Source organism: Coloeus monedula (assembly GCF_965178545.1).
Source record: "Coloeus monedula genome assembly, chromosome: 1".
Taxonomy (NCBI): domain Eukaryota; kingdom Metazoa; phylum Chordata; class Aves; order Passeriformes; family Corvidae; genus Coloeus; species Coloeus monedula.
Genome location: NC_138781.1, coordinates 2,575,560 through 2,646,299, shown reverse-complemented (window position 1 = coordinate 2,646,299; position 70,740 = coordinate 2,575,560). Strand labels below are relative to the sequence as shown.

Sequence of the window (70,740 nt, the reverse complement as noted above, 5' to 3'; positions counted from 1 at the left end):
CATCCATCCTGTTCCGCTCACATTACACATAACTACACCCCACTCACACCTCTCCTCCCCCACATTAAGCATCCTAAAATCCCTGAAAGAGCCCCCTTCCCACACTCTTCAATTAACTCGGACACCTTGAAAGCAAACACACCCATGCCCCCACTCGGGGCACTGCTTTGTACTGACAAGGCCTTCCACACATCCCTCAAGCACCCGGACACCCCCAAATCTTACTCCCATCCCGCAGCTCCCAAGCCCTCACGTTATCCCTGCTCATATAAACCCCAAGGCATCCCCAGCCCAACCCACGCCTCCTCCTCTACCCCTCAAGCACCCCAAGGAACCCCCAAATCCTATATCCATGCCACGGGATCCCAACACACACATCCCTTTCCTCACCACCACATCCCCACACTCCCCTCATCGCCTTCCCAAGCACCTCAACCCCCCTAAACACCCCCCACACCCCAAGTTTACCCCAGTCCCTTCCCAGTTCACACCCCCCACACCGTTCCACCCACGCACACGCCCCGGATCGCCCCGCCCCGGGGATGCGGAGGGGACGGCGGCAGAGGAAGAGGATGAAGAGCAGGCTCAGTGTCCCCCTACCCACCCAGGACCCTCCGCCGCTCACCTCCCGTCCCCCGGCAGCCCCGCGGCCTCGGCCTCCGGCTTCCCTCAGCGCCGGCCCCGCCCGCCTCACCACCGAGGCGGCGGCGCGGAGCGGCCGCGCGGGGACCGCCGGGACAGCGCCGGGAGGACCGGGGGGAACGGGGCCGGGACCGGGGCAGGGGACGGGGCAGGGACAGGGGCAGGGGACGGGGCAGGGACAGGGGCAGGGGACGGGGCCGGGGACGGGGCAGGGAACGGGGCAGGGACTGGGGCAGGGGACGGGGCAGGGACAGGGGCAGGGACCGCGGCCGGGACCGGGGCCGGGGACGGGGCAGGGACCGGGGCGGGGGACGGGGCCGGGACTGGGGCAGGGGACGGGGCAGGGAACGGGGCAGGGACAGGGACAGGGGCAGGGGACGGGGCCGGGACAGGGGCCGGGACCGCGGCCGGGACCGGGGCAGGGGACGGGGCAGGGACCGGGGCAGGGGACGGGGCAGGGACCGCGGCTGGGACCGGGGCAGCGAACGGGGCAGGGACCGAAGGCGGCTGGGGGTCCCTCGGGATGGGGGTGGCCTGTGGGGATTGTACGGAAAGTCCCGCTATGAAAAGCCTGTGTTCATCAAGGAGACAGAGCAGTGCAGCAACTTTATTCGAGTAAAGGGAGAGAGGCCGCTGGGGAGGGGTTTTCTCTCTCGAGGTTTCGGAGGGCGCAGCCTCCTTTTATCCCAAACTCTCGGCCGCATGTTCTCCTCTTCCTTTTCCCGTTGCTGAGGTACCAGGAAGGTGCAGCCTTCCCGAATCGCCTGCCACATATTCTCCCTTAAACCTGTCCTTTTTCCCCAAAGTTCAGAAACTCAGCTTCGTGCGGCTCCATTTCTCTGTTTCAGGAGTCAGGCTGTCTGGGCTCCGGGACAAACCTGCTGCCCAAAGTTGGTAGAGACATTAAGCCCCTTTTCCAAGACATTAACACCCATCCCCTCACCCATGGAATTGTTTGTAAAGACATCAGCACATGTCTTCCCTATCAGGAGTGAGGATGGGGATGGGGTGTGGGGATGGGGTTGGGGATGAGAATGGAAATGGGGACAGGGTGTGGGGGTGGCGATGGGGATGAGGCTGCAGATGGGGATGGGATGGGGGTGTGGGGATGGGGATAGAGATGGGGATGGGGTGTGGGGACAGGGATAGGTGTGGGGGTGGGGGATGAGGATGGGGATAAGTGGGGATGGGGATGTGATTGTGAAGATGGTGTGGGGATGCAGATGGGCATGAGGATGGGGATGGGGATAAGGCTGGGGATGGTATCTGGGGGCCTTTGGGTGGAAGCACTTGTCCAGTTGAGCAGTGGGAGCTGTGCCAGAGCACCAGCAGCAGCCAGGGAAACAGTGGGATTTTTCCAGTGTTCAGCTCGGACACCACAGCCGGCTCACCTGGCTCTCCTGGCACCTGTGGTTGAAATCAAACTGTGCTCTGTAGCTCAGTACTTGTGCTGGTGCTTCAAGACAAACTCAGTACCACCGTACATCCCAGATGACAGATGGATTTTTCTTTTTAATTAGGAGCTGCTGCAGAAGATGAACTGGGATACAAAGCAGATTCTCATCTTCATTCCTTATAGGGGTGCCAGGCATATAAACAAGTCTGGAGGCTCTAGCCTGACATGGTACCTGGGCCTTGTGGTTGTTCATATTCATGGAGTTGTTCAGCCTGAAGAAGAGGCAGCTCAGGGGAGACCTCACTGAGGCCTTTCAGAACTTAAAAGGGGCTTATAAAAAAGCATTAGAATAACTTTACAAGGTTACATAGTGATAGGACATGGGGAAATGGTTTGAAGTTAAAAAAAGGAGAGATTTAGATTAGATATTGGGAAGAACTTCTTCCCTGTGAGGGCAGTGAGGCCCTGGCCCAAGTTGCCCAGAGAACCTGGGGCTGCCCCTGGATCCCTGGAAGTGTCCAAGGCCAGTTTGGACGGGGCTTGGAGCACCCTGGGCTAGTGGAAGGTGTCCCTGCCCATGGCAGGGTGTAGAACTGAATGATCTTTGATAATTTTCCCAAACCCAAATTCTGTGATATCATTCTGTGTTTCTCATTGCAGGTGTTGTGGCAGTAACACAACACAAACTGCTCTCCCAGGACATTCATCTGAAAAACAGCAGAATAAGAAGAGCAAACAATAAATCATTCCTGAACAAGGGAGCTCTGAACTCAAAAATCTTGACGTGGAGACGTTATCTGAGCGTTACTGAGTTCTTGCTGTCTCTAAGCAATAGCTGCACAGCTCAGCACCACGTGCAGTGAATAACCACTGATGTTCTGCAGCTCCTCTGCTAGCTTCCACTCCCCATGAAAATATCCCACTGCTGCAGGGCTGCCTTGCTTCACAGTCTGACCATCCCTGCTGAGGGTTGCTGCTTTGGACACATTCCACTATCCCAGGTTGCTCCAAGCCCTGTCTAACCTGGCTTTGAACACTTCCAGATTGAATGCTGAGTCCAAATGTTTATAAGGAAAAATATTTCCATCTACACGTCAGCAGTGATCTACCCAGTGGTGCAGGAGAGAAACAAAAAGCTGATTTTTCTCTTGCCACAACCCCAGCTGTAAGAAATGTGAACAATGAGGCACAGAGCACCACTGAAGTTCCAAAGAAAACAAGGTTACATGCAGACAGGCTTGAGCCAGATAAGCTGACACAATCTGTATCCCATATGAGAAGCTTTGCCAGGGAATTTGAAGCCAATCTTTGCTTCCATTTTTAAGCAGAAAATCCTTATGTCAAAAAAAAAAAAAACCAAAACCAAACCTGTAGAGAAAAGCATGGACTGAGTATTTGGGGCAAAAGACAAAAATAAACAGGCACCACTGTATACTGGAGTCTTGGGAGAATCTTTCTGTCTTTAGCACTACAAACAAACAATCAGAAAAACCCACCAAACAACCAAATGCAGGGCACAGTCTGAAATGGCAGCATGGTTTGAATATATTTTAAGGTTTCCTTCCTCAGAGTGCTGTGGAGTGGGGTCAGCACACATTAGAAATGGCACACACAGGGTCAGGCAGCCCAGCCAAGGGGATCAGACAAACTCAGGCAGTATTCCCTAAATCCCAGGGAGCCGTGGAAGTGCCAGCCAACACGAGCAGGGCCTTGCTGTGAAAATACCTTGCAGTTATTTCACTGAATGGGTTTTTAGGCTGTATTAAATGCAAATTAACTTCTTCTTGCCATGGCATGGGGGTTAGAAAGAAGCAGGGCACTCATCTACTCCCCTCCCCACGGCACTCAGGAAAATGTGATTTTTTGACTGACCCCCTGTTTGAATTATCCTGCCAGCCACAGAACAAAAGACTGCTTTATTAGATTGCTTGCCTCCAGGATTTTCTCAGGATTTAATGATCCTAGCCATGACTGGGAAAGAACAGAGCATGGCAAATACTGTAACTTTCCCTAAAATTTTAAATTAAACTAGAAGAGAGCACAGTGACATGCGAAACCCTTGACAGCTTTCTGGACGAATACAAGTTGGCATTTGGTAGTTGTGTTAAAATAGACATAATGGCTTGTTAGAGCTCCAATGTCTTCACCAATACTTCCTGAGTGAGCAGGAGGGCTGGACACAAATCCTGGGTTTAAAAGGCCACAGTGCTGGTTCCAAGGTAAATAATTGTGAATTACTCAACTGACAGCACACAGCTCTGCCTGAAAGGAAAGGTACACCCTGGTCTGAAAGAGAAGGCTCTGACAGGTTTTATGCCTTTCACAAACACGTATTTATGGTATGTGAATGCACCTTGTGTGTCTCTGAGTGGTGGGGTTTATATCTGAAGGCAGGTTTAGATAAAAGATTGGAAAGAAATTCTTCCCTGTGAGGGTGGTGAGGCCCTGGCTCAGGTTTCCCAGAGCTGTGGCTGCCCCTGGATCCCTGGAAGTGTCCAAGGCCAGGCTGGACAGGGCTTGGAGCACTATGGGATAGTGGAAGATGTCCCTGCCCATGACAGGGATGGAATGGGATGAGCTTTAATGTCCCTTCCAACCCAAACCATTCTGTGACTTTGTGACCTTAGATACACAAACAGTGAATCCAAAGCATTGCAAAGTGGGGGAGGAGTGTAAGATTAAAACCTCAGCATGCTCAATTTTACACCTGTCCAGGAACCACAGCCTCAGTGAGAAGGTGCTGGAGGACATATCAGTCACTTTCTGAGTGGAGATTTGATGTCTTACCCATGATAGCAGACCATGATACTCCTGTGACAGCAGCTGGCAAGACCAGGTAGCTCAGGACCTTCTGTAGCAGCCACATCTCTATCCCACACTGTCAGAAGGGAGACAGGATGTCATGAGAGCTGTCATTAAACATTTTGTGTCACCAACACATCAATGCAAGACCCTGGCTGAGCTCTACATTCACACAGTAATGACAGTCCCCAAATCACATCGTAATGCTCATTTCATTTCTTCCCGAAACATCCGTGATGGAGGAACATAGGAAACAAAGCCTTAAATTTGCATTTCCTAGGAATTTGGGAAAGTGATTCGTTAACTTCTAGAACAGCTTATTTAATACTATAGCAGGAGGTAAATCCTTCTATTTGCTGTACATTATTGCAGAAGAACATGTCATAATTTGTAATCTAAATCCTCAATCTTGTGAGCATTTGATGAGCACATGGGAGGTTTATTTGTCTGACTGTTCTCCCTGAACTAAATGCATCCATGCCTTTAAAAAATGTAATGTTGGCTTTTTAAAATGTGCTCAGGATATAGGGTTTGTTTTAATATGAGAAGAATCATTAAATAATTATTCAGCTTTTTTATATCCATGTTAATGGTTTCTTGTAATATATAAATACGATCACAACGGCAAAGGGACAGATGATTCAGATGGAATGTGTAAGTAGTTTTCGAAAGTGTCCAGAAGCACATGTCAAAGAAAGAATAAGTAATACTTCCCCCACAAACTAGAGCTTCCAACTACTTTCATCCCAGAGAATTCAGTGAACCTTATGTGGTTTTTCTACTTGGTAATCCTCAGCAGGTCTGTCCAATGTCCTGTCTTAATTCCCCTTTTAACCCAGGAAAGCTTTCTACATCCACAACCTCTGGCAAGGAGTTCTAAGGTTCAGCTGTCCACAGCATGAAGAAACATCACTTCTTCCCCTGTATTAATATTGAAACATGCAAATCCACACTGACCTTCTTTCCTATGTTTGTTATTTGGGGTTTTCTAAATTATTAATTTACCCCGAGTTCTCGTGGTTTTGCCATGTTATCATGGCTTACATACAGATAATTTCCATTTTCCTGCTGTCACTGTCTCAAGAACGCTGAGCAAACCCGGAGCCTCTGGGCTCCCTCTTCCACTCCCCGGCTCACACTCCAAGGACAAAGAAAGCATGCGGATCCTCGAGGCAGCTCTCAGTGGTTTTTCACTTTCTGCCCAGGTTTTACAGGAGGTTAAAGTGGCTTGAAGTCTTCTGACACCCTGCTGCTCGTCCCTGTCCCGCTCTGCCACGATGGTTTTGGTGAGGACAGCTGCGAGGCAGATCAGAGACCGGAGCCAGAAAAAAAGAGGGGATGCACCTACTCCTCCCTGTGAGCTCTGTCAGCTCCGTGCTCGGGTTCAGAGCGGAGCCCCGGGGCAGGCGGGGCAACCAAAGGAGCACTTCAGCAGGAGGTGAGAGTGTTTTAAGCTTTGAGGAGGTTTCACGTTACGTTCACCCCGGAGTTAAGCAGCAGCTCGGAATATTTTTATCAGCAGGGAGCCCCGAGTACTTTGACTTTTAAAAGCCTGAACAGCATAAGCAATAAGCCAGATGTGCCTTCTGTGCTAAATGCAGCCCCATCACCGGGGTTTCATTCTGTGTCCATTTGCAGTCCATGTGAAACGGGGACTAAAGGGCATGATGCCTCTGGAAAGGGAATTAATAATCAATTACACATTTATACTGGCAAAGAATCCCACCATTTTAATACTTATATGAACAGAGTGGGAATAAGCTCTGATTTTTAAATGTTACTTCCTACTTCTCTCTGCTGGGAAGAACTGCTTGGCAAGGCAGGGCAGGCAGAGCCGTATCTGCACCCCAGCTCAGGCAAGGACCAGGGTCAAGGCATTGTGCTAAAACAGAGCACTCAAGCCCAGGGTTGGCAGGTTCACGGGCAAAAACTCCAAGCAGGATTTCTCAGGTTTCCACAGCAGCCTGATCCAATGTTTCAGCTGCCCTGTGCCAGGGCCGACCTGAGCACCTGCAGCTAAAGTCCTGGGAGGGGCAGGGAAGAGGCTGCAGAACCTGCTGGTGCACTCAGGGCTGTGACAGTCACCCCCTTTCTCATCATTGTCCCCACACCTTACAAAGGTCACTCTTTGGAGAAGCTGGTGTGAAACCCTTGGTGCACAGACATTGTCCCTCACACGCCAGATTCACCTCGAGGTATCCAGGGGCCACCGGTTTGGGGTGCAGTGATGTGTAGATGCTCCCAACAGGCTCTGCCTGGGCTGGGATCACACCAATGGGGCAGACAGCAGGACAGTGACGTGGCAGCATTTCTGTCCCCTTCAATGACCTGTCAAAGGGCCATAAAGATGTTCTGAGGGCTGGAGCACCTCTGCTCTGGAGCCAGGCTGAGAGACTTGGATAAGAGAATACTCGAGGGAGACCTCAGAACCCCTTCCAGGGCCTAAAGGGGCTCCAAGAGAGATGGAGAGGGACTTGGGACAAGGGGCAGAAGTGACAGGACAAGGGGGCTTCCCACTGCCAGAGGGCAGGGATGGACGGGATATTGGGAAGAAATTGTTCCCTGTGAGCATGGGGAGGCCCTGGCACAGGTTGCCCAGAGAATCTGGGGGGCTGCCCCTGGATCCCTGGAAGTGTCCAAGGCCAGGTTGGACGGGGCTTGGGACAATCTGGTCCAGTGGAAGGTGTCCCTGCCCATAGCAGGGGGTGGCACTGGATGATCCCTTCCAACCCAGGCCATTCTGGGATTCTATGAAAGATGTTGGCACTCATCTGGGACTGTGGCTGAGAATGAGGAGGAGAATCCTGTGTCCAAGGCAGAGGCCTAATCCTGGGAGTGCAGGACAGAGACTGAGCACTCAGGTGCTGAAGTGACCTGGAGGGGAATGGAAATGCAGATGAGAACCCATATGAGCCTCCCAACGTGGGCTTGGTCCCACAGCACACAGGCAAGGACAGCACAGCAGGTCCACTGAGAGTGGCCAAGAGTCCAGCAGATGCCAGACAAATCCAAAGCATCGAGGCAGGTCCAGGAAGCCAGGAGCAGGTCAGGATCATCAAGGCACAAGGCAGGGCACAGAGAGACCTCAGCAACTCTCAGGCAAGAGAATGAACTTCAGTGCAGCTCCTAAAATACAGGAGACCTCAAACAGGTCCTCCCACACAGCACAGAAGGACCCAAGGCTATGGCTGAACCTTGTCAGAGCTCCCCCCAGCACAGGCAGCCACAATTCCAGGGGAGGGAGGAGGCTGTAGAGCTCAGTGGTGCATGCAAGGCCCTGATGAAGTCTCCCCTCTCCCTGTACATCCTCTTGTCACGCTGCATTAACATTTAAGACCAGACACAGGCCAGGAGCCTCTCCAGCTGACCAGGACTGTGAGGGAGATGTTTGCAGCTTTGTGCTCCTTAAAACAGAGTCTTCCTCTCTCTGTTCCCTCTCCCCCTGTCATTCACAGTATCTTCAGGTTTTAAAAGTCATCAGCTGCTTCATACTGGAGAACTCTGGTGTTTCTTGGGAACTAACAGGTCACTCAGCACTGGATAAATGTTATGACAGTTCTTCCACTAAAGAGCTGTCATTCCTCCTCCTCCTCCTCAGGCAGTGCTGTGGCAGCTGAAAGCACTGACAGGGCATGGTGTAAAAGCTCAGGCATTTTTCTGCCCCACAAGTAAGTTAATTGACTGTATCTCTACCTGTAAATGAAAAAAGTCAGGGTTCATCCTCTGACCTGAGAGAAGGGTTTCTGTTGATGTAGCTGAACTGTGCTCGTGTTCTCCCCACAGGACAGGCTGGCTCCTTCCTTCTGCTGACCAATGGGAGCTGTTGGTCCATGGCTTTCTCAGACCATGCCTGAGCCAGTCAGGAGGTGCCAAGAGCATCCCAAACCAATGCCACCAACTGCACAGTAACAGATGAGTGTCCATACCAGTGTCTGACCATCTTCACTGGTTTGGAGATGTCCCTGTAGCCCTTTGGGTGGATATGTACCTAATTCTTTGTAAGATTTGATCCTAAAAAAGTCTCATTTTCTCCTCTGATTCCCAACTCAAAAAGGGAGAATTTTAAAGTATCTGCCATCCACAGGTTGCTGACTTTTACTTCCCCCTCTTACATGACAACTTACCAGACTCAATGGAGAAATACTTGGGGAAAAATCCAATCCCAAATGAGGTCAGATGGGACAATTTCCTCATCCCTTTTAGCTCTCAGTATCTGAGGATGTGGGTGCTGATACTTCTGCCTTTTCCAGTTGTTTTTTTTTTTGCCTAACCTGTGTCACTGATCAGTCTGGCTGAGCTGGAGGTCCAGCTTTTCCCTCAGTGCCAGCATGTAGGAATGCATCACTTCAAAGAGGCAGGAATGACCTTGGTTTGCAGCATCTCGCTGTCCCCTGTGGCACTGTCAGACACCAGATAAAGAGCCTCTGTGCTTGATGAGTGCTCTTGCTTTCTCCGAGAGAGAAAAAATATTTCAATTTCACAGCCTGAGTTTCCTTTGTTAACCCTTCCCCACCTGCTCTCAGGGTATTTTCATTCTCCCCAGTCTCCAAGAAGATTCAGACTGCAGGTTATATTTGACTAATTAGCAGTAGGCAAATATGCAGTTTTGTAATGTTCAAAGAACATTTTTCCCCTGGGGATTTTTAGGATTAGTGATTTAGAGCAACAACATCATCCACCACACAAATACACGCTGCTGTAGCACCGTCATGCTGAATGCACAGCACTGGAGAGCTGCAAATTTAAAAAAAGCTTATCAAAAGTGGCCAGGTATAATTAGAGGGGGAGTTGAGGTCTGGCAGCAGCAGCCAGGAGCACCAGAGCTCACAGCCCCTCTAAAATGCTGTTGTTTAATGAATCCTGGGGACAGGATTAACACAGGAGGAGGGACTGTGGCAGCTACAGTGACACTTCTGGTGTAACACACCGTGCTCATCCAAAGAGAGAGTAACAGTGGTGCCACTGCTCCCTCCACACCTGCTTCATGTCCCTGTCCGCAGGGATGCAACCTTTGAGGTGTCTCATGGATTCATTGAATCATTTAGATTGGGAAAGTTCTCTAAGATCATCAGGTCCAACCATTAACCCAGCACTGCCACATTCACCACCAAATCATGTCCCCAAGTGCCACATCCACCCATTTTTTGAACACTTTCAGAGAAGTGTTTTACTACAATGTGTAAAATACGAGGTTTTAAGGTTCGAAATTCTGGAATAAGGGGAAACCAAGGAAAATCCCAGCTTGCTTTCCAGAGCAAAGGTAATTTGTAGATATCATAACAGGAGAGTAGAGCAAAAATATGAATCCCTGAAAACATTTTCAAAAAAGCATCCCAGCTGTCTTTGCTTTAAAAATCTTATAGGCTTTGATTTGAGTTTAGGATCATTTGGGGTTGGATTTGGGGGATGAGCATCTGGAGGTGATGTATCACAGATACTACAGAAACTGTGCCATGGGCAGGGACACCTTCCACTATCCCAGGCTGCTCCAAGCCCCATCCAAACTGGCCTTGGACACTTCCAGGGATCCAGGGGCAGCCACAGCTTCTCTGGGCACCCTGTGCCAGGGCCTCACCTCCCTCTCCGAAACTTTCCCATCTTGCTCCCACATCCATTAAGATCGCACTGCAGCCTGATCCAGAGAGCTGCTTCCTGAGCAATGCCCACACATCCCTTGCATTCTGCAGAACAAATATTTGGTGGGTATTAAGCAGGGAAGGATGTAGGAAATGACAATGTACTCACATTCACACAAGTCCCAGAAGTCAGGGAAGGAAGCACAAGCTTACAAGTGGTTGCAATGTTGTTTTCTCAATTTTCCTCCGAAGAGCCCACATTTCAGTGCTCTCAGCAAATGACGCCTCTGCTCACAGATATTGTTTCTCCCAGAAACCTCCCTTCTAGGACAAAGCTCATCCAACCGTGGCACTACAGCACTCCAGTTACTCCTAATCCAAATTAACTTGTCTCAGTTTTCACACATCAGATACCACCAGTGCTGGTAACAGCCCATAAAACTGCAAGGGAGAGACCAAAGCACCGGGAAAATTATTAGGAAAGTCTGTTCCATTAGGGAGAGAACAAACCAAAAGAAAATCACCAGCCTCAGGAACAGAAAATGGGCTGTGTCCCTCAAACACGATGCTTGCTGGGAATAATGTGGCATATTCATGCTGACTTTTGCAAACGCTGCAATTACTGTCTGGCTGCCCTAAATAGTCACATTTATCTCGGGAGACTTTCTCTGCTCTGTGTGATTTTTCACGGCTCTTCCTCTGAGCTGTTTGCTCCCCGGCAGAGTTGTTTGCATGCTCGTTATTTTTATGGCTTTCCCCTTCATTTCCCTGTAAGTAGAACAGCAAATAAAAGGTATAGAGAGGGTGTGAGCGAGTTCCTGCCAGGGGTCAGTGGCAGCTCAGTCAGGCCAAGCAGCAGAAGGTGGTTTCTGACAGCAGATTCATCCTACAATTGTTTGAGACAAGTCAACAGCTGAGGTTGACTTTAGAGAAGGAAAATGATTGATGTGGTGCTCTGGCAGGAAAATGGGAAGAAAATTAAGGCAGAGACACAGTTTTCTCTCAAGAAATGAATTGTTTTCACCTCAGAATTAAAGGACACATTATTCCCATTTTTAGCACCAGGAGAATTTGATTCAGCCACACTTCACTTGTCAGTGCCAGCAGGGATGCAGGAGAAAATGTGACCATGGAGGTGTGATTAAATACCCTTTAATGAAGTTTTCCTATTATTTTCCTTGGCTCATATGTTTTAACTAGACACAGGTGCATCCAATGTTTGGGTCAGAAATTATACTCAAAACTTTTTCTATTCTGTGGGTTTCAGTTTGGTCAGCTCTGCAGGTGTGGACCAGTATCACTGAACTGGCCAGCACTTTATAGAATGTGGAAGAAACATTTTCTAGTGCAGCCAGGATCTAAAAGCCCAGGCATAAAGAGTCATAGAATGGAATCACAGAATTGTTTAGGTTGCAAAGGTCTTCTAAAATCAAAATTAACCATTAACACTGCCAAGGTCACCATTAAACCATGCCTCTAAGTGTTACATCTACACATCTTTTAAATCCTTCCAGGAGTGGTGACTCCACTTCCCTGAGTTCCAATGCCTGACCACCCTTTCCATGGAGAAATCTTCTCTAATATCCAATCTAAACTGTCCCTGGTGTGACTTGAGGCCATTTCCTCTCGTTCTGTCACTGTTCCCTGGGAGAAGTGACGAACTCCCACCTGGCTACACCCTTCTGTCAGAGAAGTGAGAAGGTCCCCCCTGAGCTTCCTTTTCTCCAGGCTCAACAGCCCCAGTTCCATGGGGTTTATCTACAAACCTATATGTAGGTTGACAGCTGTTTCTTGCCTCAGAATCTGAGGCTGAATCTGTGCAGCCACTATTTTATTGATCCTGATTTATGTTCATAGACATTGTGTGATTTTATCACTCCTTCATTTACCTACATCCATTAACACTTCCACATCTCACTGTCTAGTTAGATACCAACTGGCAGCAACAGCTTCACGGCTGGATTTTCCCTCATTCTGTTCCTTAATTCACCATTAAAACTTCATTAGTATTGTGATGGTAAAAGGCTTAGTTATTCATTATTATTCTCCCAAAGGCCAGGCAGATATCCTGGACAAACACTTGGCAGATTCAAGCACCAGGACTAAATCTAATAGGGTGATGCAGAATGTAACAGAAATTATTTCCCAGCTGATCCATAATCCTCCATCAGAACAGCAACATTTATCTGTCTTTGACTGACAGGAACACACGATTTGATCAGGACATCCAAGCTGCAGGCACAGGATACCTCACCTACATCACACCTGCAACAAGATGACCTTTAAAAGGTCTGTTCCAACTCAAACTATTCTATGATTTTCTAAATCTCTCTGTGGTTTCTCACATGGCCAATCCTAATTTCTCACCCGGAGAGGGAAGTTTTGGCATGCACTGGAAAGAAGCAGGCTGGAGGTTGGCTGCTCCCTGGTTCACATTTTATTTACATGTTTCCATTCAGGTTTTACTTTAAGCTCCTGTCTTATGATAAGGCAAATGCTTCCTATGCAGAGGCATAAACAAGATTTTAACTACATCATGCCAGAGTTTTATATGTCTCTGTCTACCAAGATATCTTTTAGTATCAAATTAAGTGAGGCACTGAACTCCCACCATAGATATTTTGCTGTTGCTGCAGGAAAGAGAAATTGTCATTCGCAAACAAATCGATGCAGTTTCCTGTCTCTGACAGTGGCCAGTGTTGAATGTTTCAGAGGACAATATAAATCCTTCCCTTCTTCCAACCTGCTCTATCTGTAAGTGCACACACTGCACTTAACTGTTCAATCCGGAAAAAGAATATCTTCCTAACCTTAGCTGATTGTAATTGCATAGAGCTTTATTTATATCAACATCAATATTCATCTGGATGGTTATTACCAGCACTGCTACCAGGAGGCACTGCATGTTTTATTACTGCTGTTCTCTAAAGGCACTGTGCCAAGTGAGGACTTCTGGTAATCCTTCATTCCTCCTATAGAAACCGCCCACTTCTTTGACGGAACTCCCTGCAGGAATCCATCCTGCCTGTACCCACAAGCCAGAATTTCATAGGGTCATAGAATCACAGAATTATTTGGGAAGGAAGGGACCTGAAAGATCATCCCATTCCAACCCCCCTGTCATGGGCCACCTTCCACTAGACCAGATTGTCCCAAGCTCTGTCCAACCTGGCCTTGGACACTTCCAGAGATCCAGGGGCAGCTACAGCTGCTCTGGGCACCCTGTGCCAGGGCCCCAGAACCCTCACAGGGAGGAATTTCTTCCCAATATCCCACCTAACCCTGCTCTCTCTCAGTTTGAAGCCATTCCCCCTACTGCTGTCACTCCAGACCCGTGTCCCAAGTCCTTCTCCAGCTCTCCTGGAGCGTCTTTAGGCACTGGAAGGGGCCCTAAGGTCTCCCTGGAGCCTTCTCCTCTCCAAGTGAACATTCCGAGCTCTCCCAGCCTGGCTCCAAAGAAGTGGTGTTCAAACCCTCGGAGCAGCTCTGTGGCCTCTTCTGGACCAGCTTCAACAGATCCAAGTCTGTCTTGTGCTCAGGACTCCAGAGCTGGACAGGGCACTGCAGGTGGGGTCTCATCAGGAGGACAGAATACAGGGGGAGAATCACCTCCCTCGACCTGCTGACCTTAATTTTTCAGTGTCCTCTTTTGTTACCAGGAGCGTCTGTTCATTCCTCAGGTTCAAGCGCAGGGAGCCGTTCCCTTTTGCCTACTCAGATCTCCTGCGAATTGCCTGCCTCGCTGCAGCCATGGCTCTGCCAACTGCTCGGCTTTCCCTTACTGGCACCGCTCTTGCTGTTATTATTACTCTGTTCTGGAGACTCAGCTGCAGATTCACCGCTTTAACACCAGAACAAAGCACTGTATCAATTAGTTTGACCTCCCAGCTCACAGGGGCCACTACATTTCACCCAGTTCCCTTCGCACTGTGCCTTGAATTCTTTATTTTTAAAGCACTGGCAGCTGTATGGATTTATCCGTCCCCGAGATGGCTTTGTGTGGAGTCAGCGTGGTTTCCATATGATTTAATGGTTCAGGATCAGCAGTGCATACAAATGGAGCTGCACTTGTTCTGGGGCCAATTTGGGTCTCGGAGCGGTGCAGAGCTCAGCTGGTTCTGCTCGGAGTCAGCTCCAGCCTCTCTGTGCTACATGTCACACCCCTGGAGCAGGAAGTTTGGGACAGCAGTGACAAGGTGTCCCACCGGCGCTACGTGAAGTCATTTCTGGCTCAGCGCAGCAAAGTGATGGATCTCTGCTGCTCTGATTCGATGAGCTGCTTCGATGGTCCCCAGCACAGGAAGGGCCCCGAATCTCTGCGTACATTTGCATCTCAGCTAATTAACAATCCCTCCTGCGAGCCGTGGCGCTGGCACGGGGCTGCAGAAGCTGTCTGAGCTGAAGCTAACAAGCTCTGAAGCACCTGAGCTGACTCAGTTTCAAGGGTTTCAAGCTGCATAACAGAGTGTTCTCAGATGGTGCCGGGTGAGAATATCGAGCCAGGTTTACACGTCTTTAATAATGCAAAGGCAAAAAGGTAAATGAAATTTTAGGGGAAAAAAGAAAGGGAAGAATCTAGGGGAGAGGAATCATTGTGCCACGTTCCCCTCAAAAAGCTATTAATTAAATATTAGTTTGAATCAAAGTGATCCTGGGGATATTACACTTCATACCAAGCCTCTTACAGGGCTGTGTGGCTGCCTCCAGCAATACACATGAATTTTCCTTTTCTACTTGCTCAGTACCATTTTTTATTTCTAATCTCTGCCTCAGTGTCACTTCTGAACAAGAGCAGGCTTTTAGGCAAAATTGCCTTATTCCTTTTACTGACAGCAGGCCGATAGAGGTTGTCAAAGTCCCTACCAAAAGCCCTCTGTTGTCACCCGTTCTGAGAGCTCAGGATTTAACACAAGAGACAAGAGGCACAGGGAAACAGATGGGAGATGGCAAGAACACAGTAACACAAACAGTCTAATTTTATTGGAAAGGGTAAAGACTCTCTTGTGCTGCTGTTCTGTAGCGTGTCCCACTTACTGGGCTTCCACGCAAGACTCCACATGCAGAACCAGACATCGTATCATTAACCTCCGCAATCTCCTGCGGCACCAGGTTTCACTGGTTAATTATATGCTGTATAAACGAACCTCTTGTTTTTGACCTAGTTTGAGTGCTATTGAGTGGGTAAATCATGTCTGATATGAGGTAAGAAACTTCTGCCTTTGCATAAATTGCATTGATTGCTAGCAAGACATCAGGGTGGGTTTTTTTTTTCATAATTCGGAATTAAAACCCCCTGAGATGAATGAAAAAAATAATCACTTTGGGGTTGGGATCAGGCCAAGTGTGATCTTGAGAGATTCACAGGACACCAACCTACACATCAGGCATTTAGTGGTTAAGGGAATGTAAAATCATCAACCCCTATATCTACACACAGTAGAATATTTACAAAATTGAGGTATTTTTGTAAAATTATTTAGGCAGAACTCATACTAATGCAAGCAGGGTGGCAAATAAGCATGTATTTTCACAGGAAGGTTGTGGAGGCAGGGACCATCCTGCAGCAGCTCAGATATAATGTGGATTTCAAGGCCTGAAGAAGCCACAAGCACAGGAATATTCCCTGCCCCATTAAGCAATTCACACATAATGGATTAATGAGTTGCTGATATTTCTATCACGCTGGGGCAGTCATTAACAAATTCTGTTTACTGCCTGGATAGCAGATGGGGCCACCTACTCATGCCAGGCATGGAAACACTCCTAAAGCTTCAGGGCAGGATGGGGGCATGCTCAGTAATCCTTCAGGAAGTGTGTCAGTGGTTCAGGTATTAAGTGAGCTCACAGGAAATCCCGGGAGAAAGGGAAGCCTGAGTGAAGAGAACCACAGGCAGCATTTGGATGTCTGAGGTTACAGATATCCCTGTACACTGTCCAAGTGTGTCCCCACATCAATGCTCCTTCCCAGCAAAAGTCCTAGGATAAAAGTTTTGTTTGAGAGGCGCCGTTTCCTTCCCTTTAGCTCTCTAAACTCAGATGCTGACCTGGGGATTTTTTAATGAAGCCCCTTTTCGCTGTTTCCATTTGCTTAACAGATAAACTCCCTGTTGGCCTTTCACTTTTAACTTTGTGTGTGCTCAGCACTGAGGCTTGGCATAATTAAAGCCCCTTTTCAGTTATTCTGGTCTGCAATATTTACTCTTCATAACAAATACCAAAGAAATGTCTTTGCATGACTGACTGACTGAAGGAAACACTCCAGGTGCTCGTCTGTTCTTCAGTAACACAAGTTTTTTTATTTTAAATGTAGAATTTGCTGGCTCTTTTTTTATCTTTCAATGCTCAAAACCTCAGTGACCCCCGTGAACAGCTCTGAGTCAGTTCTTCTCCTGCTGCCAACACTTTGCATCCCTCGTGGAGCAGAATCTGCATGGAAAAGTGAAGAGTGAGATTTTGAACAAGCAGTCATGAATTTGTCTCACGAAAGTATTTTGAGCACCACCCCCTGAACCCAAATGCCCCAGATAATGAAAAGCTTTTTTGGAAATTCCTTCTCCTCCTTAAGTAACAAACTAGGTAGGAAAACACTCAGCACCAAGGAGCAGAGCAGAGGTTTTTCAGGAACTAGGCCCTCTACCAACAACTTGTTGCGCAGAAAAAAAACTCGTTTCCCATTGCAGTCTCAGGTTCCGCATACGGAATTTGCAAAAAAGATAAGGAAAAGCCTCCACAAATACCTAAACAAAAGCTGCTTAGTTCAAGCTCTCATGGCCACATGGAGACTAATAGTTATTAAGGCAATCAAAGACACTTTGGAAATTAAAGTCTGTGCCCCAGTTCAAGCAGTTTTACCCCAAAGTGTCCATGGGCTCTGGAGCCGCTCCACAGGCACTTTGCAGCCTCCTACTTTTCAACCTCCCAGGCCAAGAGGGCTCTGTGTCAGGAAAGAATGCATTTTCTACCCAAGATTTGTCAATGTGGACTCTTAGGCATGAATAGTACCACCAAGGAATCTCTAAAGCTGATTTGAGGTAGGCTAAAGTTGGATCCGTGGATCTCGGTGTGCAGATCTCAAGTTGTGTACTGGACTGGAAAATAACCAGAAAATTTTAGCCTATAAAAAGAGGGTGTTTCACAAATTTATGGCTTATCAAAAACTAGAATGATACAGAAGCAATTATTCATAAATGTGCTGAGTGTGACTCCCCTCACACTGCCTACACCCAGAGCCACTGCCATCAAAGGGGACTTTGTCACTGCTTTCAATGGACACAGGATGTGACCAAAGCAGCATCTGCAGCAGCTCCCAGAGAGGAACACGAGGAAAAAAAATCTTCATTTGTAACTCAGTGTTTCATCTTTCAAAAGACCAGCCTCAGATGTGCTTCAGAAAGTCTTTTTTTGGGTATCTTTTTCTTCTACCAAGCTGCATATTTATCAGCTCTAGTCCTAGACATGATCTTAAGAGCTTATCTCCCAAGGGATCAGAACTTCTTTCCAATTTGCTTCTTTATTAAAATAATCAGGGCTTGAAATTAACTTCTTTTTTTTTTATTGCTCACAATCTTTGCTATTTCCATCAAGAGCAAGCAGCAAATTTCCATGTCTTTTTTGAAACTTTTTGCTTATTTATTTGTTCATCTGCCTCTAGCAAGTTCATGTTGTGAGGACAGAAAAGCAAGAAACTGCAGGTGAAAGGGAATTAATAATTTATTTGAAGATTAAGGAAATCAAAGAGATGTGCTTTCAAATTTTAATTCTGGCAAGGAATTCCTGCAGACCTCCTGCAACACAACTTCTTGGTAGCTTTGTTTCTCAGCTACCATGGAAAAGTGAGGCAAATAACACCCTTCTACTTTGTAAGAGCATTTCACAGCTAAATAATTTAGGACTAGACTTGCTACTTTTTTTTTTTTTTTTTTTTCACATTTTTTGACAGCTTACCCTGTAAGTATCCCCAAGGACCAGCAAACCAGTGTGACAACTCCAGTGACAGGATTCCTGAGGGACCACTTGCACAATCATGTGTTATTAGACCTAATAAAGAATGACAGAATCTGGCTGTTAAAATTTCAAGAGATGCTCCAACACTATCGTGACAGCAACCATTAAAGTATAGATAAATTATATCTAAAACAATCCCACTTTGCTGCATTCCCAACAGCTAAAATATCCTGTGATTTCAGCATTGCTATTTTATTCTCAGCAGGGTTTTTCTTTTCATCTAAAACCTCTGAATTTCTCCTCAGACAAGGACATAATTGCAGATACTGCTGCCAGGTAAAATTACTGCAGAGTTCTGGTTTGTACAACTTCTAGGAAGCATTGGAAATAATTTGCTTTTTGAGTGCTGAGGACTAAGTGTCCTTCCTGCTCAGAAAGAAACAAAACTTATTTCTGGAATTACTAAAGGTACTGTTACAAGAGTATTTATACAAATTAAATTAATAAAGCAAACTGTTTTAAGCTTCTGGACATCCTCGGTGTGAAGTAACTTGGCCTGAAGGATGTGTTAGGCTGAGGATTTACAGTTTTAATTCTCCTTTCTAAACAGTTTGACGCTTCAATTTCTCATTGTCATTTCCACACTCCAGCACGGTCCAACATCCCCAACGTGGTATAAATAACCTACGGCCTGCTCCAATCATTAAAATGTATTTGGTTTAAATTTTTGGGGGTTTCTAAGACATGGTAAGGCTGAGGCAGAGCAAGAGGCAGGATGATCCCAGGCTGGTAGCAGCCACGTTCTCATCCTGAGGGAACACATTACAGGGAACATTTTCCATACATAATCTTCTGAGGGCTTATTTATACGCGCAAAAAATATTTTACTTTCACGGAGAGTCGTCTTAGACACCTCAAATTAAAGGGGTGAAGGAGCTGGGGGGTCCCTCAGCTCCACAGCCCCACACGGCCATAAGGGTGAGGGGTCAGGGCAGTATGATACCCCACCATGGGGGTTATTTATTCTGTAAAGGCTATTTATTCTGTTATTTATTCGCTATATTTATTCTCGTTATGTATTCTGTAAAGCCCCTTCCTCCTCCCCGAGAGGCGTTCAAAGAGGTGAGCAAGCAAACCTCCACTCCCATTTTTACAGAGGGGAGAACACCAGAGGGAATCGAGCCGCTATTTCCAGGATTAAAACTCACAGCCTACCACTTACAGGAGATTACAATTCCCACGGGGGGAAAGCATGAGTTAAGAGTTGGATGTTTGTATTTTTTTTTTTTTTAACATTCATCGTTTTAAACGCGGCACAGGGGGAGCTTGGTCACGCCATGTCTAGGACGGAGCGGAGCCCCCATCCCCTCATGGCGCCACTCCCTTCTCTCCCCCCATCCCGGCAAAGTATGAGTTAAGAATTGGATTCTTTTTCACATTACTATTTTTATTTAAACATCCATCATTTTAAACGCGGCACAGGAGACCCTGCTCACGCGTCCCCGCCCAGCACCGCCCCCCCGGCCCCTCACGCAGAGGGCGGGAAAGCGCGGCGGGCAGGGCGGGCAGGGGGCGTGGCCTGGCGCGGCCATTGGGGCCGGGCGGGTAATGGCGGCCGGGGGCGGCGGCGCCGCCTGGCGGCGGGGCGGGGGGGCAGCGGGGGCTGAGGGGGGAGCGCCGTGAGGGGACAAAGCGCTGGAGCCGCCAGGTAAAACCCCGGGAAAAGGGAGCGATGGGAAGCGGGTGGAAGGAGGGGATGGGCCGCGCTGACGGCGTCGAGCCCGGCTGCGTGTTCGCGGCAGGATCCGCTTCCCCTCAGAACGGGTTTCCCCCGCCGCCCCGGGGTCGGGGCTGAGGCGGAGCCGCCCCGCTGTAATTGAACCCCTGGGTGAGGAGGGAGGGACGGAGGGAGGGATCGCGGGGGCTCCTTCTCTGCTTTGTGTCCAGGTGGCGAGGCCGAGGGGCGGCCATGGGGGTGCAGGACCGGCCCCAGTGCTTCTTCGAAATAGAGATCAACAGGGAGCCAGGTAAGGCTGTGCTTGGGGCTTTTAAATCACGTTTTTGCCTAAATAATGGGCCCAAGCTGCTAGCAGCGAGTTTGGCCATTGATGCGTTATTTCTTAGTTACTTTTTAATAACTTCGGATGTTTTCTGGGGTGCTGGATGCTCCTTATTCTCCCTTGAGATCGATTTTTATTTGCTCACATGAATATAAAGGTTTGGCAGGGCTGGTAAACGCAGTTCTGAAGGTAATAAGCCGTCTGGTGATGTATTATACCTTTTCTGTTATACCTTTGTTATGCCACTTCTGTAAACTATGGAAAATCGGGGCAGGCTGTGAGGAGACTGGATATTTACTCCTATAAGTATTTTTAGTGATACAGTAATTAAAATTGGGAAGGAACTTAGGAGGTCATCTGGGCTAAATCTTCCCTTGTCCTGCTCAAAATGCGTCTTCTGAATGTAAAGGAAGAACTGGGCATTCAATCATAGAAGCACAGAACACCTCACTAGCTGGCCTGTTAAAAAAACCCGATAATGAAAATAAATCCATCTTTTAACTCATATTTTCCCTGGGCAAGTGTAATGCCCAGGAGTGGTAGGCTGTGAGTTTTAATGCTGGAATAGCAGCTTGGTTCCCTCTTGTGTTTTCCCCTGTCTGTAAAGATGGGAGTGGGGATTTTTCTCACCCATCTCTTTGAACACGTATTTATCAGTGCATATTAGTTGTCTCACACATATTCCGTGCTTTATCTTGCTACCACTTGTCTCCAGAAAAATGAATGTATGTGATGTCTTCATTACGCTTTCACTTTCATTTTCTGCTTCAATGTTTCTCTGAAAACCTTTGAATTAAGAGCTTATATCTCCGAGATTACAAAATTCAACTGCATTTAGATGCAACTGAAACCTTGTTAGCGTTTTATTTTCACCACGATTTCAAAAGAGAGGTTCTGTTCTAACTTCAGAGACCTGGAAGGGCGTATCTATAAATCTGTTGCTATTGTAACTCCTATCTGAGTTATTTTGATTGACAGTGTGTTTTCTGAGTACTTCCAGTGAACAAATAAGTGGTGAGGTAAATGGAGTTTTAACATGTTCCGTTGCTTTAATTTCGGGTGGAATTTACTACAGAATGAGACAACTAAGACTGTTTCAGGTTGGGTAGGTCTCCAGTTAGGAATGGTAGTTTGATGGGATTGTTTATAACAAAGGCAATTCATTCTTCATCTCGTTTGCTGTTAATCTTTTTAGGTTTAGTGTGGGTTTTTTTGTTCTGACTCCATCTGAAGGATCTCTCCCTGCGCTGTTTTCTCTGCTCTTCCTGCACAGGTTGCTGCTCCCATTTCATGATCTCTCTTCCTGCCTCATCCCCTCCTCAGCCTTGAGCTGTGCATCTTGAGTGAAAGTGGATTACCTTGCTTTCCCCCAAACCTATTTGGGTTTGGTGACTGATAGAGCTGTCAGAGAGGAATCGCAGCATTGGTGTTCTTGGTGGTGCAGAGCTTGGGTTACCTGGAGCAGACCCAGGGCTTTGGCTCTGTTTGTGCCTGTCTGCATTTATTTTCTCCTGAAAGTAACAGGAATCTCCCAGCTGCGCATCAAACTTGGAGCCCTGCTGGTTTCATTGCACCTGACTAATGGCTTGGATTTTTGCAGGAAAAATGCCAGTTTGTAAAATTGGTGTTGGGACTTGCTTGCTGTCTAGTCATGCTACTTTTTTCTGGTGCCTGTTTATTAATTCACCATGCAAGTCTGTCTCGGGATTTAAGGATATATTTAAAAAGCTTAAACGTTGCTCTCTTAGCTCTAAGATGACCTTCAAAAGCTGAATCAGGTGGTAAATCAGTGCTTCCAGGTGACACCAGGCACTAACTCTGAGGGATGTGCTCTCCTGCTGGCACTAGTGAGGTATTCATTTTAACTTTTAAGCTGCCAGCAGATTTCCAAATGAACATTTTGCTTAATTGACTTCAGTAAATAAGCTGATGTGCTTGTTCATTTTTAGGCAATGTAGGGAGGAGTGGGGGGCAGAACAGCCCTGCATTTTGTTGCTAGCCAAGAAAAAAGGCCTTGCCCCCACCTTGTGTACACTAAAAAGCTGAACTAACATCTCCACAAAATGCAGAGAGAAGAGGACGTGCCTCTTGCAGCACTGGAAGCATCTTTTTGCCTGCAGAACACAAAACTGTGTCATTTTTTACACTGTAGGTTGCTGGGAGTCCAAAAATGTTCCCCCCACGCAGCTGCCAAATCTTGGTTCTCCCCTTCCAGGCTTTGCTTGCCCAGTGTGTGTCAGGATACCTGTAGCAATTAAAAGTCAGGTCAGTTTTACTCTAATAAAATCCCTTAGAAAATGCAGGAGTGAATATCTTTGCTTTGGCTGTACTTCCAGAAGCTTTATTACAGCTTTTATGTCTATATTTTATTACAGCTACAGTATCTTGGAATAAAACTCAGTGCCAGCTTGTACTTGCCTCTTGCAGTGGGGCAAACTTTGTTGGTTGGTGTTTCTTAAGGCTAAATTTAGGCTGCTTTTAATAAATTGCCTGTTAAGCATTTCTTTTTAATGAACGCAGGTTGTGGCTCATAATTTTTAAAGGGCAAATGGAAAATAAAACAGGAAGAAGCATTTATTTTGATACTGGCACAAACAGCGCTTCTCCCTTCTTTTGGGCCCCTCACCAGTGGATTTGGGCACATAGAGTGTGCACACAGGATTAAACTGCTTACAGTATTCCAAGAATTTTGGGATGGCAGCAGATGCCTATTTAAATAATTCTGTCTTTACTCTGTGAGGCAAAATCTGTGTGAAGCTCCAGCCTTTCAGGTACCGTGATAATTGGAACAGATGTCCCACTAGGATGTCACAGATGCAGTTGGCTGCTGTAGCAGTTCCTGTGGCCATCCAAGATCTTTTTCCCATATCCCCCCTCCTCACCCCACCCCCTGACTGGCTTTATCCATCATAAAGTATGTTAAATTTACTCATTTTTGCTCTGTTTCATTCTTATTCATAGAATAATTTTCTTTATCATATCTCTTTTTTTTTTTTGGCTTTTTTTTTTTTTTTTGGCTTTTTTTTTCCTGTCTTCTGTTACTGTTTGAGCCCTGGCTCATTGATTTGTTCCACTTCAGTTTCTTTCGTTCCTGGGGTATGTCCCTTCCCTTATCAGCCAGTCTGGTCTTTCCTTACTTCTCTCTTTCTAGTCACTTTTGCCTGAAGTTTGGTGTGTTTTGAGATTTCAGCTGCTATGAATTTATGTGAAATGAGCTCCACTGCAAAAGTCATTGTATTGTGCCTCCAGTAATAGACCCAGCGATGCCTTGTGGGGTTTTTGTTGCCTTTCCTAAAGAGAGAACTGTTCTCACCTGGCTTCACATTAACTTTTAGTCTTTTGAAGGGAAAAAGTTGTATATTGGCAGAAAATGGAGCAGCATGAACCCAGAACTCTGGGTGTCCATGAACCCATGGGCAACCAACCCACTGTGTGTGGGACAGCAGGAGCCAAGGGGGATCCCATATGGAGAAAACCCCTATTGGGGTGGTAAGATGGAGATTTGAAAGGAACTGATTCAATAAAATTTTTTTTCAGAATAATCATGTGGAATTGTTGTCAGTGCAGGATGAAATGAAGTCCCTGAAGACTCCCCTTGAGGTCTGGAACAAGTTGGATGAGTAAATAAAAGACAAACTGATCAGCCTCCTCTGCCAGGAGAAGGCCAAGTGCTGCCTCTCACTTCCATATCCCTGGGAAACTGAAGCCAGGGAATGTTTGTTGTGTGCATTACTGAAATAAGTTTGGTTTTCTGGAGACCACGGAAGAAGGGAATGGAGGGAACTTCAGGTGGTATTTGTGGCAGAATGGGCTTAGGAGAGAGCTGGGAAGAGAAGTTTATGGAGGTTTTCCTTGCAAGGAGTGCAAGTGGGGAACAGAGGTGTCAATGTGTCAGAACTACAGATCCCTGCTCAGGGGAACGGGGGCATCCATTCTTGAAACTCATATTTTGAATAAAATGTATTCTTGTTCCACAGCAAGCTTTTATTTCCTTGAAAACTGTAGCCGCATTTCTACTTTGAAGCAGTTTTTAAAAAAAATTTTATCTGCATTAGCGTTCACAGATTTAGGGATAAACAAATTAATAGAATTCAAATAGGGTCCTTTTAGTGAGCTGTTATTTAAACTTGGATGCAAATCTGTCTGAGCCTTTGGGCCCTTGGCAGCCATCCTGGGCTGTGCATCACTGTCTTAGTGGTTGTAATCCCTGCTTTCTCCTTCAGCAGGATGTTCCTGCTGATAGGGTGGGAAAAGTACCTCTTGTTTGGCTCGCTCTAAGAAATTGAGGAAAGATAAAATCCAGTAGATGCAATTTTGAAAAACCAGGGTTATTTTGGGAGTGTGTAGCTGAATTTGATACCTGTGTGGTCCAAACATAATAAAGTGTAGCAAAACAGTTCACACTACTTGGAAAATAACTTGAAACAGTTTGTGTTTGGCTCCCACGGTTTTTTTCCAAAAAGTTAACCAGCTAAATTGGAAGATTTACCTTTGAAGCAATAAACACTTGAAATCAATGATTATTTTAATAAACTTTGCTAGCAGGAGCCCTTATTTCAGTATAGCATGGATATTCCTATCCTGAGTTTTTACCACTTAATTTGAATCAAATATTAGTTCTTCTTCAGCTGGAAAATTGTTAAGGAGTTCAAAAACAAAAGAAAAAATTTTTTTCTTTTAATTTGAAGACAGAGTTCTGAAATTGAATTATTTCTGGTCATTTTGCCTTCTGGTTTCTCTAATTGGTACAGCTCATTAGCTGCAGAGAGCACTTTATCAAATTTCCAAACGGCTTAGATTTTATATAGGCAGCGCTTGCTGTATGTAATGTACATATTTCTTTCACCACTTACTCTAATTCTTTAAAAAATAAGTTCAAAGCCTGCTAACAAATAATACTTTATCAAATTACTGTTGTATAAATAATAGGCAAATGTAATCCCAGCAGTTTTTACTTTAGCCTGGAGTTGAGGTGTCTGTGCAGGCTCATTTCTTGGTTAAAGCCAACTGAGGACTCTGAGTAGGTTTGTGAGCAGCTTTTGCCTACTTGACTGGCTCTTTTTAGCAGTTTTTGTTTATTTATTTTAGTTTACCGTTCAAATATTGTGGTTAGTCACAGAGAGCTTGTTCCTTCATCAGATAACTTAACCTTTACATCAGGGAAATGAAGCTGAAGAAAGCATTGGAAATTCTCTTTCTGCGCTGAAGGTGGATCATTTCAGAGAAGAGGTGTCTAAATCTGGGGAACTTAGTAGCATCTCAGATGCTTTTTTTATCTATGTTATATCAGCATATACCTCAGCTCCAAGTTTAAAATGAGATTTTTTTTCTTTGTGAGGGATGAGGCAAGAGAAAGATTTGTAGGTTCTAATCATACATACTTTTAATTTTTTTATTAGCAGCTGTTCTTTCATGCATTTTTGACCAAGGTGTGAAAATGTGTTTGATCTTTCTCTGGCACATTTAATTGCCTGTTTGTCAGTGGGAAATATAACCTTTCAGTGATAATGGTATTCATGCAGTTGCAGTAAAATGCAGACAGTAACCCAGCAGATGGATACACAGTGTGTGGTTTGTGTCTCAGGAGCAGACGGCAGCATTTTCTGTGGCTGGATGGAACTGGGTAAGCAGTGCTCCAGGTTTTATGGAGGAGAGAGCCCTTCTCTTATAAACAGAATCTGTAGTCTTTGGATGTTCAATATGTGCATTTCAATTTGTAGGAGTTGAAGGGCAGAAAATGACCAGGCTGGATGGGGCATGGAGTAACCTGATCTAGTGGAAGGTGTCCCTGTGCATGGAACTGGATGATTTAAGGTCCCTTCCAGCAGGAATCATTCTGTGATTTTATGAGCACCTGGCAGACTTTGTTATTGACAAAGCACTGGTGAAAAATACTGCTGAAACCGATGCCTTAGTTATGAATGTCTCTTTCCATCTTCTGCCTTGTCATCTGCAAGAACATGAGTTCTTCCAGAGGAACATGGAAGTGCTGATGTCTGCTGCTTCAGGTGCTAAATGTGGTGGGTTTGTAAGTAGGGCTTGCAACCAAAATCCTTCTACAATTTATGCCTCAGGGTAAACGTCCCTTCTGGAGCCTGCAGGGACTAAAACCCCTCAGTTACTTGGCTGCTGGCACCTTGGTGAAGCAGCAGCTGTGCTGGAGAGTAGAGTGGGGGTAGTGACAGCTTTTTCCCTGGAAAGTGTCGTGTGGTATTTCACACAGTGAATGCAGGAGGAATCTTTTGCAGAGGCAGAGAGAGTTGGGGCTGTTCAGCCTGGAGAAGAGAAGGCTCCAGAGAGACCTTAAAGTCTCTTCCAGGACCTAGAGGGGCCCCAAGAGAGCTGGAGAGGGGCATGGGACATATGCACACGGGCATGGAGTAATGTGTCAAGGAGGAGTGGTGTTAAACTGAAGAAGGGTAGGTTTAGATGGAATATTGGGAAGAAATTCCTCCCTGTGAGGATGGGGAGGCCCTGGCACAGGGTGCCCAGAGAAGCTGTGGCTGCCCCTGGATCCCTGGAAGTGGCCAAGACCAGGTTGGATGGAGCTTGGAGCAGCCTGGGATAGTGGAAGGTGTTCCCTGCCCATGGCAGGGGGTGGCACTGGATGGGCTTTAAGGTCCTTTCCAACCCAAACCATTCTGTGGTTCTCGCCCATGATTCTGTAAAATCTGGATGTGGCTCTCTAGAGCACTTGCTTGCTGTTCAGTTTGGTACTTTTGCAGCAGAAGAATGGGAATGGGACTTGTGCTCCCCTGAACTCCTGGGCTGTAATGAAAATTGATAACTCTTCTGCTAAACTGTCTTCTCTGTTGTGTTCTTTGTAGGAATCTTCAATCCTCACAGCTTAGAATGGTCTCTTCATTTGCGAATATTGTGACAAATTGTGTCACAGTGGTAGTTCCAGAACTGCTGTTTGATAGGGGATCTTTGGATATTCCCTATTTCTTCATTCTTTGGACACTTTCCCTACCCATTTCCTTTAGATTTCCCTGCTGTAGTGATGAATGCTCAGAGAACATTCTTACTGCAGTTAATGAGATGCAGACATTTCAACAGCTCAAGGCGTCTTGAATTTTTATCTGAGATTATCAAGTACGAGTGGTGTTATTTTATTCTTCCTTTCTGAGCTAACAGTTCACCTTGTTATCATTGTATATATTTGGACAAAGCCTTAAACTGAATGCAGTTTCTTAAGAGCCTCTCAAATTTTTTTTGGTGACTAAGTATTGAATGAAATACATTTGAACTTCAATTGTTTTTTTTTTTTAAAGGAAAGAAAAGAGAAGTTATTCTCGTAGTTACTTTTTAAAATTATGACGTTTTACCAGTGTGCACCACTAGAGTGTAGTGCTTATTGACGGATTTTTACTGGTCTCCTTGTAATTCTGCCCAACAGTGTGGCTTCTATGGATTATTTTACAACCTGCAGAGATACCAATTTTTTCTTTATTAATTATGTAATTTTTAAAGATTTCATATATTCGAGAGTGATTTGTTTTGGGTTTTTTTTTTTAGTACTATACATCCCAGTATCTTGGAAAATGAAATAAAAACTGTAAATCAGTTTTAAAAGAGTTTTCTTTATATTCAACCACTTTTCAGCAGTATTTTAATAGTTTTAAGGAAGGTATGTAGCACAACTACCACCAGCAGCAAAGAGAAAATATTTGGTTCATGGTATCTGGCAAGTGGGGCATTAGTCCTGCCTGCCTCCCACCTTCCCTTTTTGGTTCATTTGGGGTTTTTTTAAACTAAAGGATTTTAGGCCAAGAGTGCCAACGCATCTGTAATCCCCAGCACAACATGGAACTAAGCCAGTTGGACTTTGTAGGTAATGATCACAGGGAAAATTGTGGAAATGTGATTATTAATGTATTTGTATAAACACAGTAATTGGGGAGGGAATTGCTCCAGCTCTCTGAGGACCTGTATTTATGGGAAATCATTTTCAAAATGGAAAAGATCTGACATGATAAACTGTTTTAGTAAATCAGCTTGGCTTTCCAGGTTCAAATCACAATGTAATCTCTAGGACTTCAGATTAATTGGATGTAATGATATTGCTTAATGTTCTTTTTTTGTACAATTATGTTACTGTTCTTTCTTGCTGCTTGTTTTAATATGCACATATGTAAAATGTTTTCCTATTCTGCTTGATAAAATAACCTTTTCTCACTAAAATTACTTTTTTAAAACACACAGATTTATTTATGTGCAGATTTTCTTATTCCAAACAGTTCTAAAACTCTAATTATTTTTTTAAAAATTATTTTCTAGTTGGTCGAATTATGTTTCAGCTCTTCTCAGACATTTGTCCGAAGACTTGTAAAAACTTCCTTTGCTTGTGCTCGGGTACGTAGCTGATATTTCAGATTTTTATTGTTACTTACAATTACTTTTTTGTACCAGTACAAAACACAGCCAGTGCAAGGCCTGTGCCCACCTAGGGGTAAATTATAATGGAGAAGGGATGCTGTCCCATTCTGGACCATATAATCTGCATAAAGCCATCATCAAGCCAGGGTATTTTTGACAGATGGAGGAGGACAGGGTGATTTTGGCATTGCTGTCAGTAGTAGATTTGGCCTCTGGAAAGGTCCTTTCTGCCCAGACAGAGAGAGGCTCCTGCTTTTTAATTCCAACAGCTGGACTTGCAGACTGGCACTTGCAGATCCTGGCCACCTATGGAATAAACACAGGCCCATCTGCTGTGGTGCTTTGTCAGGAGCTTCCCTTCTGATTTCAGATGGGCACCTTTTGGCACCCAGTTCAAAGTGTGTCATGTTGAGCTGCCAGTCCAGGTGTTACCAGAGCAGCTGAGTTCTCCTCTGCCATCCCATTTTCAAGTGATTTGCAGGGCATGGAAAGAGCTGCTTAGGCAGGAAGGGTGTAAGTAGATGAGGCTCAAGGACAATGAGTTTTCTTTTCCAGACAAAATTCACACATGTTTAGAGCAAAAAGAATAAGGCTGGTATTTGGCCTGAAACAAAAGAGAAGCTGAGCTCACAGGCATTGTACTGGTTGTTATGGAAAAGTGTCTGAGCTTAGGGAGGTGCTGCAGCTCTTACCTGTGGAATAACTGGTGTGGCTTTTACCTGACTGGGAAAGTACTGTCAGTACTGTAAAGGGGAGTGAAAAAAGGGACTGTGACTTCTGGCACAGTCAAAGCTCCCATCTCAGTGTACTAACTCAATTACATGCTCAAGTGCCATGCAGGATCCCATTCTCTAAGGGGATTATCCATAGCCCTGAGGGACATCCTGAAACGTGACCAAAATGCAGGCAGATATTCCATGGTGTTGTTTGATGAGAGGTTTTCAATGCTGTAGCAATGTTTTGGGGAGGAGTGTGTCCATCCCTGTAATAAATAGCTTTGCCTGCATAACTCATGTGGAAATCAAAAACAGGTTAGGACGAGGCATAGTTTGGGACCGTGGGTGTGGAGGGCCAGGTAAATAACTCATGAGTGAAGCATGATAAACAGCAATGCCCTGAGTGGGTTTTGTGCCACAAACTGCCCTTTGCCCTCATCCTGGCAGTGATGGGCTTGGAATGGCAAATCTAGGATGATTGAGCTGTCAGTTAATTTGGGGTGGCAGAGTAATAGATTGCAGAAGGGGAGTGTTGGCTCTGGGTAATGAGTGTACCTGCATTTCTGAGAGTGCTACATGGTGCAGAATATTGGGTTAAATGTCTCTAACCCAGTGTCAAATACCTGTTCCATTACCAGTGACGGGATGAAACTGACCATTGGGTTATTTGTCCTGTCATTTATCCTGCTGATTTGTGTTTCATTACACAGCATCTCCTGTATATGTGGATAATGTGGGGGTTTAACTGTTGCACAGTGTATAATATTATTGTTATTATTATAACCTTTTACTGTTAATTGCCACGTTCTGCCAGCTCTCCTCTTCTGGCAAGCTCAAGTCAGTGTCTCTTGACTGGTATAAATCCCTCATGAACCTACCATGTAGGACCTCAGCCCTCCCAGTCATAGTGACCTCATCCCCAGGGCAGCTTCTCTTCTGAATTTTGGAGGAAATGCTAATGAAATTGATGTTCTGGGACCACCTAACTCAAAAATCACCAGTCCACCTGATCTAGAGCTGGCATTAAGGGAGGGTGGCCTGACAGTGTGCGTGGATTGGTGAAGGTGTGGAAGCTTGGGGTGGCTTAATCCCACTTTTCCAAGCGTGGATCACATTGAAACTCAGTTGAAACCTGTTTTGAGCTCACATTTTTCTTGTGGGAATCATCTGGTTCATCCAGATGTGTGAGTGGTTTGAAAAGGATACTGTAACCTGCATAGGAGTGTAGCTGTAACCACAGAAAATAGTTAACCCACCATTATCCTGGACTCTTGTCTTACTATAAATTATCCTGAGTAGATTTACACACTCCTGCTTGTGGGAAAGAGGAAATTATTTTAGGAAACAGCCTAATTTTCACCCAAGAGGTCCCTTGTAAAAGGCATCAGGCAGGACTGTGTTATCTTTTACAATTTTGCTATTTTAATGGCTCCCATGTCCATTAGAACTAGGGAGGGAAAACCCTTGGAATTTTTTCAGTGACAGTCTGTGGATTCTTTTTGTTTCACCTTCTTGCAGGTGAAAAAGGAATTGGCAAAACAACTGGAAAGAAGCTGTGCTACAAAGGCACCACATTCCACCGTGTGGTTAAAAACTTCATGATTCAGGGTGGGGACTTCAGCGAAGGTAAAGTGGGCTTTTAAAACTGAGAAGTTTTAAATGGAACAGAAATGTTATAATTTGTGGTCATAATGTAGAACTTTAGAAAATACCATGAAAGTATTGGTTCCATTAAAATATTTTATTTGAAGTGTAGCATGGATCACCCATTTCCTTGTTAATTTTTGAAATTCTAAAACGTTTCAACTGCTGTAATATTTGTTCAGAAAAGTGTGTTAAGAACTCCTCACTGGAGGGTTTTATGATATTCCATCTTATTAAAACAATTCCAATCCAAGCTGTAGCCTTAATTTCCTTTCACTTCTGTGTCTACAGTAGAGGCAACCCTGGTGATGTTCTGTTGGTACAGGAATGTAACTGTTTAAATAAGCTTAAAATTAATAATAAAGCAGTGAATGAGCTAGAAATGTTTTAAAAGTCTCCAAAAGGAGTTTTCTAGGATTTTTTGTTTCTTTCTCTGCAGTAAATCCTTTCCTGAAATACCTGTCCTTACCAAAATGTTTGTTTTCACTGTGTCCTGAAATGCTGAGGAGGGAATGAGCCTGAGGAGGGAATATCCTGTTTTGAGAGTCAAGTGCTGGTGGAATGTTATGCACAGCTTTTGTATAAATGCAACAAAAGTTTTAATTGCTGTTTTTTAATGTGTAGGTAATGGAAAAGGAGGTGAATCTATTTATGGTGGCTATTTTAAAGGTAAGAGCAAGTATGTCTTTGCAGATTCTTTGTTCAGTTCTGAGATAAACAAGTCTTGATTCCCAAACTACTTAATGAAAACAGGTCCACTCATAGATCACCTTTTGCATGAAACTAATGTTGCATGACAATTCTTTTTATATGCATGACTTCCGGATAATTTTTTTTGTTAATATTTAACTTAAATTGACAATTAATTAAGGCTAACATTATTGGTTAAACATGACTTTCAGCATGGAGGCTAGGCAACTTTATTCATGAATAAACTCCTATCTTCCTGCCTAAAACTGTCAACATATTCTTTTGTTTATAGAGAATGTGGTCTTTTGCAAAATGAAAAGGTAAGAGACAAAAGCTCAGTAACACAAATTCAAACTCTGTTCCCTTGTCCCCTCCCTAGTAAATATATAGACAACTGCTAAGTCCCTTTGTAGATGGATATCTGTGTTGCTTGGAGAAATGAAGAGTTCTGTGCCTAACCTTTCTGAGGGTTAATGACTTATTCTGGGAGAGAATTCACATAATTCCAGCTCTAAACAGTGATTTCTTCTTTTTTTAATGTCCCTTCTCCTCCCCTTCCCTACTCAAGGTTTGTATGCTTAGGGTTCATTTCTGAAAGGGTTTGGCTTTATTTATGTGCTATGCAAGTCATTTTCCTTGCAAAGAATTGGTAAATAAATGTACACTTACCTCTCTTGAAACTGTTGGAAGGAAAATGGTGAGTTTATAAAGTATTTATTTAAAGACATTCAGTTATTTCTTGAGAAAACCAGGTGGTTACTGTGATATTCAAACGTTAAGATACTACATATAGTTATTTACAGCCCCTGGTTCTGTGTGTGTTTCAAGTAGCTCTGATTAAATGCATGAAAATAAGTTTCTCTTTAAAAGGAGTCATAGTTTGATGCTGGGAGTATTAAAATTTTTAGTCAAGGAAAGGCTTGTACAGATCCATTTACTAAGAAGTTACTGAGGGTTTGTTTCTCAGCACGGTGAGTGCTAAATATGCAGGATTGTGTTTTGATATATGATCTAAAAATTAATAGCTTTGTACATTCAAATTAATATTTTTATCTTTGGAAATGACCTTGAGAAGATCTGGTTTTATCTTCTGCTGTACAACCAGAACTCCTCTTTAATTCACTGCAATATAAAATGCATGTTCAGTTTAGTCTTAATGGATTTTATACTTAGGTTCAGATACAGAGAGGTTTTTTTTCCTTTTATGTTTTGAGACTTCCAGTTTTGAATGGATAGAGGTGGCATCCTTTAGTGTGCCATACCAGGGAAATAAATGGCTTTTCTCCTGATGTTTTCACCTGGAGTGTAAATAACAGTATGATGTATGTTAATTCTTGTTTTAGAATGTCAGTAATTCTGCCAACCTTGTTCCTACCCAAATAATTTTGGATTTAAATCCATAATCTAGTGTTTATTGAAGACACTCATAATGACCCTAATTATTTTTAATTAGAAATGTTTGCACTATATCTGCACCATTTTCTTTAAGAAACCATGCTTTGTCTCAACTGTAATTTTGAAGAGACTTGTTTAAACCTGATCATTGTTTTTTCTCCAACCTGTTCACATTTCTCCAGCAGCAGCAGAATTTCTCCTTAGAGCATCCATAAGTTACTAAGAAAACAACCTGCCTGCCTTGCCAGGGAAAATCTGACAAACATATTTTTTCTTCAAACAGATGAAAACTTTATTCTCAAACATGACAGAGCGTTCCTTTTGTCAATGGCAAACCGAGGGAAACATACCAATGGTTCCCAATTTTTCATGTGAGTAGATGTGATCCCACAGTCGAGCTTTTCTTACACAGAGAAGCGCTGTTCATGAGAAAGATGGTATTGCTAAATTATCCATATCCATGTTATCCATCTGATCTTAGCTAGGAGTGAGTGGGACCTGCAGTGAAAACTGCAATAGGAAATGTTAGAGATCACAGTTTCCTTGTGGCATTCATTTGGATTAAAACTGGTGCTCCATGGATGTTCCTCCTTTGTAGCTTTTTTCCCTAAAAATATGGTTTATGTTCAGTTCTTAGTGGCCAGAAAATAGATTCTTTGGCTTTGTGTGTGTGCACCAGCCAAATCTCACGAGGTGATCTGCAAATGACAATGTGGAGCATTGTATTTAAGGGGGTTGAGATCTAGAAGTGGTTTGTATGGTTTTACTCTTTAAAAAATGATGATTTATGATTTACTTTTGGGGGGTTGTTTTGTTTGTTCTTTTTTCAGGAGGAGAATGAGTGGGGGTTTTGTTTTTTGGGGCTTTTTATTTGATTGTAATAATTACTATTATGAATTTTTTGAGTGTTTGTTCCTGACATGCTTTTAAAATATATTCTGCCTAATTCTGTTTACTTGTGCATCTACCAACTACTTTGGTACCAACACTGTGTAAAATTACGTGCTGAAAATCAGATTTATCCTTCATTGCCTTTAAAAAAATTCCATTCTAGTAACCATATTCTGTTGAATTATAGAAATTATAGAAAACACATTTACCTGTATTCATAAGTAAAACACTCAGGTCTGATAATTGAGGTCAAATTCCTGGTCAAAGCAGGTGTGTTTTAGATTGAGTATCAGTATTTTTAAGCTTGCAAACTTTGATGTGATTATTCCTCTTGTTAACTCCCTTTTCAAAATTGCCTCCTGTTAATGTTTAACAGTTTGTATTTGGAAAGAGCAGGTTGATAACTTTAGTCTGGAAATACTTTGTGATACAACACTGGGGTATCAAAAGGAAATTTTAGGGTAGTTACTTAACTAGAAAAAGTATTTTTTTCTTTGCCATCTTTCTTGCGGGATAAGAATGAATGGCGCTTCCCTGTCTTTAGTAAAGGAGTAAATTGTCCTCAAGAATCTTGCTTTTTTTTCCTTTGCCTGAAAAAGATCTTCAGTATGATATGATGTAGTTCAGATAAGAAACATTTTTAGGTCTTTTCCTAAAAAATGTCCTAAAAATGGAAAATGCATAGGAACCTAAAAGAAAGTCTTTCACGGTTACCACTGTTTAGACATTCCATAGAGATAAAATTGTTTGAAAAGCTTGTTTTCTGTTCCCTTCAAAGGAAATTTTAGATGTTGTGCTTCATTACAATAAATTTGAAAGGATATGTGTGCACATTAATATGGAAAACAGTTTATATAAATACAAATCCATGGCTTAACGAGCTCTCTGAAGGCATTGCTTCATTATTTTTTACTCCATGACTTGCCTTTGGGCTTCTTGCCATAATTTTCCATTTTTTAAGCTTATCTGAACGTGAAACGTGAAAACCTAATGATGTCACATCAGTCAAGCAGCTGTCATTTGAGGGCTCTAAAGTTTCTTTTCTCTCCTGCATTTGATTCCAAAGTCATCTTCTTTCCCTGATGCTTGGTAGGCTCAGCTTGTTCAATTAGATTAAACACGTGGTCTCTCCCCACACACCAAAACAACCCAAGGTTGTGTTGGATACTAAATTATATTTAATACAGGACAGTAAATGAAGATTATTTAAAAGCACTTTCATCAAATACAGAAGTATTTTGAAAGATGCAGATTTCTTGAAGAATTCTGGTTTTTTTCATAAAATCCCTCTAAGGAGAAGTGCGAGTTCAGTGGGAATTGAGGCAGAGTAAGAAACGTAAGAATTTCCGTGTGAGCTGGACTCACCTGAGCTGCCTGCAGGAATCCAAAGCTGGTTTGAGTCTCCTGGGGTGTCCTCCATGGCCTTCAGGATGAGGATGCTCTGGAGCTCTTGCCTTACCTGCCTGCCCATGCAGATTTCTGGGGTATCCTGTAATGTCTGAAAAGGGGCCTGCCTGCTCTGGAGCCAGGGAAGAGAATCAGGACTCCAAGTGGGAAACAGCTGCTAAAGGTTTTATCTAGGCAGCTTCTGCCTTCACTTTAAAATGCAGTTTATTAAAGCAGTTAGTCTTGTTGGGTGGCAATTCTCTGATTACTTTAGGGAATATACAGTGCATCTACAGAGCTTTTCTTCAATAAAATACTGTCTTCCTTTACACTTTAAGCTGAAATTAAAATGTGGGTTTTTATACTCCCGAGTAATGCTCAGTTTCTCTGTAGTTTATCATTAGGAAAAATGTTCTTGAAATGTTTAACTTGAAAAGTGTGTAAAAGGCAACCTTCAGTGGTAGCCTTCAGATTTTTTTAAAATACTTGTATATATTTAATTTCATTGATTAAATTTATAGAAAAGGGAATAGTTCATCTGAGCTTCTTTAGAGCTCTGCATTTGTTTTCACAGATCACCTCAGGGATGAGAACTCTGTATCTTGTACACATCTGATGGAGCAGATAAGGAGTGCAAATAAATTATTTTCTTTCATATAACAGTTTGTCCAAGTAGGGCTAAAGTAAAAGCAAGGATCCTGACTATAACAGTTTTGTTAATTCATCAGAATTCCCTGTTCATCACAGAAAAGTTGTACTTGGAATAATGAGTCTTTACAGAAAGTAATCAGGCAGCAAATGTCTCTTTGGCAAATTGCACTAACAAGCCGGGCACAACAAGGCTCTGCAATGCCTGAAAGTTGCTAAAAGTTGATTTAAAGTGGTCAGTTTTACTTAAAACAGAATCTCCAGACTAATCTTAAAGGAAACAGGCATCTGACCCATCCTAAAAAATCATCGTGTTTCTTGGATCAGTCAGGAATTTCTCTGGCATGAAAGAGCTTGGAGGATTTATAAGCAACAATGAGAACTGAGCATGGAAAAGACAGTGGAAGTGTTGTTAGGAAGCTCCAGGAAGAAACATGGACTGAAATCAGAGCAGTGGTGGAGAGGGGCAAAGTGCAGAGGTAGAAAGGGGAGTCAGAAGTGTGTCTGTGAACTGCTGGGTTTAATGCTTGTGGACTGATTTTTTTCCCCACAGTTTTTTTTCCCCTTACTTGAGTAGGAGCAGCAGTTGGGTGGGAAGGAGAATGTGTAGCTGAGGGAGGCTTGTGAGTTCCATGCACATGTGCTGTAAATAGGCCAAGTCTGTTCTCATGTGCCTGAGAAACATTTCCTGCTCTGGAGGAGCACAGCATATTGCAGTCCAGTAACAAGGATACAGAGAGAATCCCTTCAGATTTGTGAAATGCTGCAGTTTCAGTTTTCTTTACCCAAAGGTTTGTAGCAGTTTGTTGCAGGCTTGTGTTGAAGAGAGTTGTCAGGCACCAGCTTATAAACTGGCTATTTGTGTTTTCAGGGAGCCCCACTCTGATTTTTTTCTGTGAATAACTTCCTGGAGAACCCTCAGTGATTTTGCAAGTGTTCTAAACACCATCTGGGGATGTTAATCTGTAACTGCCCTGTTTCCGTGTGGGTACTGAGATATGGAATCCCTAGGATGGGGCAGAGATGGACAGGGAGTGAGCAGAATCATCTTTTCTTTTTCCATATCCAGTAGCTGCTTTGAATTGCTGCTGCCAACATCAGTAGCAGTTATTGAGGGGAGTACATCTAGAGCAATGCACAGATAGAGATGATGTCCTCAGGGCTCTGATTTAGGGTCAGATTGGGGATATTTGGGCTGTTCTGGATATTGCAGCTCAGTGGCTGTTGTACTTTGGGTGATGTTCTTCTGGAGCCATGTGCTCCCTTCTCAGTTGAGCTGATCTGGGAATATCTTGTCTCTTTAGAGCCATTCCATCATGGCTGTGGCCATTCCCAACCTGCCAGTGAGGAAATTCACAGTACAAAATAGTGCTATTCTGGTGAAAATGAGTGGATAAAGTAACATTAATGAGACTCCTGATCCTCCCACGGGCTCAGCTGTGCTTCCGCTGTCACACCAAATCTGCCAGGCTACATTTGTAGCAAACCAGAAGTGCCCGTGCAGAAGGAAGAGTAAAGCAGCAATAGGAAGCAAAACAAAGTAACCTCTTTGTTAAAGGAGGGAAGTTTTGTGTAATAATTATTTACTTGTTTAGCTGTGGAGTTTGCTGAGGAATAAGCCCTTAGTGCAACCTAAAGAGGAGTCCCAGATTCTGTTCCTTATCAGTGCAAATGCTTGGAGTTCTTGCCTCTGTGTTCCACAGCTATTTAAAACTTGAGTCTGATTTCCTATTACTGACAGATTTCTTTTTCTCCTTGTTGAGGGTGTTGTTGGTTTAATGTGTCTCTCAAGCTCTGCTTTCTTGCTCAGAATTAAATAGGATTTTTTGTTTTAAAAATGTTTTAATGTGTGATGCCATGCCCAGTTCATAAATTGAAACAAAGGAACCACTTTGATCTGCTCAATGAAGGATAAAATCATTTATGAGGGCTCTTGTTTTCATTTTACGAATTATTTCTCAGTGTTACCAGCGCATTAAAAGTAGTTAATATCTTTTTGGTGTCCCAAACGAGGTATTTTTCTAATCAACAGTTAATAATTTCCTTTTTTTACTGTGATAGAAATACCTTTGAGCTAATTATTGAACAGTTGACTAATACAACAATGCAAAAATGTCAGATGGAAGGGGCTGATGTTGCATTATCTTTGAGCATTATTGGTACACGTGCACTTCTCACACAAGCAGGTCCCATTGCCTTGATCAAAAGTTTATGGAAGAGTGAAAACATTCCCAGGACACTTTTCTGTGTAATCAGAAACAAAAAGATCATTTCAGTGCTTGGCTATGCAGAGATAATTAATCACTAATAGTTTGGGGGGATGCTATGGATAAGCTGAACTGATAATATGGTTTTAAAACATTGCTGCTGCTCAGAATTACACCAGAGGACAGATCCAGTATCAGCTGCTGCAGGTGTTTGGGCTTTTGCACCTGCAGGTTTTTGTTCTAAAATTCTGAACAGAAGCAATCAATGCACATATTTTAGAGAAAACACTGATTTTTCTTAGTTGTAGAAAAGCTTCATTGTAGGAGGAAGATGTCAGCTAATTAGGAAATGTCTGAAGTTGTGAATTTCCTGGCTGTACACATTTCCTTTGTGAATCCAAATGTTTGTGTGCTAGCTTGGGAAGTGTCTGCTTAGGAGTGGATTCAGCAGAGCCTTTGAACCCCTGCAAGCATGTGAATAAACCACAGAAATTGGTTATTCATCTGCTTAAAGTTGGGCATTTTTTGCTGGATTGAGACCTAGCGGGGAGTGGGGGCGTTCTCTTTCTAACTGTTTGTTTTTGCAGTAGTTTTGCAAGCAGGTTTTGTCTGGAGTTTTCTTTTTTGTTTTTAAGGAGAACTTTAGTTTTCAAAGTACCTTGTATTCTAAAGAAAATTTAGAGCCCTCTTTTAGGCATCCTTGTTCTGCATACAACTTGATTAATATTAATTTTAAACTTGTATTTAATAAAACATAGACTCAGTTTTGTCTGAAAATGTATTACAATTTATTTCTGCCATTTTTGTGTAAAATTTACAGAAACAGTGTTACATCGTGCGCTCCAAAGGTAATGTCTCATTCCTCTAAGGCTGTGTCCTTTCCTTTTCTTTCTGTTTTTATCTTTCTTGTTTTTCTGATCATATTGTTATGTGCATTGAACCCTTTGTTAGGCCTGAGGTTCTTTGGGGTGGGGTGGGTGAGAAAGTGCTTTTATCAAAAAGATGATTTTTCTCTTCAGCAGGATCTTAAACCACTTTAAACTTGAGTGAAGAAAGGGATTTGTCCTTCTGTAAATAACTTGCATAACAGTATCTATTATAAGGTAGATTTGGAATGGTTTAAATTACAAGAGCTCTGAATAGAAACATTCTAATAAAATATTACTTTGGCGGATGAACTCATCATGACTCTAGGTTTCCATAGTGCCAAGACAGGAGGTAGGTTTGCTTGTGGTTAAGTTCTGAAGCCAAAGCAAATATTCAAGGATTGATGCAGGAAAGCTTGAAATGCTCTTTTAAAGTGCACCTTTGCAGATTAAATGTTGGGTCACAGCCCTTGCAGTGAGGTGAGAAAACTTTCAAAAGCACAACAAGGATTTGGGTTTCTGATTCCCAGAGGAGATTGTTCAGTCACCCAGCTCCTTGTCGTGCATCGGAAAGGTTTTCCTTTGGGATGAAGCTCCTCCTCGTGTTCTCACTGGGTGAACAAGGAGAGAAACCCTGTCCATTTATCTCTCAAATTGCCAGGGGAGTGGAGAAGCCTCTGCATGGGTTTTAATGCACCAACCCTCCCTTTCTCTGCTCAGTAAGGACCAGTCTAAAGGCAGTTCCTGCTTAGGTAATTTGCTTAATTGGTCTCAAATGCTGCTGCAGTATGGCAGGAGCACCTGCAGCCTCCCCAGCCTGGGTTTGAGCCTATTGCTGTTTCCAGCTAATTCTAAACACTAAGTCTTCAATACTATTGGTTTCATTGAAGTAACCCACTTCTGTTTTATTCACCCCTTTAAATCAGCTTTATAATTAAACCCACTTAAACTGTTTACTTAACAGCAGGTTGTTAATGCAGTTAACTCTTGCTTCAAGAACTTCAGAAGCTGTAAGGGTTTTTCTCTTTGTAGCAATATGCTGTGTTAGCAAGGGAAAATCAAAGAACACCCACTGCTATTGAGAAATTTAATGTTGTATTAATAGCATTTATTCCCCTGTGTTAACGCAAAGAAGTTTTCTGTATTATTTAGTATTACAGAAGTGGATGGTCTGGTTGACATTTGGGAAAAAAGAAAAAATCAAGAGTGTAAACACTCCTGATTCACAGTTCCACCTTTTGGGATGTGTTCCAGCACTGCAGTGTTTTGTGAGCTAATAGTTCAAAACTCGAGGGAGAGAAGTGTTTAAGAAGTAATATTTTATTCTCGCAGTGAAAAAATGACTTCTTCATACCAAATCTGTGTTACTGTAAATTTTGAAAAATCACCTGTGATTATTTTGAGAGAGGGGAGTTCATTGGAAGAAGGCTTTAAAAGCAAAATAGTGCTTGGGAGGAGAGAGAGGAAGAATACTTTCACATATTAAAGTAACTTCAAAAGTGATTTCTATTTTATTTCTTCCCGAATATATGAGCAGGTTCTGATGTTCTTTACTCAATATTTCTGCATAGCAGGATCCCCTGTGCAGCAGGAATTCAGGCTCACTTGGAGAAGTAACTTTGCTTGGGTTTTGGAAAAGGATTCCTAGCATTAGAATCCAAAAGATTTGTACAAAATGCAGTTGCATTTTCCATTCAGGCTCAATGTGAGAAGCTGAAAAACAGGGAGGAAATCTGTATTTATCAGTGAAGTGTAGGTGGCACAGAATGTCTGCTGTTGATTTTGAGAAGCCTGTGAGTTTTTTGAGCTGAAGTGTTTGATGACTTAAGAGAGAACTATTGCTTTGTATTCTGAGTCAGGAGGCCAAGCAGGTAAAGGGGGAGTGAGAAGTGGTGGGAGGTGAGGGGAAGCAGAGAATCTCTCACATATCATAACTCTTCTTTTTTAAAATAAACTGTCTTTAAAGTGGCCTTACAATCTAAGTAGCTAATAAGCTCAGAAACATTTAAATCCCACTGGTCACCCATTATTTATTACCAAATTGTATCTTCTCTGTGATTAAAAATCATAAAGTTACATTAAATGTGTATTTAAAGACACTTACTTGGAAATTGTTTACTGCATGCATGAAATGATACTTGGTACAGCTTTCAGTATGCACACTTAGCTAAACTTCAAACAAATATCATGTAAGAGCTTAAGAAAGCCTGTTTGTATAATCTGTAATTTTAATTTGTTAATTCCATGTATTTAACTGCATTTTTTCACTATTTTTGTCTTACCTTCACCTCTTTTTTTTTTTTTCTGTGTCATTCTCCTCTTTTACTTCATCTGAATCCCTGATTTTATTTTATTTTACCATCTTCCCATCTTGCTGTTTGTCCAACAGAACAACAAAACCTGCTCCTCATCTCGATGGGTAAGAATCCTTTCTAATTTCTCAAATGATTGCTGAAGTTTGAAGGTTATATTGAAAATAGACAACAACAGGGAAACAAATCCTTAATTCTGTGGAAGATTTATACAATGGGGCAAGATGGAAAACAAAAGTTTCAGGTCTATAAAAATTTTGAGTCGCAACTTATTTCCTAAAGCTGGACAAAAACTTGAATTGTCTTAAATCCTGAGATTATTTCTTTAAAACTGGTTGCTGCCCTCAGCCTATAAATCTGGGATTTGAATTGTCAAGTTTAATATATTTGAATAGTCATCTCTTTTGGGGCATCTTTTTCTCCCTAAAATTTATGGGCAAATGGAAGAGGGAAAGAAAAATGTGGTACCGGAGAACAAAACCAAGGATTCCTTCATTTTAACTGTCCCTGCAATACCAGGGGGGAATTGTATCCTGGGTTTGTAGAGACCTATGAATTCTTGTTCTCTGGGGAGAACATGTCACGTTTATAGATGGACTCTTGATCTCTGTTGCACAAAACTGCAAAAATAGAAGGGTGGATTAGGAGTTATGATCTGTTTACCCTGTCCTTGTAGAGGAGATGAGACTGCTTCGATTTGAGGGAAATACGTGGTATCAGAGCAGATCTTTGTTTCACATTGCATAAAATCTTTGCATTGTTGTCAGTGTTAAACTTAAAATCATTTCAAAAAATCTTACTTAATGCATTAAGAGCTCAATGCTTGTATCTCAGACTGACTTTTAAAATCTGAAATAAATTGGAAAATCATTACAGCGATTCAGAGGTGTTTTGTACTCTGTAAATACTTTCTTTCTGCAGTGTCCACGTTGTCTTTGGACTGGTTATTTCTGGGTTTGAAGTCATAGAACAAATAGAAAACCTCAAAACTGATACTGCGAGCAGGCCCTACGCAGACGTCCGAGTTATTGACTGTGGGGTGCTGGTTACCAGATCAGCTAAGGATGGTGAGTGCCAGCATTCCCAGAATTAATGCTGTTCAAGTTGTTCTCAGAGAGTACAAAAATTACACCAGCAGCTAAAGATCATTGTGGTAAATGTGTAGAATCTTAATTAATTCTTGCGAGCCTGTAAAATGTAAACTTGGTGTAGGAGGGGAAGGCGAGGCAGAGGAAAATGTTTTCTGCCTCAACATTTGTCCCCTGTTCATGTTAGAGGTTGACATGACAAACTCAACAAGGAATGAAAAGTTATTTTTCTGTGTTTGAAAGAGGGACACACAAATGTGCTTTTCTTAAAGTTGGATTTTGTGCACTTTGCAAAGGTTTATTTAAAGATTCTGTAAAGTTAATGTATGCAATATATGTGGTCAACCCTATTTTCCTGTTCGTGAAGTTTCATAGAGAATAAGTGATCTTAAATACATGTTTGGACAGTCTCTGTGAAGTAGTGGAGTGTTGTAAGTTTGCATTTTCTACTTAATTTTTGACTTTTCTTAAGGATAAGGTGGTTAGTTATGTCCTTTAGAGAAAGTCAATAGGAGGCATAGTAAAAGTGTGAGGATGCAGAAAAGAGAAAATGGCAGAATTTTAAAAACAAAAAATACACAACAGAGCCTGCAACTAATTTGTTCTTAATCTTTGGTTTGCAACCTGTGCATTGTTTCCAGAAGAACCTAATCCTTTTTTACTATAAGTGTTCTTTGCTTCTCTGTGTATTCTGTCTTTCAAATTATTTTCCAGGAAAGACAGAATACAGAAAGAAGCAAAGAACACTCTTAGTAAAAGAAACAAAGAAAATATTTGTGTTATACAAACATGGATTTAGACTGGACACAATTAGATGAATTTTTATTATGATTCTTTAATGCAACTCATTGGGGAAAAAGTTCACAGAGCTCCTCTAAAATGGCACATTTGTGTATTTATACATCTGTAAAATTGTGTGCTTTGTGCTTGTACATGCACACACACGTGCACAGTGTAAATTGAAAATATCTGTTCAAGCTTTGGAGAAGAAGAAGAAAGTCTGTTCTGACTCAGAAGCCTCCGAGTCCTCCTCCAGTGCATCCAGCTCTTCAGAATCCTCATCTGAGAGTGAGGCTGAGAATGAAAGGAGCAGGAGGAGAAAGCGGAAAAGAAGAGCTAAAACCAAACAGTCCAGGAAACGAAGGAAGGAGGAGAGGAAGAAAGAGGATCCAAGGTGCAAGCGAACCTCAAGCCAAAGACGGTGACTGGTCTCTTAAATTTAAGAATTGCAGTGGAATCTGGGGAATTCTGCTTTGTTTGCATCAAGTGCTCAAGCAGTAAATATGAAAATGCTTTTATTGAAGTTCAGGGTTTGGTGCTTGATTTTGTAAACAAACAGGCAAAAAACCCTAAAGCTGAGCTTGTTGTTGTGTTCTCCATGAAATAATTGAAGATCTTTGTAGATAGAAGCAAGAGTGATGTTGAAATTACTAAATCCCATCATGTGAAACTATTCCGGGCTCAAAAGTGAGACTTAAGGCAAATTGCAGAATTTGTACATAAATTTGATTACATTTTTAAAATATTTCATAACAAGTTGTAAATGAAAAGCAAAGTTATTTTCTGGAAAGCAAGAACTGAACTTTCTCTCCAGTAACAGTGGCCCATCCTTCCTTTAGCCTAAAATAGCTTGTTCAACACATTTTGGTTGGTCAACCAACTTTAAGTTTGATGCATCTTGTCTTGGAATTCAGTTGGAAAAGGGATTTTTCCAGCTAATTGTGGTTTCTCACCTTGCTCTTTCCCTTAGCAGCCTTTCTGACAAGAGCGATGTCACAGACAAAGTCGACCTTAGCACAAAGAGGGACAAGCCCGTGGTACGTCCTGAAGAAATCCCCCCAGTGCCTGAAAATAGATTTTTGCTCAGAAGAGATGTGCCTGTTGTCAATGTAGAGCCTGAACCGTAAGGAACTCTGAGCTTTTTATTATGATTGGTGAAAACTGTGCATGAAAATATTCCTGTTAACATTCTCTTCCTGCTGCTGCTGGCTGGAGTGTCAGAATTCTGCATGAGGTCATTTCATTGTCCTTTTTACAGTTTCCTTTGTAATAGTCCTTGTGACCTGTGCCAGGGGGTTTCAGTGAGATCTCGAGATGGTTTCGCTGATCTTTAAGGATCACGTGTTAAACTCAATTAAAAAAAATTAATGAGTAATTTCAGAAGTAATCACTGAACCACCGGAAATATTTGATTGCAAGGGAAACTTGAGATTGGAAGAGGTGATTTTTCATCTTTCTTAGACTGATTAAGAAACTTTGGTTCAGAATCAGTCACCTGGAATTTCCTGACTTAGAGTATTTGAGAATAAGAGAAAATACTCTTCTTTTTCTACAGAGGAAGTCACAAGTCACAATACTTCCAGTGTGTTTTATACCTCCACTGTCAAATTTCCCTGCTTTTGTAGCTGAGCTAATCCATTCCAGTGCCAGATACCTCTAAAATCAGTGTTGGGTTTGTTTGGTGTGTTGGGTTTTTTAATTTCCCTTAATGGTAAAGTCGCCTGTAAGTCTTTCCTTGGAACATGACTCATGTTCCCAAAGATCAGTAGCTACTTTTGAGGATACTACGTAAGCTGAAAGGAAAGCAGCAAAGCTTTAGAGCCTGTGAACTATCCTGAACTGAGATCCTGATACTCCTGTGCCCATGCTGTCTTCGGATTTGTGCCCCAAACACAAGTTAACCTCCTGTGACAGTGTTTTGCAAGTTCATTGTTAGCATTTCTTTCTGTGTCAAGAGATCAGGCTGCACATTTGGTTGAAAACAAATACATGTTGATTTGCCTTTTGTTGCAGAACTCTCTTTGTTTCTTGAAAAAAACACTGAATTCTTAATTCTGTCTAAAAATGAATGAGTACGATGACGAATACTTCTCATTTTTAACTTAAACTGATTGCAAGTTAATTGTTTTGTTCCTTGTAAGTTCATACTTTATTAATTTATGTAGGAAGCTTCTTGATGCTGCGCCAGTTCTGACTGACCAGAAACCATCAGTCTCTAAATCTGGACGAAAAATTAAAGGAAGAGGCACAATAGTATGTGACAATTTTATTTATTTCTTTATTTTCTCTCACCCAGAGTGATGCCTTTTCCTGGTCTTAAAATCAAAGGTCAAACATGGTTAGAAGGGGAAAAGGGATTTTACCTTGGTATTTATTTTAAGGATCTTTAGGTGCGCTATGTCCAGGTGGAATGCACTGAAATGCACCCCACAATGCACCCACCCCCAAAGGTCTGGTATAACATTCTAGGTGTTACTAATTAACATATCTATCAAAGATTCCCCAATTAGAGGCTTGAATGAGCCCCCCTACCCAAGGAGCCTTCCCCTGGATGGTTCTATCTTAGTTTACAGAATGTGTTCTGGAGAGGACCTTGGGGTCTGGGGCACACTGATCCCTACCTACAAAACCTCTAAAATGTTGAGTCTCTGAGCTGAACAAACAAGGCCAAGAATGCAGGCAAAAAGCACTAAGAATACAGGAATTGTAAAAAGGTATAACAGGGGTATAAAAGAAAAGGCAAAAAATCATCATGGCATCAAGAGTATCTTCCCTGACTTTGAGCTTCGAATTTCCCTGGAGGCTTTGTATGACACTTTATTTACATGTTGTAGATTCCAGTGTAGAAAGCATTGAAATCTTGACAGGTAGTTGATTTTATAACACATTTTTTCCATCCTTCCTGTTCCTGTCTTTTTGCTTAAAGATTGCTTGAGGGGAAAAAAATGCCTAAATCTCAGCTATGAGAAGTCTTCAAATATAAGAATAAAATTATTTCTTTTTAAAGTTGGAAACCATTTCAGTCAGATTCACATCTCTAAAGTAATGGGGAGTGACAAGAGCTTTTACTCTCCACTCCTGGGATTTTCTGGCTGTTTTCTCTGAGCATCAGGACTGTAACACACCAAGCTGTGTCCTGAGTATCTGGAGCCCTTTCTGATGTAAAATTCAAAAGTTTTCCTTTTCTCTGATAATCCACAATCCAGAGCCCAAAATGCTGCATGGCTGTGCTGTTGTTTTTAGTCAGTAGAAAGGGGAGAAAGTAAGAAAATCTTTTTGTATATTTAATTCTGGTTTATTACAAATTTTAGCCTACCATGACTGAGCATATTCTTCACTTCAAGAATCTTTTCCTGGATCAGTTTAGCAGGTGGCATTTGGGTAACCATAAACCAAACCAAGGTTAGGTTTGCTGCCAGAATGTTTCTGCAAGTGGAAGTCCTCAAAAAAAAAGTGTATATACAGATACGAATATATCTGCATCTATTCTAATTAAAAGTTTCATGAGAATGGTTTAAACTGAGACTCCTCTGACCATTATTTCCTTATGTAATGGCCACTGGATTTGGGAAGTACTTTTCCACTGATTCCCATGGTACAATTAATTTAAGCTACAAAATTAGCACCTTTGATGGCTGTAATGTAGACCAGGGTATTGGAGTGTTTGTTTGAGCCCCAACCCTCATTCACCAGCCTGGACATGAAATGGGACAGCTGCCTTTGCATCTGGCAGCTTGGATTTGTCCTGGATACTTGTGGGATCCACTGAAGGAAGGTTTTTAAACGGAATGTTTTGAAATACTCATGTAAACTAAGAGTTGGGGAAAAATCACTTAAAGCTGAATGGAATTGGCTTTTTCCAGGTATTGGGGTTTCTGTCTTGTTTTTCATCATTTTGGCACCCTCTGAGCAAAATTAAGAATGAAAAAAAATGTCATTTAGGGCTGGCAGTTGGAGAAACACATTTTTCTGCCATCTGTAGTAATCTTCATTAGCACGGTTTCTGTCCAGGTGAGGTTCATTGATGTTTTTCAAAATACTTGTTTGTAGGTTCCACGAGACTTCAGGGCATAAAATGTGAGGATTAGGGAGGTCCATGACACCCTTACAGTCTTTGAGGCCATTCTCCTGTAAAAGCTTTTTTTTTTAAGTAGTCACTGCTTCAGCTCAGATGATAAGGAAGCTCTGAGTGGCAGGTTATCTTGATTTTATTTTTTTATATAAGAAGTATGTCTTAAAGCCTTCTGTAATTACCTGGATAAATCAATACATTTATCTTTGTGATTTTGTTCTGGGGGACAGCACTTTTTTCCCCTCATTTTTACTCTAAGTGGCTCAAAATAATTGAGTCAAATCCAGATGTGCTTTTATTGAGTCAAGGAGCATCTGATTTCCTCACAGAATTTACCTAAGTGTGTATCCCACTGGGTAATGGAAAGTAATGAGTTAGCAATACTAGAGTTCTTCTTTCTCTGCTTCACAAGTAGCTCTTGTTGCCTACTTAAATGCTCTGCCTAAGCATAATTTTTAAAATGTGAAGCTTCATTGCTCTTTTGTGAAAGAGTTTGGGGGTTTTTTTGTGATTTTTTTTTTGGTTTGATTTTCTCTTTTTTTAGTTGCTTTAAAGTGACTTAATCTGGATTCCCATTTCTGAAGAGTTGAACAGCAGTAACTTTTGAAATGGGGTTTGTCTTTACTCCTATAAACCATGAAGTCTCTGACTAAAGTGAAACATCTGTGCTTCAGTATGCTGAAAACAAGGGTGGTTATCTGCAGTAATTGTGTTATTCCAAAAGAGCATCCATGGCCTCTTCCTTGATTCTTCCTTTCATGTTCTGAAAAACTGGGTGAGCTGCTGGCCTCTCTCAGGCTTTGCAGCATGCTCTGAGAATGAAAAGATGCAGTAGTTCTGTAAGAAAACACTTCCTGCAGCTGTGTGTGTTTGCTGTCCCAGCGCTATCACACCCCACCGCGATCCCGCTCCTGCTCCGAGTCCGACGATGAGGAGAGCAGCGAGACCCCTCCGCACTGGAAGGAGGAGATGCAGAGACTGCGCACGTACCGAGCGCCCAGCGGGGAGAAGTGGAGCAAAGGGGACAAGTAAGAGCCTTAGCACAGGTTGGAAATATCCTGGCCTTTGACAAACCCTGATTGATTGTGTAGATGTACCACAATGAGAGTACCAGGATGAGAGGAAATGGCCTCAAGTTGTGCCGGGGGAAGTTTCGATTGGATATTAGGAAGTTTTTTTTCCCCAGAAAACACTGGAACAGGCTGTCCAGGGAAATGTGGAGTCATCATCCCTGGAAGTGTTCAGAAAACGTGTGGATGTGGTAGTTGAGGACGTGGTTTTGTGCTGAACAAGGTGGTGGTGCTGATGGTTGGACTTGGTGATCTTTAAGGCCTTTTCCAACCTTCAGGATTCAGTGATTTCCTTATCCTCAAGGTGGATTACATGGTTTCTTTGGAGTGAAACAGTCAAATCCACCAACCCTTTATTGTTTTTAGTTTTTTGTACCTTCAGCAGTTGCAAACTGTGTGATGGATGGAAGTCAGCGCTCCAAAATTTCTGATGACTTGATAATAAATACAAGCTTCAATCAAATTATGAGAGATAAATCTCAAAAGGAATACTGAAAAATACTGTATTTAACCATCAGTGAATAATTGCAAATGTTTCCACTGGTTCTCTTTTGTATACCGATATATATTCAAAAACTTGTATTTAAATGTGGTTTAAGGATCCTGTAGTTGTAGAGATCAAAGTCCTGCAGATTAAGGCAATTAGAACTTTAAATCTCTGTACATGGGTTCTACAGTATGCAAAATTTGCTGGTGTTGGCTCGTTTACTTCTTAGAGAGACATAGCTCTTGATAGTGATGTAATTCTGTATCTTAAACTCAGTGTAAAAACTCAGTCGAAACACAATTATGTGGTACAAAGTGTGTGTGTGTTAGGGTTTATTTAAACTTATTTAAAGTTAAGTTTAAAAAGACTTAATTTATCTGAAGTTTTTTAAAGAATTTGCACTTAGTCTGGGGTTTATTTGTTTGTTTTCCAGGTTGAGTGATCCCTGTACAAGCAGATGGGATGAGAGAAGTGCATCCCGGAGATCCAGGTCTTGGTCACATAACGGTTATGCTGATCTGAGCACTGTGAGATACTCCAGTCATCACAAGAAGCACAGGAAAGAGAAGAAGAAGGTGAAGCATAAAAAGAAATCTAAAAAGCAGAAGCATTTCAAAAAGCACAAGCAAACGAAGAAAAAGAAAACGTCCGCCTCTTCAGATGTAGAATCCTCTCATTCCTTCCACAGGAGGACAAAATCATCTTGTGATCGTGAGAGGAAATCCCGTTCTTCCTCATTGTCTTCCAGACGTTCATCCAGGAGAGACTGGTCTAAATCTGATAAGGAAGACCAGAGCTCGTCGTCTTTATCAAGCAGAGGGTCTCGCTCGTACTACAGGTCCAGATCCAGGTCAAGATCTAAATCAAGATCTTACTCCAGAAGAAGTTCTAGATCAAGATCAGCCTCTAAATCATTGCGTTCTCGAAGTAGATCACGGTCAAGTTCTAATCCCAGGCAGCAAAAAACTGTTCCCAATTCTCCACGAACTGTTTCAGCACGGTTAAATGACACTAAGTTGACCAAGACTGCTGAGCCTGTCCGGGCAGTGATACTGCCCAGTGACAAAGTTATTGTGCCACCAGTTGTCCCAGAAAACCTCCCTGTGATACCCTTAAGTGACAGTCCCCCACCTTCGAGGTGGAAACCTGGGCAGAAACCTTGGAAGCCATCATATGAGCGAATTCAGGAGATGAAAGCTAAAACAACACACTTAATTCCCACCCAAACGAATTACAGTTTAGTGGTCGTCAAGGAGGCCAACACTTCTTCTTCCTATCGCAAGCAGGAGAGGAGCTCTGAGAGCGATCGGAGCGGTTATTCCAAAGGCCGCAGTGACAGGAGCTCGGAGAGCTGGCCGAGGTCAAGGAGCAGGTCCTCTCGGAGCCGGTCATACTCAAGATCTTACACAAGGTCTAGAAGTCCATCGAGCTCTAGGACAAAATCTCCTTCTTCTGGCAGGTCACCGTCCCCGAGTAAATACCGCAGTGACAGGTCAGGGTACAGCGAGTCCACGTCCGACTATTCCCTCAGCGATGAGGACAGGCATAGGAACAAAAGGAAATCCACAGCCAGCGATCCCAAAGCTCGGGGCCTCAAACTGAGGCAGGAAACGAGCTCTGAAAGCACTTTGCCTTACAAGCATCCAAAGGACTACGATGAGTCTTCCCAAGGATTGAAGGAGAGTGACAGTTTGTCATCCTCAGACTTCTCCTCCGACAGCGAACGCTCTGCCAAAGCCAAAGCGGCCCAAGAAAAAGAAGGCCGTTTTCCATTAGAAGGGGATGCTGAGAAACAAGATAAAAATAGCTTAAGTTCTGAGAGAGGGGAGGAGAAAGCCAAGGGTGAGCGGGTTTCTGATCACTCTAAAAAGAAAGCAGCCAAGGAGAAATGCTCGGAGCAACCCAGAGGTGGTGCAAAAACAAAACGCAAATCCTACTCAGGTAGCAAATGGGACTCAGAGTCAAATTCCGAAAGAGGAGCGGCAAGGCATAATAGGGGGGATTCCAGACCCTCCTCTGGTAAAGAAGAAGGAGAGGCCACCTCAGGATCTGACACAGAGCTTAGTGTTACCAAAAGGATAAAAAAACAATCCAATTCCTCAGAGGGCTTTTTGGGTTCTGACTGTGCATGGAAGACAAGCAAACAGTTGTCGTCTTCTGAATCCGAGAGTTCTTGTTCCAGCTCAGCAGACACTCGAGGCAAGTCAAAAAAACACAAACATGGCTTGAAAAAGACCCCTAAAAAATCACATTCCAAAAAAGCCAAAGAAAAATCGAAAGGCAAAAAGGAGAAAAAACACAAAGTCCAGAAAAGAAAAGAAATGTTTCATTGGCAGCCCCCGCTTGAGTTCGGGGAAGAAGAGGACGATGAGATAAGTGAAAAGCCAGTTACCAAGGATGATAAAAAAGAAAAGCAGCTTAGCAGGGACATAAAGGATAAAAAACAAGTTTATGAAAAGGATGAAATAGTCACAGATAAAATGGGAAATGGTGAAAAGTCATGTGTGAATGAAAACCTTTTAGATAAAAACACCACGTGTGGGGCCTCGCCAGATCGCAGCAACCTTAATAAAGAGCCCATTGAAACGAGTACTTCAGCTGGTATTTTAAACTCAGGAATAAACGTGGCTGCCTGCAAGAGTGAGATTAAACAAGCTGAAGAAAATAATCAGAATGGGCTGGAAGATGTTATTCAGACAGATGACAACATGGAGATTTGTACTCCGGATCGTAACTCGCCAGGGAAGGTGGATGTGGACGTTTTGTCTCCTGTCATTCTCACTGCTAAACCTTTAAGTGCTGGTATAAAAAAGGAGTTACAGGTTGAGACTCCTGAGAAAGATCCTGTCAAACTGGGAAACAACATTAGAGACTTTATTAATATTAAAGAAGAAAAAGAAACGGGAAGGCAAGAAGATAACTCTGTCCCTGTGTCTGGTGCTAAAGACTGTAATTTAAAAAGTGAAATTACTGAAAATACACAAAGCAATATGATAGACAATAAATGGAAGCCTTTGCAAGGTGTTGGTAACTTACAACCAGCAACAATTAGTATGACCACAGAGGTTAAAAGTGTAGCATCAGCCCCAGAGCCTAAACCAGCAGGTTTAAGAATTGAAATAAAAGCAAAGAATAAAGTAAGGCCTGGGTCCCTTTTTGATGAAGTGAGGAAAACAGCCCGGCTAAATCGGCGGCCAAGGAACCAGGAAAGTTCCAGTGAGGAGGAATCTCCAAGCAGAGATGACAACAGCGCTTCCAGGAGTCTCAGCAGGTCACGAAGTAAATCTGAGTCTAAATCCAGACACAGAACAAGGTCCATATCCTACAGTCACTCAAGAAGTCGATCCCGAAGTTCTACATATTCGTATAGGTGAGAAGTTTGTGCTGCTCCCACAGCCAGTCCTGAAATGTGAAAGTTTCCAGAACATGAAAGTTCTCATATTTTCGAGGAATGTTTTTCTCTTTAAGGCTGTGTTTTCTGTTTTGAACAGTCCTGTGTCCTAGAGCCACAGAGCAGTTTGGGTTGGAAGGGGCCTTAAAGATCATCCAGTTCCAACCCCTGCCATGGGCAGGGACACCTTCCACTATCCTCCAAGCCCCGTCCAACCTGGGCACTCCCAGGGATCCAGGGGCAGCCACAGCTTTTCTGGGAATCTGTGCCAGGGCCTCCCCACCCTCACAGGGGAGAATTTCTTCCCAGTATCTCATCTCAATCTGTGTCAGTGTGAAGGTATTCCTCTTTGACCTGTCACTCCAGGCCCTTGTCCCCAGTCCCTCTCCAGCTTTTCTGGAGCCCCTTCAGGCCCTGGAAGGGGCTCTGATGTCTCCTGGCTGGACACCCTCAGCTCTCCCAGCCTGGCTCCAGAGCAGAGGGGCTCCAGCCCTTGGATCAACTTAGTGGCTCTATCATTTAGCAAGTATGGAATAAATATTTAGCTAGAAAGCTAAAGATCCATAGCTTCTTTTGGTTCTCATTTTCTGCTGTTCTTCTCCTCAGTTATGTTCTCTCTTGGTGTTCCTTGGTTGCAGATCCAGGAGCTACTCCAGGAGCCGCAGCCGGGGCTGGTACAGCAGAGATCGCTCCAGAAGCCGGAGTAGTTCCTACCACAGTTACAAGAGTCGTAGGTGAGTTCTTCCAGCTGCAGATGGTGCCAATTGTGTTCTCCTCCTCTTGCTCCCCCTCTCCCCCTGCTCTCTTTAGCACTTTTGGCTTTTGTTGACTAAAAACCCCTCTGTGCTTTTGTTTCTGTCAGTCGGAGCTATAGCAGGAGTCGATCCAGGAGCAGTTCCTATGGTCACCACAGTCGATCCAGGTATGGATTGTCCTTTTATACAACCTCTGCAAGAAATGTGCTACCCATCAAATCATCTTAGTATTAGTGTACTTCTGTTTATCTCTCTTTAAAATAGAGTTTAATACAGAATTATTGTATATGATGCTATTATATGTCGTGCAGACTACATATTTTATTGCATATGCTATCATATAAATGCATATATAAATACATATTTATTTATAAAAATATTTTTTAAGATTACTTTTATCTCATAGAATCCCAGAATGGTTTGGGTTAGAAAGGACCTTAAAGATGATCCAGTTCCAACTGCCTGCCATGGGCAGGGACACCTTTCCCTAGACCAGGTTGCTCCAAGCCCTGTCCAGCCTTGCCTTGGACACTTCCAGAGATCTGTTATTATAATATCATGATTATAATATAATTATTATTATATTAATATCCTGATGGCAACTTGAATCAAAGCAAAAATCAACACAAGACACTTCAAAAAGCTGAAAATAACCAAACCATCCTGGCATTACAGTTACAGGTACAAATTTGCTCGTGTTTTTTTAAATAAAATTGAGTTATAAATGGAATTGCTTTGCTTGTTTTCAGAAGTAGCAGCAAACAAGAATTTTACTGCATCTGCGAAAAAGAGAAAAAGCACAAAACTTTATAGATGCTTAGTATGTCTTTCTTTGTCTTTAGTAAAATTTGAGATTTTTACTGTTATTTTGAAGGTGGTTGTTATGTTGAAACCTTTATAAAATGTTCGCCACATCCTTGAGAGTAATTTCTATACAGCCCCTCATCTCTCTTCTATAAATATACTTCAAACCAGCATTTAAAATAGCATTTGAGACCAGAAACTCTGAATTCACAATTACTTTTTCCCCCCCTTTAAAGCAGGTCCTACAGCTATGACAGTTACTACAGCAGGAGTCGGAGCAGGAGCAAGAGGAGCGACAGCTACCGGAGATCTCGGAGTTACGACCGGAGATCCAGGTGGGTCTGACCCCGCTTTGGTGCACAAGGGTTTGCTGAACACAAGCAGAGGATGTTTAACAAGGCCAGTGTGCTGGTTTTTCCCCATAAGAATAAGAACTACACGTGGCAAAAGTAAAAATTTAAACCAAATTCTAATTAAAATCAGAGCGTGTGTGTGAGCAAGGAAGTTGGAAGTTCTGACATTCTAAATATGAGGATGGGGAAGCAACCAGGATAAGGAAAGGTTGATTTCCAGTTCATTGTATGCATGCATTCAAAATTAGCACATTTTCCCAGGGAAATGGTGAAGTCCCCATCCATTGAAGTGTTAAAAACTTGTGGAAATGGCATTGAGGACATGGTTTAATAGTGAAGACAGTGGGGCTGCGTTAACCGTTGGACTTGGTGATTTCAAAGGTCTTTGCCAACCTATGATTTGGGGTTTTTTAATAATATCAAGTGTTTCTTAAAACCCACATAGCTCTTAAGATTTAAATCAAGTGCTCTGCTACGGATTAAAAGCTGCCTGGTATGCAGGGAATTCCACTGGCTGGTAAATTCTTTTTGGTTACACTGCAGAAGTGGATTTAAAACAATCTGGAAGGGAAATTAAAAGTTTTGCTGCAATCCAGATTTCATTTTTAACTTCCTAGAATGTATTTTGAATGAATATTTTTACCTGCAAATCTGTTGAGTTCAGAATAAATTTTATTCTCCTCAGTCCAGGGGATTTATATAAATGTAAGTGAGCACATGTCACAGAGATCATAGATATGGAGAGTTGGAGATACATTTAATATCACTGATGATTTGTTTTATACCTTTTAATATGCCCCCTATTAGTCATAAATCACACAGGTCTCTAAAACTACTGTACATTTTCATCCTCTCCTCATAAGAATTTTTTCACAGCTTTATACCAACTCTTAATGGACTTCACTCTCACCCAATTGCACAAAACAGCTTTCATCTTGTGTTCGAGGGAAAATTAATGAAATTAATGAAGAATGTGGAAATAAACTCAAAAAACCATTGCTTTATTATGTTGGGAAGCTTCAGAGAAACAGCGTGGGATTAGGAAATGCTCACCTTTCACTTACAAAGCTTCCCTTACAGGCAGGAGGCTGGAAAATCTCTCAAAGCTTATTCTGTGTAATTTGAACGTGTCCTGTGGCTTGTTTGAAACCATCTGGGCTCTGTGTTGACATTTGGCCAGGTGCTGAGCTTGGAATTCATCTGGAGGAGCCAAAACATTTTAAGTACAATTTCCACACTGCAGACACGCAAACACACCTCTGTTGTGGTTATGGGGCCTAATTTTTAAGACCGTCCTTCAAACAAGAAAATAAAATACATAGCTCGAGGATTTGTGAAATTATCTTAGTTGAGAAATGCTTGCAGTATAAAATTACACTTGTTAGAATACACTTCTCAGTCAGCTCAGTTAGCATTTATAAAAACATTAATTTTGGATGGTTTTTAGCTGTAGCAGAGAAAGCAAGAAGTTACCAACAGTTCGAGTTGAGTTATGCAGCTTTCGTCATGTGAAGTTAATGGTTATTTCAATTTTGAGTATCCTTTAATAACTACATTAGTTATAAGAAATATCACCCCGTATGTTTTCTTATCTGTATCTGTCTTGCCAATTTTTTTACGTGGTGCAATTTTTAAGTTTGAGGCTCAAACTGCATCTTTGAGGCATTTAAATTTTTTTTATCCTGCAGGTCCTACGGCTCCGACAGCGACAGCGATCGCAGCTACTCCAACAACAGGAGCCCCAGTGAGAGCAGCAGATACAGCTGAGAACGTTCCTTTGAGGATGGAAACTGTATTCCAGAATTTTTTCAGTGTTATATTCAAAAAAACTGTTCTGACAGTGTCACAAGTGAAGGTTGTTTGCTGATTTCACTGAAACTTCCCCGTTTAACAGTGAACTCAACTCTCTTGCCTACAGAGAGAAGGACTGAGCTCAACAGCTGATATTATTTTTTATTTTTTTTATGACAAATGCAACTTTTACAGACTAATAATAAAAAAAAACCGTTGGATTTCCTTGAATCAGCTTTTCCAAGCCATGAATAACACTTAGGTGAATTGCTGGCACCACTTTTTGGGTGCAGCAGTCAGGACTGTCTTCAAGTCTGTTTATAAACACCTTAGAAAAGATATGTTAGCAACTATGAAACTGTGAAGTCAATTTCTTATAAAGGCTGCCATTTCTAGTTGATGAAAATGCTTTTTTATTGCTGGAAGCTGTTTCCATGCTGTCTTGATTGTTGATTATTGCATTCTATACAGGATATAGGCGAGGAAAACAAAGCCTGCCACTCTGTCTTAATCCCTCCTGAACTGTGATGTTCCGGAATTCTGCTGGAAAAGGTGAGATGATGCACAGTGGGAATTGTCAAACTGACAAGCAGTGAGCAAAAGTGTGATGAATGAGTTTGGAGCTGAATATCCAACTTGTCTAAACTTTTTATGTTTAAAAGATGAATTTTGTGATAAACAGCAACGTCCTTCAGACACTAAAGAAGTGTTTCTGAACACTTCCTGACTTTGATTTCAGTTCCTATTTCAGTGCTTGGCATCCTCCAGCACATTTGGAACGTTGTAAACCATGAGTGTGTCATGAGTTTATCCAAAGCACTCTTTAAAAGCTGACATGATGGTAAGTTTTTGAGAAAACCAGCCAGAAAGGTTCCTTTATAAAACGTTTGTAGCTGTATCCCACTCACCATAGGGAATACCAGATACTGATACTGCAGATACTGAACTATATCTTGGTAAAGCAGGACTACAGAAATACTGGGATGCCTCCTGAAAAGCATGGACAATACTTTCCAAGTAAAGTTTAATACCAAAAACGACTCTTGTGTTACAGGTAAATGGTTTGCAAAAAAATAAATAGATTCAAGCTGAAGACCATTGAGTAATTCTTGCGATATTCTGATTGAGTTGATTTAAAATAATTTGTAAAGTTTTTTTGGGGGGGTTTAGAAAGTTGGGTACTGAGGACCAGAATTTTTAATGGCATAATGTAACCTGAAAATTGGGGTCTGTAGAGACAAAACAAATGAGGTTTGATTAGAGCTAACGAGCACTGTTGTACCATAACAGTTTCCATTACTGATTTTCTGTAATGTCTGGAGATGCTTTCATTTTCTCATTTTCAAATGTTGGAAGTTATTTTTCTTAATCTCATCAGGACCCAGTAGCTTTGAAAATTAAAAGTGGTAATTTCTCGCTTAGGCATCAATTCGTTCTCTCTTTGATTGAATTAAGCTCTCCCGAGTTAGATGATTTTTTTTGGTACACTTGTGAAACATGGAAAGCAAGTTCAAAGGGAGATGGTGATGAGTCCCTCCATTTCTGTCCACCCACAGCACGTTCCTGAAACTGAATTGGCCGTGGAGTTTTTCCACTTTTCTAGCAGTACCCAAAACTCTCCTCTTACCCCTTTCCTACACTTAGAGTTTAGTGACAAAGTGTGTGCACGCAACCTTCCCGCCCTTTAGCATTAAATACATTTAATACCCAAGTCAGGAGACGCTTACAGACATATTTCTAACAGCAGCAGCCATCTCAGAGTCCTGAACAAATATTTCAGTGGTATTTGTTGTAGTTTCATCATTTTCAGTACATTTGTAACTTGTTTTTCTCTTACTAAGAAAATAGAACTAGAGAGTTCATGGTGTAACAAAATCTACAATTGTAGCCATTATACTCTATACCTATTAGTGAAAATATTGCTCCAGAATCAGATTTTTATTGTGGTTTCAGATGTGGTTTGACTCTTTAAGGCCAGGAAAAGATAATAGAAAGATGGTCAAATAATGAACTGTAGTTATCAAAAATTACTGCACTGTCACTAAAGTCTTTCATATCTTTAGTCAAAGGTTTATAAAGAAATTCCATCACTTAGAGAATGGTTGGGAAGGGGTTGAGGGAAGGGTTGGGGGTATTTTTACTTAGTGAATTCTGTTAAATTGTGCTTCAGATAGAAAATGTCCCCCTGAGCTGGTTTTCTAACGCTGCTCTATGTTTTTGCAATTTTGTTATTCCAAAGTAGTTGCTGTTTGTAAAATAAACTTTTGTACATATCTGCAAATGCTGTTTTCTCTACATCTGGAAAAATCTGTGGTGCTGCTTGAAGGAAACAGGCAGGAATATTAAAAATACACTTTCAGTATCCACGTTTGTCCCTTGCAAGACTCAGACACAAAGTTGCTTTTCCTTTTCCTGACCTACATAGGGGAATGATTCTCAGCAAGACTCTGGGTTTACATAACAGTCATTGGAGGAACAAATATTTTGAAATTTCCAAGTGATTTGATGTCTCGCTGTTTCCTCGAGATCTATAAAAGGTTCCTCTCCTTGGTGAAGAGAAACACTTAACAGATCTCCACGGAAATCTGGGAATGGGCTGAGCTTATCGACTCTGCTAAACCTTCTTTCCCAAATACACATTCCTACATCACTGCCTTAGCATATTGGAAATGTGGTATTAGTCCATGGCAGCAGATGTAGTGGCTTGCAGACTGATCCATTAGTCTTTCAGACCTTCTGTTCCACAGAAGCTGGATTTCAGTGGAATTACTGGCTTTGCTGTGAGGGAAAGATGAACTGCTTTGGTCTGAGGTGAAAAGGATGAGGGAAAGGTGGTTCCTTGTCTTCGGTGTGGTCTGGATAACCTGACACTTCCTGACCTTGGAGGGGGAATGGCACCACCACAGAGATCAGATAGAAGAGTGAAGTATTGGACAAGCTCCTGTGTCCTAGGGCAGCACAAACCAGCTGCTTATCATGGAATGACTTGGTTGGAAGAGACCTTAAAAGGGACCTTAAAGCCCATCCAGGGCCACCCCCTGCCATGGGCACGAACACCTTCCACTATCCCAGGCTGCTCCACGCCCTGTCCAACCTGGCCTTGGCCACTTCCAGGGATCCAGGGGTAGCCACAGCTTCTCTGGGACTCTTGTGCCAGTGCAGAGAAAATTAGGAATTTCTTCCCAATGTCTCATCTAACCCCTTCCTCTTTCAGCGGGAAGCCATTCCCTGTGTCCTGTCCCTCCATCCCTTGTCCAAAGTCCTTCTCCAGCTCTCCTGGAGCCCCTTTAGGCCCTGCAAGGAGCTCTGAGCTCTCCCTGGAGCCTTCCCTTCTCCAGGGGAACATTCCCAGTTCTCCCAGCCTGGCTCCAGAGCAGAGGGGCTCCAGCCCTTGGAACAATCCCGTGGCCGCCTCTGGACCATCTCCAGCAGCTCCAGGTCCCTCCTGTGCTGATGACCCCAGAGCTGGACACAGCACTGCAGGGTGGGGTCAAGGGGCAGGATCCCGTCCCTAACAGGATGTTTAAGGGTAGTCACCAACCTTTCTTTAAGAACACAATGTTTTTAATGCTTCCAGAGCCTATTCCCTGCAGGAGTCAATCCTGGGGATCCCAGGGCTGCTCTCAGGTGCTGCTGCCATGGAGGTCACGCTGTCACCTTGAGCCAGCGCCGACAGCAGGGCTGGAGCAGTGCCTGGTAAAAATAGAGTGGTGACACCCAGGCATGGACTGCTTGTGATTAAAACAGATCTGAAATCCTGCAATGAAGTGAAGTTAGTGCTCAATTAGGAGTGATTTCATCCAAAAAAAAAAAAAGTTCTAAGCGAGGTTTGGTGTGCAGGTCTGGGGTTGTTTTGGGAATAGGTTATCCCCAGGATGTAGTGGAGTGGCTCTGTCTCCAGTTGCAGGTGAGTGCCTTGTCTAAAATAAGACAATATTAAATGAACCATCTTCTTTTCCAACAGCTGCTTACAAAGCACAGCTTTACAAAGCCACAGCATAAACACACTTTCTCTACACTATCTCTGTGCCAAGAGATTTCCTTCCCTCTCTGTCACTTCCAAACAAGGGTTGCTTGTGTCCTTGAACTCAAGGGGAAGGAGCATTCCCAGTGCTCTTCCCAATGATCCCTGGGTCTGTGGCAGTGGATTAAATTTCTGTTCTGGCTTTGTGTGGTTCCTGATGATCCCACTCACAGTTCAAAGCAGAGCATGGTGTTTGGATGACCTTGAGCTGCACCCTGGAATCCCATCTGGTGTCATTCCCAAATGGAACGCTGCCTGGGATTTAAATCAGGAGGAGATCAAGCTCTGCATGCCCCACCCCTGCTTCACATCCATGTAAATAATTCTTTTTTAGGTGGTGGTGAAACAGGAATGATTTTCCACCTGGTACATTAAAAGTGCTTACGAATCATCTGAACAATTAAAGGGACCCAGGCCTGAATTTCATCATAGCCATGTAACCCCTGGGAAGCAGATGGGGTTGCGTGTGTGAAATCAGCGGAGCTGTGGCAGCTTTGGGGAGGTTTTTAATGAAGGTAATAAATTTGTGCATGGTGGATGCATGAAGAAGGGATTGGCATTAATTTGGGATTAATTGATGTTTATGCTGTGTGTCTGTCCTTGCAAGAATGGAGTGCAGCTCAAGGAAAGTGATGTCCTTATCCCAGGAATGGTCTGACTTTGCACCTGGAATTTTGTATGCAATGTTGGGCCCCTCAAGACACGAAACATTGAGGAGCTGGAGCGTGTCCAGAGAAGGGAACGGAGCTGGGAAGGGGCTGGAGCCCCAGGAGCAGCTGAGGGAGCTGGAAAGGGGCTCAGGCTGGAGCAAAGGAGGCTCAGGGGGGACCTTGTGGCTCTGCACAAGTCCCTGACAGGAGGGGGCAGCCGGGGGGGTCGGGCTCTGCTCCCAGGGAACAGGGACAGGAGAGAGGGAACGGCCTCAGGCTGGGCCAGGGGAGGTGTAGATTGGATATCAGGGAAAATTTCTTCATGGAAAGAGTTTTCAGGCATTGGAACAGGCTGCCCAGGGAAGAGCTGGAATCACCAATCCTGGAAGTGCTCAAAAGCTGTGTGGATGTGGCACCTGGGACAGGGTTTGTGGTGAACACGGCAGTGCTGGGGTAATGGTTGGACTCGATCTCTGAGCTCTTTTCCAAGCTTAAGGATTCTGGGATTCTGACACGGAGAGTTCTGAGCTCAACACAGCTTGTGAACACTTGTAGCTCCCACCCTGCCATTATGTTCCAGTCCTGGCCTCAGGCTGCAAAACTCCTTAATTAATTCCTTCACTCAGACAGGAAGGGGCTGCCCTCCCTCTTGGGGTTTCTGTTTCTTCCGGCTCATGGTGCACCCTGTGAGGGAGGATGAGGAAGATCCTTCCCCTCTCCTTGGTGCCTTGGCCACCCACTCAGGCAGCATCCGCATAACTTTACCCCAATGAATTCTGGCAAATGAAAAAGCATGAGGAGGGTTGGGAAGGTGCTCGTGAAGGGGAGAGAGCAGGGATTGCTGCAGTTGCACGCTGGCTCTTGGCAATGTGAGATGAATCAATCAGCAGAGCTTCATGGGCCTGCAGAAGCAGGATGTTTGAGAAAGAATGAACCCATTCCATCGAGAGCAATGCAAGTTTGGCATAAAGAACTATTTATTTTTTCGAAATAGTCTGCGTAGTAGCAATGTCAATTTTACATATTTATACCCACTGCCACTTCATCTCCCTTATTCCCAGTGTCTCCCCTGGAGGGGGACTGATCAGTCCCTGTGGTGTCCCATGATCGGGGCTGCCCAGGGGCCTCCCTGTGAGCTGCTGGTGTCACCCGGAGTCACTGGCACAGAGCAGCTGCTGCTCCCCAGTGGTATCGCTGTTTGGCACCCAGGAAAGGCTGCAAGGGCTGTGATTGTTCAGCCTGGAGGAGAGCAGCTCCAGGGTGAGCTCATTGTGGCCTCCCAGTGCCTGGAGGAGCTACAGGAAAGATGGAGAGAGAGTTTTCAAGGGTCTGCAGTGACAGGACAAGGGGGAATGGCTTCAAACTGACAGAGAATAGGTTTAGATTGGATATTAGGAATAAAGTCTTGGCTGTGAGGGTGGCGAGGCACTGGAACAAGTTTCCCAGAGCAGCTGTGGCTGCTCCTGGATCCCTGGCAGCGTCCAAGGCCAGGCTGGACGGGGCCTGGAGCAGTCTGGGATTAGTGGAAGGTGTCCCTGCCCATGGCAGGGGGTGGAACAAGATGATCTTTAAGGGCCCTTCCAAGCCAAACCATTCCATGATTCTGTGATGATTTTAGGGAGCATGTTAGAAATCTCCTATTCCACACAGACCTACAGGTTCTTCACCTCTGGCTAAACAGGAATCACCCTCAGCCCATGGGCTCTTGATCCCTCGGCCTTATCTCTCCTTTCTTCAAAGATCAGATCTTTCCCTCATGACAAAAACTTGTTCATTTTAAGCACAAAAAAAGCTCAAGAGAGAGGGAGGATACCAAGGACTCGATGTTCTCATCTGTGGGAAGCAGGGCTGGTGAGTGGGAGCCCTTCCAGAGACTTTTGAGGTGGATGTTGGTTTCTCTGTGCCACCAAAGCCACCGAATATCATCTGGGACCATTCTCTGCTCCTGAGAGCTCACGAGTTTCTGTGAAGATGTGATTCCCTTCTGGGCTTGGCAGGGTTGGTTATTACAGAAATGAGAGCTGTCTAAGGAAAATTTGGTCAACAGTAGGGAGTCTGGGAATATGAGCTCACATCATCTCAAACCCAGGCTGCCTCATTGTGCCTCTGGTGTGATTTTTGATTTCATGAGTGTAGCAATACACCTCTCTTCTTTTCTTTCCATTAAACCAGGAGGGAAAACAAATCAAAAAAACCAAAATTGTTTTATCAAAACTGCTGTCTGTAACCAAAATCACATATTGGTGGAGAAACCCAGCTTTAGCAATGGATTTCCTACTGCCTTTCTGCAGGAAGCTGCATAGATTCCATGCTCATCTTTCATTTCCATGAATAGCTCTGAGCTGACACCTTTCACAAGGAGTTTGTGCCAGAGAACATGGCAAAAAGGGACCTTTGCAGCTCTGCACAGTTTCCTCCTGTGCAGAATCAGGAGCAGCTCCAGCTGTATAAATCCCAGCAGTTCTTGTCCAACCAACCTACAAAAAATGTTCAGGGCTGATATTGAGCAGTTGAATTGCCAGCACCAAAATTGCCTGAACTATGCACTCTGTAAAAAAAAAAAAAAAAAAAACAAAAAAACAAACCAAGACAAACCCCCCCACTTTTTTTTTTTTTTTTTTTTTGGTTGTCTAAATTAAATCTCCTTTTCTGTTGCATAGAACCATCACTGCTGGTCACAGAGGAAGAGAATGACTTTTTTCCTTCTAATAAAATCATAGAATCCCAAATAGATTTGGGTTGGAAGCCACATTAAAGCTCATCCAGTTGCACCCCCTGCCACGTCAGGGACACCTTCCACTGTCCCAGGCTGCTCCAAGCCCTGTCCAACCTGGCCTTGGACACTGCCAGGGATCCAGGGGCAGCCACAGCTTCTCTGGAAATTCTATTCCAACCCCTCAGCACCATCACAGGGAAGAATTCCTTCCCAATATCCCATCTAGCCCTGCCCTCTGGCAGTGTGAATCCATTCCCCCTTGTCCTGTCACTCCAGGCCCGTGTAAATATTTAAATAGAAGGGAAAAGACCACCTTAAATATTTGTTAAAGGTCTGAGGCAGCAAGGTAGCTCTTGCCCAAACCTGGTCTTCTCTGCAATAAAAAACTTTGAATATTTTGAGGGAGCTTGAGGGGGTTTTGGAGTTTAGGTGAGTTTGTTTTGATTTCTTTTTTTTTTTTTTCCAGCTTCTGTGATTGACCAACTCCACCCCCAGCCCACAACCTTCCCAGATCCCCATATCCATGCAGACAACACACTCCAGGCGAGGATCCATGGAGCCACACGGATGTAAATCACCTCTCCACGTGTCCTGCAGGCAACATTCACCTGCCCTTGCCTGTGGTTTGCTGCTTTTCCCTCAGAATAAAGAGGGCTGCTCATCCCTGCTCCCCCATTCCCTTCCCAGGCCGTGCTCTGCAGCCCAGCTCCTCTTACACAAGCAGCATTTTCCCTTTGTTTCTCCTAAATTACAGACTAGTTTTTTTTCCAGGCTAATTCTCTACTGCATCAAGATTGTTTTGAAGTCCCAACCCGTCCTCCCGAGCGCTCCGAGTCCCTCCCGGCTTGGTATCATTTGCAGCTGTAAGAAGCAAATTTTCTATTCATGCAAGTAATTATTAAAAAAATATTTTGAGCAGTACCAGGCCTGGGACAGATCCCCAGGGAGTCCCAGGCTGTGTATCTCCTCGCTGTCCCGGCGGATCATAAATAACTCCTGGAGCAATGTTCCCTCCTTCCAGCACTGCTTTCCTTCGGCTTCTTGTCATCTGTCCCTGCCATCTTCCCTCTTCCAGCTGTGCTGGAGCTGCAGGGATGTGAGCAGGAGCTGGCTGGCGTCTTAATTTAATTTGAACTTCAGCTTGCCTGACTGGAGCTTCTGGATCTGGGTCTTACAAAACTGAAGGTGCCCATGTCTTGTTTTCCACGTCTGCCCTCAGAGCCCATGTTTCCAAACCCCCCTGTGAATTTATCCTTGAAAAACTGAGCTTTCCACCCTGAGACGCCTCTTTGAGGCCTTCACTTCACCCCTGTGTCCTTAGGGTCACAGAATCATGGAATAACTTGGGTTGGAAGGGACCCTAAAAGGTCATCTCCTCCAGCTCCCTGCCATGGGCAGGGAACCTTCTCTGCTGAATATTTCAGCACAAATACCAGCTGTTAAAGGGGGGTTTGGGGCACTAATATAAATCAGACTAATTCTGTGAGATCTTCATGCTGGATTTTTTCTTGTTTTGATTTTTTTGTTTGGTTTTTGTTTGTTTTTGTTTGTTTGTTTGTTTGGGGCATTATTTAGCATGGCTTTGGCCAGGGGAGGAAAATTCACTGGATATTTCCTATATATGAATGTTTACAGAGTAAGATGGTTTCTTGTTTTTCACGTTGCCAATTTCACAGAATCCCAGAATGGTTTGGGTTGGAAGGGACCTTAAAAACCACCCCAATTCCCACCCCTTGCCATGGGCAGGGACACCTTCCTCTATCCCAGGCTGCTCCAAGCCTCATCCAACCTGGCCTTGGGCACTTCCAGGGATCCAGGGGCAGCCACAGCTTCTCTGGATACTCCTGTTATGATGGAAAGTTCCCTGTGGATTCCAGGGACCTAAAAGCCAGAGGGGAGTGAAGGGGCTGTGAAATTACTGCTGTTCATATGTATCTGCTTTGCAACTCCAGCATTTCCCCAGCAGCCTTAAAAATCAGGATTATCTGAAGAAAAAAAGTAAGAATCTGGTTTGTTCTAAGAAAATAAGTAAAAGGCAGGACTGATAATGGGGGGTTTGAAAGGTGGGGCTTCATTTTGCAGTGCTGCATCCCCAAACAGAAACTCCTATTTGGGGCAGTCTCCCCAACTCCCTGGAGACTCTCTTGAATATAAATGCATCCCCGGGTATTTCCTGTAATTCTTGATAATTATTTCAATCAAGGTATCAATTTATAACTTCCTGACTAATGAAAAGCTGCTTCTTACCACATTCTCCTTTGATATGCAAAGCTGCCTTTGAGCTGCCAGCCCCGTGCTGGGCAGACCATGCAGCTTCCACACCTGGCAAACCCAGGGGTGACACCAACGCCCTTCGGAGCTGTCACAGGAATTCCATCCTTAACTTTGCACAGGAATACGCTCTGGAACCATTTAATGCATGTTTGGGCTGTGTATTGGATGAGGGATGAACTTTATTGCTCCTAACTGGTGGAGTCTGCAGGTGGTGAGCAGTGATCCGAGTGCATCTCGCTGCGTTTGGGAGAGTCTGGTCCAGTAACTGCCCCCTTTTTCTGTGAGTTTATCAAACCTGTTGGTCTTTTCCAGCAGCAAAAGGAGGTAACATTCCAAGACCAGCTTTGGAGCAACCTGGTCTAGTGGGAGGTGTCCCCACCCACAGCAAGGGGGTGGAATGGGATGAGCTTTAAGGACTCTTCCAACCCAAACCATAGGATTCCACGATCTCTGTAATTTGATCAATAATCTTACATTCACTGACCTCATCACCTTCAGGATTTGCTGCCCCTGGTTCATAAGCTCCCAAGAGCCTTCCCTTCTCCAGGATGAACAATCCTGAGCTGCCATCTCACCTTGTGAAGCAGCTGCCCCACCCCAGTGGTCATTTAATTGTTCTTGCTTCTTCTCCAACACCACCACTCTCCTCTTGGAGATCGAAACGAGGATGCATCAGGGTTTCCTGCAGCAGCAAAGTGATACCTTGAGCATTGGATGTACTCAGGAAGGGCTGAGAAGTAACAGCTTCTTGTCTCTTTTTAGCTGCCACCTTGAACACACCTTGGCCACACGCTGGGCCAGTGGCTTCTGGGGGCAGTCAAAGATCTCAGCTCATGGTGCCCGTTCCAGCCTTGGCGTAGCACGAGAATTGTTCAAATCCTTGTCCTCCAGATGCTTTATTCTGTGTATTCCTGTACCAAAGCTCATTTGAAACTTTCTTCTCTGCTTCTCCATTTTTTAAGAGCCTTTCGGAGTTTCTTGCCATCAGTGATGCCCTCAGAAGAGCTCTCATGCAGAAAGGGAGATGTGGGGCTGCTCTTGCTCCTCCAGGCTGTGGGTGAGGATGTTGAAAAACCCTGGACTCGATCTCTGCTGTACCACACCATGGACTCATTTCCATCCTGAGAAATGACCACTGAAACCTCTCACTTTCTTTCTTTTTCACCGGTTTTCAAGCAACAAAAGGACTTTTTCTCCAGTCCTGTGGCAACATGGTTTCTTTAATTGTATTGTGAAGGGCTTTAAAAAAAAAAAAAAAAAAAAGAGAAATATGTAAAATCCTGTGGTTTTCCCACCTAGATCACAGAATCCATGCACTTTATCAGGAAAAGGGTAAATTTTACTGAATTTACTTTTGTCCAGTGCCCTGAACATCACAGGGGTTAAATTGTTCATGCAGGAAAGCAGTAGCCAATAATGGCTGGAGAAGGGCCTGGTGGGAGAATAAAAATATTTCTTTCCCCAAAACGTTAAACTGCCAAGTCAAGTTGTTAATAGAGATTGTTTCTCCAACACAACAGCAGTGAGGACAACTTGGCTTGGGCTGCTTGGCTTGGCTTGGCTTGGCTTGGCTTGCTCGGTGCTTGCAGAGCACAGACCTTCGTCATAAAACCTGTTCTTAAATAATCCTCAAAAAAAGCCTTTTTCCACCCAAAACGAAGACCTGCCAATGCTCTGCTGTAACTCATCCAAAGGGATGAGCAGAGCCAGCTCCAAAAGCAGGGTCATGGCAGCTGCTCCATGATCTCCTCCCTCATAACACATTTAGGTGACCCACCTGCCCCATCCCTGGAAGTGTCCAAGGCCAGGTTGGACGGGATGTGGAGCAACCTGGGATAGTGGAAGGTGTCCCTGTCCATGGCAGGGGGAGGGAAATGAATGATCTTTAAGGTTCCTTCCAACCCAAACCATTCTAGGATTGCATGAAAACATCCCCCAAGGCCCCAGTTCTAACGAGTCTCGCTGCTAACGAGTCAATGTCTGCCAACATCACCACAGCCAGGGATGTGCAGACACTGAAGCCACGCTGAGTCAGGCAGAATGAAGGGACACAGCACAGCCTCACCTGGCTCCAGTTTTGGTACCCAAGAAGTGCTTCTTGAAGTCCAACAGCTGGGCAGATATGTGGGCTATGATGGATACAGCTCCAGAGTGGGCCAGGAACCTGCTCCAGTGTGGGCTCGCTCCCCCACAGATCCACAGGTCCTGCCAGGACTCTGCTCCAGCGAGGACATCCTTTCCACAGGGTCACAAGGTGCTTTGGGCATCCCCCAGCTCCAGCGTGGTCTCCTCCATGTGCTGCAGGTGGGTCTGTGGGCTGCAGGGGCACAGCTGCCTCTCCACGGGCTGCACCATGGAATCTCTGGAGAATCTCAGTTCTGGTGCCTGGAGCAGCTCCTGCCCCTCCTCTCGCACTGACCCAGGGGTCTGCAGGGCTGTTCTCTCTCATATCCTCTCTCCTCTCTCTGTCTGCAGCTGCACAGGGTCTTTTCCCACTTCCTAAATCTGTTTTCCCCAGAGGTGCTGCCACCATCTCTGATGGGCTCGGCCTTGGACAGCGCTGGGTCAGTCCTGGAGCTGGTTGGAATTGGCTCTGCTGGACACAAGGGAGGCTTCCAGCAGCTTCTCACAGAAGCCACCCCAGGAGCCCCTCACTACCAAAGCCTGGCCACCAAACCAAATTCACTCCTGCAAGAATTTTTTCATTAGTTCTTGGATTTTCTCATCGCTGTACTATAACTCAAAGGTTAAAACTTCCCAATATTGATGTTACCAAATATAAAATTAAACCTGATGATTACAAAATTGGTAGAAAAAAAGGCCTAGAATACAATATGAGCTCCTCTGGGAAATAAAACCTGGCTGCTGCCAGATCCAGAAGATACCTGTGGGTGGAAAAATTCTTGGGTGCACGAAAAATACAGAGAATACAAATCCAGTGGGGTTTCTATGGGTCAGGGTCTTTCTTGCAGTGTGGATTCTCCTCCCTGCCTCAGCCAAGCAGAGAGGAAAAGCTACTCCTGGTGAAAATACCACCTGCCATGGCATAGTGACTTCTGCAGCTTCGGGAGGTGCTGGTTCCCTCCCAGGCAGCGAGATTCCGGGTCAGCTGGGGCCGGGATTTGCAGTGGTGGATGGATGGTCTTGGCACATGACGTGTGCTTGGGAGTGGAGTAACAACACCTTCCCTGCTTGGATCACAGCCCTTCCACGGCCCAGGGCAGGATGAACACCGGCCCAGGGCAGGATGAACACCGGCCCAGGGCAGGATAAACACCGGCCCAGCTGCTGCTTTGCTGCCTGCAGGAGGGGGAACAGCTCAGGGGGCTTCACCCACCTCCCCAGCCAACCCTTCTGAACCTGCTCCTCACCCCGTGAAGGGAGGGTGTCGCCTGGATTCAGCCAGTCCTGCTGGGTCATCGCTTTTCTTTTTAAATGTCTTTTTTTTTTTTTCACCCCCCCCCCCCAGTTTGGAGGCAGAAGGCAGACCTCAAAGAGGAGAAAAAAAAAAAAAAAAAAGGGAAAAAAGAAGAGAAGAATCGGGGTCAACACGAGCAGCAGTATTTCAGTCGTCCTTTGAGAGCTTGTCTATATTCACTGTGGGTGTTCTCCCTGCAAACACTGAGCGGGAGATGTTTTCCCTTAGTAGGGCAGGATCCTGTGCTCGGCCCTCCTTGCCTGGCCATAAAAGGGCAGCGTTTTCTGCAGGACCCCCTGATCCTCGGAAAGCTGACGGGTTTTTGGGAAGGGGCCTGCCCCGGCACTGCTTGCTTTGGACCTTGCAACCCTCGTGTTAGTGTTGTTTTGGCTCGTTCTTTTCTTGTGCCTTTTGTTTTGTCTCTTTCCTCCTCCTGCTCCTCTCAGGAGGCTGGAGGGGGAGAGGCCGGAGAGCCTCCAGGAATGTTCTTGCTTCCCCTATTTTTTTATTCTTTCTCTCTCCCTCCCTTGGCCTGATTTGATCCCTTCTTTTCCATGATCCTGCTCAGAAAACCAGCTGCTGAATGAAAACCGCTGGCCAAGCTCAGGACACATCCCTAAAGGGCTGCCATGTCCTCAGCCTCCATCTTGTGTCCCTTGGGAATCTGGAGGGCTCTTCCCTCCTTCTCTGGCCAAGCCTGTGGGTGCCCTGACCCACTGAGGAAAGGTGGACACCACAGAACCTCCTCTCACCATCTCCTGCAGCACTTCTCCGTGGGAATTCCAGCCCACAGGAGATGCTCAGCAGAGCACAGCTGTTGAAGCAGGGAATGCCAGGCAGGCAGAGCCAGCAAGAGGACATGGTTCCACCTTGGAATTCGTCGTTCCAGGTCCACTTGGCTCTTCACAGAATCATTTCGGTTGGAAAAGACCCTCAGGATCACCAAGTCCAACCATTAACTGCCGAGCACTGCCACATGCACCACTAAACCTTGTACCCAGGTGCCACATCTACACATCTTAAACACCTCCAGGTTCTTCTGGGGTTCCTCACAAACCCCAAAATCTCTGAGCTGTTACAGGGTCTCAGCTTTCTTCCTGTCCCTTGTCCTTGGTGACACTTCCTTTGGAGAAGTCCGGAACTATGGAAATGCAAATGGAAGTAGCAGGGATCAGTTAAACCAAGGAAATAGGAACCTCTCCTGCTTTCCCTAAACATTTTCCTCAGTGTTGTTGTGGCTGATCTTTCATTTAAGACCCTCTGTGACCTTGTGGTTGCCATCTCATGGCCTGGGGAGAGAAAGGAAGAGGTAAAGCTTCAGGAAATGTCCCTTTTGTGGCCACCACACTGCTGGAAAGTCCCAGGAAGGTGACCCAACCCTTCTCCTGTGTCAACAAGCCTTGCTCCATGTGCTACTTGTTAGCAGTTTCTCCAGAACTTTGCCTTCCTGGAGAACCTGTTCCCTGACAGTGACTGAACTGAGCTCTGGACCTTCAGATCCCTCTGTGGACCC

The 70,740-nt window shown here is 43.7% G+C and overlaps 2 protein-coding genes and 1 long non-coding RNA gene across 10 annotated transcripts in view; 2 read left to right on the top strand and 1 right to left on the bottom strand.

The window, feature by feature from the left end:
• Positions 1-681, bottom strand: part of SEC22C (SEC22 homolog C, vesicle trafficking protein) — an 18,886-nt gene extending 18,205 nt beyond the window's left edge. Inside the window, exon 1 of one of the 2 annotated variants that reach the window (XM_082296548.1) lies at positions 626-681. The gene's annotated coding sequence lies outside the window, so the exon portion shown is untranslated. The remainder of the gene's footprint in view (positions 1-625) is intronic. The other variant, XM_082296549.1, reaches the window with a different exon arrangement.
• Positions 682-20,041: 19,360 nt separating this feature from the next.
• On the top strand, positions 20,042-58,269 carry NKTR (natural killer cell triggering receptor). Of its 7 annotated transcripts, XM_082279786.1 has the most exons (17): positions 20,042-20,068; positions 20,308-20,387; positions 28,701-28,775; positions 31,034-31,141; positions 31,784-31,828; positions 33,528-33,615; positions 41,632-41,661; positions 42,476-42,621; positions 43,621-43,843; positions 44,393-44,545; positions 45,588-45,675; positions 48,377-48,522; positions 49,485-52,421; positions 53,081-53,176; positions 53,305-53,364; positions 54,238-54,336; positions 56,043-58,269. In XM_082279786.1, exons 2-17 carry the CDS (start codon positions 20,330-20,332, stop codon positions 56,119-56,121), a joined length of 4,431 nt encoding a protein of 1,476 aa, XP_082135912.1. In that variant the 5' UTR covers positions 20,042-20,068; positions 20,308-20,329; the 3' UTR covers positions 56,122-58,269. The 7 variants fall into 7 exon arrangements, with proteins under 7 accessions (XP_082135912.1, XP_082135915.1, XP_082135918.1 ...); XM_082279789.1 differs by lacking the exon at positions 20,042-20,068 and having other exon boundaries at positions 20,283-20,387; positions 43,621-43,816; positions 44,396-44,545; XM_082279792.1 differs by lacking the exon at positions 20,042-20,068 and having other exon boundaries at positions 20,283-20,387; positions 44,396-44,545; positions 54,241-54,336.
• A 5,730-nt stretch (positions 58,270-63,999) lies between these two features.
• On the top strand, positions 64,000-66,966 carry LOC309570630. The gene is made up of 3 exons (XR_014226262.1): positions 64,000-64,104; positions 64,307-64,398; positions 66,772-66,966. It is a non-coding gene; the product is annotated as an uncharacterized lncRNA (long non-coding RNA).
• The last annotated feature ends 3,774 nt before the right edge of the window (positions 66,967-70,740 follow it).

Bases quoted from the DNA above. Each gene is read 5' to 3' on its own strand.
- NKTR (XM_082279786.1), top strand. From the start codon at position 20,330: ATGGGGGTGCAGGACCGGCCCCAGTGCTTCTTCGAAATAGAGATCAAC. The intron at 31,142-31,783 runs GTAAAGTGGGCT...TTTAATGTGTAG, and splicing joins GGGTGGGGACTTCAGCGAAG to GTAATGGAAAAGGAGGTGAA. The intron at 54,337-56,042 runs GTGGGTCTGACC...TTTATCCTGCAG, and splicing joins AGTTACGACCGGAGATCCAG to GTCCTACGGCTCCGACAGCG.